The 72089-nt window shown below is 46.9% G+C and overlaps 1 protein-coding gene across 1 annotated transcript; it reads right to left on the reverse strand.

Moving 5' to 3' along the window:
* Window positions 1-11434: 11434 nt before the first annotated feature.
* On the reverse strand, window positions 11435-45730 carry LOC143989030 (squalene synthase-like). The gene is made up of 8 exons (XM_077489031.1): window positions 45596-45730; window positions 43129-43226; window positions 30291-30474; window positions 28571-28699; window positions 25133-25324; window positions 20814-20990; window positions 19267-19419; window positions 11435-12084 (listed from the first exon to the last, which is right to left on the reverse strand). Exons 1-8 carry the CDS (start codon window positions 45680-45682, stop codon window positions 11959-11961), a joined length of 1146 nt encoding a protein of 381 aa, XP_077345157.1. The 5' UTR covers window positions 45683-45730; the 3' UTR covers window positions 11435-11958.
* Between the last annotated feature and the right edge of the window lie 26359 nt (window positions 45731-72089).

The raw sequence follows: 72089 nt of genomic DNA on the forward strand, positions 1-72089 counted from the left end.
ACCGCCTTCAGGCTTTCTAAGGGCGTAAATTTTTGATTTCACTTCTCACTACCTATTACAGTTTTGAAGGCCATAAAATGCCAAGATGGCACAAAACCCCCACAAATGACCCCATTTTAGAAAGTAGACACCCCAAGCTATTTGCTGAGAGGCATGTTGAGTTCATGGAATATTTTATATTTTGCCACAAGTTGCGGGAAAATTACAAACTTTTTTTTTTTTCACAAAGTTGTCACTAAATGATATATTGCTCACGCATGCCATGGGCATATGTGAAATAACACCCCAAAATAAATTCTGCTGCTTCTCCTGAGTACGGGGATACCACATATGTGGGACTTTTTGGGAGCCTAGCCGCGTACGGGGCCCCGAAAACCAAGCACCGCCTTCAGGCTTTCTAAGGGCGTTACAGTTTTGAAGGCCATAAAATTCCAAGATGGCACAAACCCCCCCCCAAATGACCCCATTTTGGAAAGTAGACACCCCTAAATTTAGGGGTACACTAGTGAGACTAGGTAATAAATGGCGGGTGCCCTGAAACTATAAAAAAATAACTAACCAACCAGCGTCACCTGTAACAGTTATATGGTGATCACTGGTGAAAGGGTTAACTAGGGGGCAATCAGGGGGCTTTATGCGGTAGTATATGGGGGTCCCTGGCGCTATAAAAAGCTGCGGCGAACCTAAATACCTACCTGCCTAACTAGCGTCACCTGTGACACTAATACAGCGATCAGAAAAACGATCGCTTATTAGGCTGGGTTCACACTGGAGCGATGCGGGAACGCCACGAATGCGCGGCGGGTTCCCGCATCGCATGCCTCCCGGCGGCAGTTCACACTGCCCTATGCGAACTGCTGGGAGTGTCAGTGAAATGTTAATGACACCCCCAGATCAGTTCGCATATCGCAGTGCGATCTGCAAACTTGGATCGCATGGTGTGAACACCCATGCGATCCAATTCTGCTGCGGACCAAAAAAAGGGTCCGTGCGAGTTTGCGGCGGGTGCGACACGAATTCAGCCATACTATCTGTATAGCTGAACTCGAATCGCACAGAGATCGGATGCGATTTGCACTGCAGTGCGGTGCGAATCACATCCGTTCTCATAAACCGCTGCAATGTGAACCCAGCCTTAGTGACACTGGCGACGGGGGGTGATCACGGGGTTAAACCTTTATTGGGGGGGTTAGGGGGTACCTTAGAACTAAAGGGGGCTAACCCTAACTGCCCTAACAGTTATTAGTCACAAATGACACCCGCCGGGTGATCAGGGGGTTAAACCTTTATTAGGTAATAAATGGCGGGTGCCCTGAAACTATAAAAAAATAACTAACCAACCAGCGTCACCTGTAACAGTTATATGGTGATCACTGGTGAAAGGGTTAACTAGGGGGCAATCAGGGGGCTTTATGCGGTAGTATATGGGGGTCCCTGGCGCTATAAAAAGCTGCGGCGAACCTAAATACCTACCTGCCTAACTAGCGTCACCTGTGACACTAATACGGCGATCAGAAAAATGATCGCTTATTAGGCTGGGTTCACACTGGAGCGATGCGGAAACGCCACGAATCCGCGGCGGGTTCCCGCATCGCATGCCTCCCGGCGGCAGTTCACACTGCCCTATGCGAACTGCTGGGAGTGTCAGTGAAATGTTACTGACACCCCCAGATCAGTTCGCATATCGCAGTGCGATCTGCAAACTCGGATCGCATGGTGTGAACACCCATGCGATCCGATTCTGCTGCGGGCCAAAAAAAGGGTCCCGTGCGAATTTGCGGCGGGTGCGGCAAATGGCTGAACTCAAATCGCACAGAGATCGGATGTGATTTGCACTGCAGTGCGGTGCGAATCACATTCGTTCTCATAAACCGCTGCCATGTGAACCCAGCCTTAGTGACACTGGCGACGGGGGGTGATCACGGGGTTAAACCTTTATTGGGGGGGTTAGGGGGGTACATTAGAACTAAAGGGGGCTAACCCTAGCTGCCCTAACAGTTATTACAGTCACAAATGACACCAATGCAAAAAAATAAAAAATGACATTGGTGTCACTGTGACTGGGGGGCAGGGGTAATTGGGGGGGTGATCGGGGGGGGTGATCGGGGGGGTGTGAGTGTGCCTGGCATGTTCTACTGTGTGTGTGTAGAGTGTTGGTGCAACTCACCGATCCGCTCTCCTCCGTGTCGGAACGAAAAATACCGACACGGAGGAGAGAATACATCACTTCCTCTCCTGTGTTTACATTACAGGAGAGGAAGTGATGTCACGGGGGATTTCTATTCGTCGGGAGCGATCGCGAGGGGGTGGCCATGAATGAATGGCCACCCCCTCGTCCCGGATCGCTCCCGGACGAAAACCGACCGCCGCAGGCACCGGGCAGGGGCCCGATCGGGCCCCCGACCCGCGGGAAGGCAGGGACGTACAGGTACGCCCATATGCCTGCCCGTGCCATGCTGTCGACGTACATCGTCGTGCGGCGGTCGGCAACTGGTTAATCCAGGCAACATTTTTATCTATAGTCACCCACCAGAGAAGAGACTCAAATCCAGCTGTCACTTGATTCCTGGCCCTAAACTCATCCGGAACCCCGCGCTCATCCATGTAGATACAAGAGTCAAATGACCCCCATGGGAGAGGGATCCCTCCGAAACCATTTGTGACTCTTAGTCCATGGGTGTTCTGACAGGATCCTCAGGGGCATAGCCAGCTGGGCCATAGCGCAATTCCCTCAGGCATTGGCCGGTATCCTAGCTCGCAGTTTCCACCGGATATCAGCTCTCTGAATGTAATGTTGAACCCAGTCACCATTGCTCGTGTTAATCCTCTCCCTACAGTAGTCATTGGATAGTGACCCAAGATCCACCCCGCTACGGTTCCCCGGGAGTGCAAACAAATAAAGTTGCCCGGATAAGCAGTAACCACCAGGGGGGGGGTATCTGAGGTCTCTGTACTGGGAGAAACAACAAACTCAACGTGTGACAGGTAGAATTTGTTTCCGTTTTATAGTGGTAAGGCTTGATTCACATCTATGCATGTTGCTTTTGAGCTTTTTTTTGGTGCATGTTGCGTTTTTGAACATGAGTTTTTACTGCGATTTTGTCGCGTGTTTTTTTTTTTTTTAACACTGTGGTTGCTTAGCAACCATCTATATACAGTGGAAAAAAAATGCAAAATGCAAATCGTGGCAAAAACACAGTACCTGCGTTTTTGATGCAGGTCCATTGACTTCTATTACCTGCAAACCGCTGCATTTTGCATTCTGTTGCATGTCAGTAAGGACTGTATGATCCATCTCTATGGATTTCCTGTTCTGTCATTATTTGATGTGTTTCTTGTGCCAATATTTTGTCCGCTTCATCTGCCCTTTTATTTCCCTTTGAGATGAGGTCTGTATATTTTGTGTGTGCTTGACATTTGAAGATTGCAAGCTCTTTTGGTAACTGTATTGCATCTAGGCATTCTAGAATGAAGCCCGTGTGAAATTGCTTTACCACTAGAGGTGGCCATCCCCCTGTTTTTCTGTTGTTCTGCAAAAACCATGTACTGTTGAAAAGTCATATTGACTGGAACCATCAACAATAACAAAATGTGTCATGTCAGGGTTAGATAAGGGTACATCTTTCAAATCACTTTGTGGCAGTACCTTTTCAGCAATGGCAGCAGTAGTCATGTTTATGGCCATTGTTAGGAAGGGGTATTAAATGTAGTACACCTCTGTATTGTTAAGTGACGTTGTGTCAAGAGTATTGTTATACAGGAAAGGTGCTGTGCTGGGCTCAAATGTGATATCTTTCGTTGTAAAAGGATAACAGATACTGCATGTGGCATTTTGAGTGTCAGCAAGCGACATAGCGCTATAGATGCTGAGGCCTTAACTGCTTCAACTGCAGCTACCACAAGCCACCGGACTTTGCAGCAGAGGTCTGCCGGACTTTCCAGACGAGCGGACTTGCCCACACATGCCTGGACTTCTCCAACAAACTCGCTTGTCCCCACCCCCTTTCCTGACCAGCCTGGCTGCGTGCTCAGATAAGGGTCTGGTATGGATTTTTTTTGTTGGGGGGGGGGGGGGCTTTCCCCTTTAAATCCATACTAGGTGACAGGGCTCACGAGGTGCCAATCTCGCCGATGAAGGTGGCAAAACTGACTTCCTTTGGTAGTCCCGTCTACCTGGAGTCACCTTCAAAATGAACGGACTTTACTCCATGTCTGTGCAAGGCGGATAAAGGAACCTGGTCTTATCTGTGTATGGAACCAGTGGTATAGCGTGGGTTGAGGGGGGTTGTGGCCCCGGCGCAACATTTAGGGAGGTGAAATTCTGGCTGCCTCCTCCTAAATTTAGTTTCCTGTGTCCCCACATTCTGGCTACCATGTTCAGTCTCCAGCACCCTGTGATTGGGCAAATGGGGTCATGTGTGGAGGCGGGACTGCAGGAGCAACCATGATCATTAACAGGCCAGCGGCGCTGCACATGACCCCATACACCCAATCACAGGGCACCAGTGTCTGAACATGGCAGAGCGCGTGGGACACAAGAAACTCCTCCTCCTCCTCCTCCATTTTTTTAAACTCTTATTATCAACCCATACCTTTTTTGATCTTTGGGTCCTAACAATTTAAGTTTATCCACCAAATCCTGACACTTTTTTTACAGTTAGTTTACTATTTAATCCAAACTTCTCCTTCCACTTGGCACATTAGGAACACAGCAGCCTCATAAGCAGGCACAAAACATTCTTTTACAGAGACTATTACCAATTGTCAGTGCCAGTCGGGTCTTTCATTAACCTATAAACCACTGGGATAGTGGCCCACGGTAACAGAAATACAAGAAGAGTAAAAAATATCAGCACTCCCCACAGTATAAGGAGCATCAAAAAAAAAAAAAATTAAAACTTGTCTCTGCAGTACTGTTTTTCAATAAGGTTACAGAGTCAACAGAAAGGTTAAACATGAGAAAGGAGAAACTAAACACACAGAAGAATGTTAGCCTTGCAATCTTTCTAGATCATTTAACTAAATATCTCTTAAATCATCAGGTAATCAACCTCTGACGTTTGGTATACCTCAAATTTTGTTTTGTCTGTCTGGACAGAGGGTGACGTAATTTTTTTTACCTTAGACAATGTCTCCAAATGCCTGTGTCTACAAAACACCAGATTATCAAGCTATTATACGATTAATCCCAATGTCAGCAATTACAACACATTGCCAGTGTTGACTCTGTTTTAGTGTTCTGGCAGCAGGACACCTGCTTGGATCTGCAGGATGCCAGGACATTGTACAGTTTTCGGTACAGTCCTGCAAGTTCCAGAACAGCTGGGAGGTATGCCGGAGCCCCTCAATGCAGTGCCCCTAGTTTCAGCCCTGGGTCATGGGACAGAGCTCTGAAAGGATGGCATGGATATGTGACCGGCTGCTGCTCACTAGACTATCTGATAAACCTTGAACATCTAAGCCCTTGTACACACGGTCGGAAATCCTGACAGAAAATGTCCGATCGGACCGTGTTGTTGGATAATACGACCGCGTGTAGGCTCCATTGGACTTTTTCCGTCGGAATGTCCGACCAACAAAGTTTGAGAGCTGGATATAAAATTTTCCGACAGCATGATCCAATCGGACTTTGTCTGATCGGAATTCTCTACAAACGATCGGACAAAGTGCCACGCATGCGTAGATCAAATTACAAGACCAAAGCTATTGACTACTAGCCTCAATGTAGTCCTGTCGTAACAAACGAACGTCACATTCCAAACGATCAGATTTTCCAACAACTTTGTTCGACCGTGTGTATGCAACACCAGTTTCGGACAAAATTTTGTGGTTGGAATTTCCAACTGTGTACAAGGGCTAAGAGATGTACAGGTAAGCTTTATCATAAGAAAAGAAAGAAACCCAAACACACAGTTTACCACTAATACTGCTTTAATTTTAGGATTGCATAAATAACACACACACACACACACACACACACACACACACACACACACACACACACACAATAATGCAGGCCTCACTGAAAGGATATCTTAAAAAAAATAAAATAAATAATAATAATAATAATTCCCCCCCCCCCCCCTTTACAAAAAAAAAGTCATAAGTTGGTTTTGCAGAGTGGCCCCTCCGCAGCACTCCTGCCTCCTCCTCTCGAGTGACCTGGTGAAGCACTCGCCCGAGTCCCTCGTGCGGGCACGCTCCTGTGTCCTGCTCCTATTGACACAGACTACAGGACTCAGCCCCATGGCGCCCACGTCATTGGATTTGATTGATTGCATCAGGAGCCAATGGCTACGCTGCTATCAATCTATTCAATCGGGACAGAAGTAGGGATGAGCCGAACACCCCCCCGGTTCGGTTCGCACCAGAACTTGCGAACGACCCCCGCGTTCGGTACGAACGTTAGAACCCCATTGAAGTCTATGGGACTCGAACGTTCAAATTGGAAAGTGCTAATTTTAACGGCTAATATGCAAGATCGTGTCCTAAAAAGGGTTTGGGGACCTGCCTCAGGGGACATGGGTCACTGCAAAAAAAAAAGTTTTAAAAACTGCCGTTTTGGCGGGAGCACTGATTTTAATGACGATTAAAGTGAAAAAAAAAAAAAGTGAAATATTCCTTTAAATATGGTGCCTGGGGGGTGTCTGTAGTATGCCTGTGAAGTGCCACGTGTTTCCCGTGTTTAGAACAGTCCCTGCACAAAATGACATTAAACGGAAATAACACCATTTAAAACTGCTTGCGGTTTTAATGTTATATCTGGTTCCTGCAATATGGTTGAAAATCATTGAGAAACATGGCATGGGTAGCCCTCCCTGCCCATTACCAGCCTATTTGGGTCTTGTACGCATATTAAAAAAAAGGAAATGCGTGTGGCCCCCAGGCCCTATATACTCAGAACAGCAGTATACAGGCGGTGCAAACAAGACAGGGACTGTGTAGGTTTGTTGTGTTAAGTTGAATCTGTTTGTCATTTTCAACCGGTACATTTTTAAAGTGTAGCTCCAGTCAAAAAAACTATCTTTAAGCTTTTTGGAAAACATAGGGAAGGGTTATCACCCCTGTATAATTTGTTTTGTCGTCCATCTTTTTTCATCTCACTTGCTGCTGTCTCCTTCCGTTTGCAAGTAGGAGATGTTTGTAAGTTGGATGTTTGAAAGTAGGGGCCTGCCCTATATTATAGCGGTATGTACTGGGTACAGAGCACGCACTATCTCCTAACACTACTGACTGCAAGCTCTATTATTAACCACTTGTTAGCCCAATGTTTGCATAAAGTGAAAGATGAAGTTATGCTGAGTAAATAGATATGAAACATGTCACTCTTCAAAATTGCACATGCCCGTGGAATGGCGCCAAACGTCGCTACTTAAAAAATCCCCATAGGCGACGCTTTAATTTTTTTTTTTTACTGGTTACATGTTTTGAGTTGCAGAGGAGGTCTAGGACTAGAATTATTGCTCTCGCTCTAACATTCTCGGCGATACCTCACATGTGTGGCACATGCGAGCACATGGGGACATGGGCGCTTTAATTTTTATTTTATTTTTTTATTGTTCATTTTACTTTATTTATTTTAGTTTGACATTTTTTTCCCCAAAAATATATTTTTGATCACTTTTATTCCTATTACAAGAAATGTAAACATCCCTTGTAATAGGAATATGGGGTGACAGGTCCTCTTTACAGTGAAATCTGGGGGTCAATATGACCCCACATCTCACCTCTAGGCTGGGAAGCCTGAAATAAAATAAAAAAAAAGGATTCTGGCTTTGATCGTACTGGCGAGTTGGTAGAAGCACCGGAGGACGGTGAGGGGTGGGGGGAGTCTATGGCTGGGTATTTCAGGGTATCTCCGAGTATGGCTGGGTATCTCCGAGTATGGCTGGGTATCTCCGAGTATGGCTGGGTATCTCCGAGTATGGCAATTTATGGCAGGGTATTACGGGGTATTGGGGGGGTACTGCAGAGTATTGGGGGGGTACTGCAGAGTAATGGCGGGGTTACTGCAGAGTAATGGCGGGGTTACTGCAGAGTAATGGCGGGGTTACTGCAGAGTAATGGCGGGGTTACTGCAGAGTAATGGCGGGGTTACTGCAGAGTAATGGCGGGGTTACTGCAGAGTAATGGCAGGGTACTGCAGAGTAATGGCAGGGTACTGCACTGCAGAGTATTGGGGGGTACTGCAGAGTAATGGGGGGTTACTGCAGAGTAATGGGGGGTTACTGCAGAGTAATGGGGGGTTACTGCAGAGTAATGGGGGGTTACTGCAGAGTAATGGCGGGGTACTGCAGAGTAATGGCGGGGTACTGCAGAGTAATGGCGGGGTACTGCAGAGTAATGGCGGGGTACTGCAGAGTAATGGCGGGGTACTGCAGAGTAATGGCGGGGTACTGCAGAGTATGCACTGGTATTGCAGAGTATTGGCAGGGAATTGAGGGGTTAAATTCGGTGAGCAGCGATGTGGGCACTGCAGATGCAGCCCACATCGCTGCTGACACCGATCTCTTTCCCCTCCGCTGTACCGATCGGTACAGAGAGGGGAGGGAGGAACCGGCGTCATAACATGACGCCAGTTTGTTTCCAAGTTATCACTCCGTCATTTGACGGAGCAATCACGTGGTAAACGGCCGCTATGAGCGGCCGTTTACCGTGATGCGACCCGGCGGTCACGGATGCTCTCGAGTGCGCACACCTCGGGGCACGCGAGAGCAGAATTAACTGCTAATTAACGGCCTCTCAGAGTTAAACAACCGCCCTGAAGCCGTTAATTGGCAATGGGCAGTTGTTAAGTGGTTAAAGCTAGATCACTAGCTATATAGGCGAGGTGAATATAGTGGTGTATACTGCAGTCAGGATAGGAAAATCAGCCAAAAACGATTGGTGTGTACTGTGTTGAAGGTACACAGAACACCCACTGCTTCAGATGCTAAGTAACACACTACACGAGGCCGCCTCAAAGGCGGCCTTATATAGTGTGGGGCGTGCACTACACAGCCTGAGCTATGATTGGCCACAGGCAGGATGCCTGTGGCCAATCATGGCTCTCCTCGCTGCCGGCGCTGCGATTGGCCAAGCATGCGGGGTCACAGTGCATGCTTGGCCAATCATTGGGCAGCAATGCACTGCGCCAACGCAGTGCATTATGGTCCGCACGCGCGTCACTCGAATTTGGACGCGAACGGCCAAAACGTTCGGAATTCGCCGAACGCACGAACAGCCAATGTTCGAGTCGAACGAACACGAAGCTCATCCCTAGACAGAAGACACCAGCTAGAATGCTCATTCCTGGCCAGAGAAAGACAGGTAAGTATACGGGGGCTGCTACATGACAGGAGGGAAGTTTTTCACCTTAATGCATTAAAAGGTGTAAAACCAAGGGTTTAGAACCCCTTGAAAGTTCCAGCATTCCAGCCCTGCCCCTCACATGCAGGGACTGTAGCTGAAGTCTGCATCCTTACTAAGGGACATGACCGATTTGTTTGGAGTGCGCTGTGTGGTCATGGATTATTGGGGTGGATGAACGGAGCAGAATGTGCTCCTGAAGGGGCCCGACGCCCAGAGTGAGGGGAAGCAGAAGGCTTTTAAGATCACTATCCTTTATATACACTAAAACATCCTCTAGTTCATACATTTCCATCCATCCCCCAACCCTCCATTTAGTTGTTTGAAGTCCATTTTTTTAAATGCAACTTTTATTGGGGGGGGGGGGGGGGGGGGGGGGAGGGAGAAAAAAAAAAAAAAAAAGCCTTTGTACAGAGTTTCTAAACAAAGAAAATAAGAAAGTGGTATAAAATATGAAGGCAAACTAATCAATGAGGTAGCACACAAGGAAACATCAGATACAGAGGCGGCTCTAGGCTTTGTGAGGCCTTAGGCATAACCTAGACATGAGGCCCCACTCAAGTCTATAAATGGGGGAAAAAAAAAATTATTCAAGCAATAAAAATGAATTGCATATATTAAGAGTACTGGTGTCAATGTGCTCAATCACACCAGCGCTGAGCTAGAGCACACTGACCCCAGTTCTGAGATAGAGCACACTGACACCACACCACACTGTACCACCCCCCCCCCCCCCCCCCAGTGACATGCACCCCCTAGCACACTGACACCAGCGCTGGGAGAACGCCGACACCAGCGCTGGGAGAACGCCGACACCAGCGCTGGGAGAACGCCGACACCAGCGCTGGGAGAACGCCGACACCAGCGCTGGGAGAACGCCGACACCAGCGCTGGGAGAACGCCGACACCAGCGCTGGGATAGAGCACACTGACACCACACCACTGTACCACTCCCCCCCCCCCCCCCCTCAGTGACATGCACCCCCTAGTCACATTTACCTCACATATAGCAAGGCTCTGTCCCTTCATAGCTCAGTCCGTCAGCTGCACAGTGCACACAGACAGGCTGAATTAGCTCTGCCTCCATCACGGAAGCCCTGCCCTGGAAAGAGGGTAGACTCAGCGATCCTGTGCCGAGATGCTAGCTGTGCCCTGCCCTTGCACAAGAAAGGACGAACAGAATTTGATGGCGGGGCGGGGCAGGGCAGTTGACGGTCTCTGTGTCTGCCAGTGTTCTGACTGGAAGGACACCTGCACTGCAGTTCCACTTCCAGTGAAGTTTTCTTGACAGGAGTGGGGTGTTACAGAGAAGAGAGGAGAGGAGACGGGCTGACTGTACTCTGAACGAGGAGGCACCTGGGACTGATTTATGAGGATAGCCAGAGGCGGCTCTTTAGGCAAAGTAGGCAGGAGCGAGGCTCCTAGGAGGGCGAGGCCTTAGGCCACCACCTAATTAGAGAGCCGCCTCTGATCAGATAGCATTTTACACCAGGTCAGGTGCTACTTTCCATAGCTAAGTGAAGAGACCTCTGCGCTATTAAAACCTTAAAATTTTTTTTATATATAATAAATATGGAAATGCTGCGGGATCCAACAGTGATCACAAATCACCTAATAGCAATACAATTATTGTCATCGGTAAGTCAGTGGGGGGACAATGGCAGAAAGGAGATCCCGATACCAGGTTGGAGACGTTATTAACCTTTTCATAAGCATCAATCTCCTATCTTGACTGATCTTGGGTCCTGGAATCGAGGCTATTATCCAACAGACGGATTAAGGCATTTATTTATGCCCATGAGGTAAGAGTTCTGAGAGCACATTGAGTGGGTTGTTTTGCCATCTGAACTACAGTCAACACGATGAGTATTTTTCTACCTCACTGTGAAATTTTTGAATTTCCTACACTTTACCCATAAATTATTTTAATTATTAACCTGAGGACTTTGGTGTATATTTGATTTTCATTGGACTTTGCACTTTATATATTTCATCTTTCAATCTGAGGATTTTTTTTCAACACGTGGAATTTGTTTACATTATATGGTGTCCACTACATATTTACCACTATTTAATTATCACTGGCTTATTTTGGTAGCGCACTGAGATGTTTATTATAATTATTAGGTCATTCTAGTCACGGAGGATATATGCAGGATCACATATAATTCTTTATCTTACTGACCTGGTGTAAGCCCAGGAAAATCACAAAAAGGAAGAGAATAAAATATTGGAACCTGAAAATTATCACGATTGTAGACCAAAAAGGTAGTAGTTAGTTACTCTGAGTAAACCATCCACAAGAGAAAAAAAAAAAAAAGTGGCGTTTGAGAAAAAGTTTACATCTTGCTTCTTTTAATTTTCTTCTCACTGCAGCTGAAAATAAATGTCACTTGACACCCAACTAACGAAGAAACAGTCTTACTATGAAACTTTAGTTGTTAAAATTTTTTAAAGCGACATCAGTCTTTAAATACTAGGATCTCAGCTGCATTGTGTCCTCAGAAGTCTCAATCCTCTGGATCCCCCAAGAGATTATTACTATGGAGAATTGAACAGAGATGGGTGCATTGTCCCAGGTCAGTGTCCCATGTGGACCAGTCCTGAATCTTACTCACTAACTGCCAGCTGAGGGCCACCAGTAGCACCATGGGGCACACTTAGTTTCCTAATGGTAGCTATGATGTTTTGCGTCTGTTCAGATGATGGGTCTGTTGGGGGAATCTTTTTACACATCTGAAAAATGAAACAAAAAATAAGTCATATAATTAAATATCAAAAACAGTGATAAATTACTAAAGAAAATACCAAACAACTGAAAGCTTGTGTTTGCAAATCCAACATGGCTCTCCATATACACATTGGAATGAAATCCTGCTAGACATTGATCTTCTGCATCTTAATGGCTGGGAGAATGGGGGGAGGTTGCAACATTATTCCTGTTTATAGATAGGAGCACACAATGCTGTAAAGGGGACTATTGTGATTAACTTAATTTCATTAGAAATGTTATTTATTTGAAAAATATATGTATAGTTTATACAATAAATTTTGCTTTGCTCTGCTAAAGTGTTCGGGTTTGACTTTAAGAAAATGTGTCAATCCTAGGTGGATCCCTACGTGTCTGGAACCTTTCCCTGTCGCTATTGCTGTCCCTGACAGGTGATCTGTTCCTACTCTACCCACACACTAAAATGCACACCAGACCCAGGAGCCAGAGTCTTAAATTGACTCTGGCAGCCACCTTGGCTCAGTCTAAGAACAGTTAAAAATGAACTCACAAAAGTATAAAAACCCACACACATACAGTGCCTTGAAAAAATATTCATAGCCCCATTGAATTTTTCCACATTGTCATGTTACAAACAAAATGTATTTTATTGGGGTTTTTTTTGTGATAGACCAAGACAAAAGTGGCACATAAAATTGTGAAGTGGAATGAAAATGATAAATTGTTTTAAAATTCTACAACTATGTGACAAGTGTGGCGTGAATTTCTATTCAGCCCCCTGAGTCAATATTTTGTAGAACCACCTTTTGCTGCAATTACAGCTGCAAGTCTTTGTGCACGTCTCTACCAGCTTTGCACATCTGGAGTGACATTTTTGCTGATTCTTCTTTGCGAAATAGCTCAAGCTCTGAGTGGATTGATGTAGAAGGTGAAATATCAGTAAATGACTTTGTTGGACAAAGACTCTTAAGGCATACCAGGATTTATTCCACTCTGGCCAGAGCAAGCACCTGATTCACTCACGTCCGGAAAATCAAGTTTGTCATTTACAGCTTACACAGTGTACATATAATTTTTGTATATTGCGTCACAAGCGAACAGGCAGTACATTTCTGTTATACATTACATTAACCTTTTAAACAGTCAAACTACTTTTCAAATACAAAGCAATTTGTCCACTTCACAATTTTATGTGCCACTTTGTCTTGGTCCATCACAAAAAACCCAATAAAATAAATTTCATTTGTAACATGACAATGTGGAAAATTTCAATGGGGCTATGAATATTTTTTCAAAGCAATTTAGCAAAGCATATAGGTTTTACCTTTGCAAAGTTTTTTCTGTTCCTTTGCAGTTTCTGTTCTTGTGGTTTCCTTATGTGTCTCACTAATCAGCTAGCAGGGCTATAGCTCAGGAAGGAGAGTGTCAGTGCGATGAGGACAGATGTCATTGTAAATGAGTCTTTCTACACACAACTATGGCTACATAAAAACTGACCCTTGTTGCCCCTTTAGGATGAGAGCATCTGTGAACAGCAATGTTCAAGTCCTGCCACAGATTCTCAATTGGATAGAAGTCTGGACTTTGACATGGCCATTCTCAGCCCTTGTACACATGGTCGGAGATTCTGACAAGCAAATCAGTCGGATTTTGTCCGAAACTGTTGTATACACACACACACGGTCGGACGAAGTTGTCGGAAAATCCGACCGTTCAGGACGTGATGACGTTATTTCGTTACGACTATGGACTATGTTCAGGCTAGTAGCCAATAGCTTTGATGTAGGAATTTGATCTGAGCATGCGTGGCACTTTGCCCGATCGGAAGTCTCTACACATAATCGCAGTCTGTTTGATCGGAGTATGTCCGATCGGAGCATTTTGTCGGAAAATATTTCCGGAAAGTTGGAAAATTTGGTCCGACGGATATTCCGATGCAGACCACACAGTCGGATTATCCCACAAAACGCTCCAATCGGACACATTCCGTCGGAATCTCCGATCGTGTGTACAAGGGCTAACACATGAATATGCTTTGATCTAAACTAGGGGTCTCCAAACTATGGCCCTCCAGTTGTTCAGGAACTACAATTCCCATCATGCCTAGTCATGTCTGTGAATGTCAGTTTTACAATGCCTCATGGGATGTGTAGTTGCACAATAGCTGGAGGGCCATAGTTTGGAGATCCCTGATCTAAACCATTCCATTGTACCTCTGGCTATATGTTTAGGGTCGTTGTCCTGCTGGAAGGTGAACTTCTGCCCCAGTCTCAAATCTTTTGCATACTTCAAACAGGTTTTCTTGTAAGATTGCCCTGTATTTGGCGCCATCTTCCCATCAACTGACCAGCTTCCCTGTCTCTGCTGAATAAAAGCATCACAACAACATGCTGCCACAACAAGATTTGGGGGATGGTGTTCAGGGTGATGCGCAGTTAGTTTTCCACCACACAGTTCAATTTTGGTCTCTGACCAGAGCACCTTCCACGTGTTTGCTGTGTCCCCCCACATGGCTTGTCGCAAACTGTAAAGGGGGGATCTTCTTATGGCTCTTTCAACAATGGCTTTCCTTTAGCCACTCTTCCATAAAAAAGGCCAGATTTGTGGAGTGCACAACTAATAGTTGTCCTGTTGACAGATTCTCCCACCTGGGTTGTGAATCTCTGCAGCTCCTATATAGTTACCATGGGCCTCTTGGCTGCTTCTAATGCTCTTCTGGCCTGGCCTCTCAGTTTAGGTGGATGGCCATGTCTTGGTAGGTTTGCAGTTGTGCCATACTCTGTCCATTTTCGCATGATGGATTGAACAGTGCTCCATGAGATTTTCAAAGCTTGGGATATAATTTTTTTTTTTTTTTTTAACCTAATCCCGCTTTAAACTTCTCTGCAATTTTATCCCCGACTGGTCTGGTGTGTTCCTTGGCCCTCACAGAACAGCTGTATTTATGCAGAGATTCAATTACACACAGGTGGGCACTATTTACTAATTTGGTGACTTCTGAAGGAAATTGGTTCCACTCGATTTTAGTTAGGGGGTATTATCATAAAGGGGGCTGAATACAAATGCATGCCACACTTTCCAGATATTTGTAAAAAAATAAAAATAAACATTCATTTTCTTTCCATTTCACAACTGTGCCACTTGTGTTGGTCTATCACATAAAATACATTTACAATTTTGGTTGTAACAAGACAATGTGGAAAATTTCAAGGGGGTATAATATAGACACATCATTTTACAATTTCCAACAAAATGGTGCAGCACTCAACCCAAAAAAGCTTTTTTGGTTCATGAGAGCTACACCATTTTTGTAAGAAAAAAACAAAACATTAAAAATACCAGAGAGCTCCTAACTTCCTGTTTCAGCTGACAGTCCTCCTGCTGCTGCACTAAAATCTCAGTCAGTGTTGTCATGCCTACTGTACCACAAGTCTTCACCTATCCCCTGTACCTCATTGCTCCCATCCCTAGGCATACATTGCATATTTCCCAAAACAATGCTCCCGCTTTGCCTCCCAAAAGCCTGCCCATGCACCGTGTAGAGAACAGGCTCTTGGGTGATATAGTTTTGGGGACATTTCCCTCTTTACAATCAGTTTACTTTCATTTTCTGCTAAGATACAGATGATGTACTGCACCATTTTCCTCTGGCCAGCAGGGGGACAGGTAAAGCCAAGCAAGCCCATATAGACTTAAAGCAGGGTGCTTTGAATCCTGGGAATTGTATTCCAAAACAGCAGCCATGTAATACAGGGACTGACTTTCTGAACTACAGATGTCAGTGTAAACCCCCCCCCCCCCCCCCTCTACAGTGAGCAGCCACAGCAAACATCCTGGCAACTTGTGGGGGTAATCTGCCCATTATTTACACATATGGCAGACACTGAGACACAAAGCAGGGTGTCAAGTGCATCCAACCCATGCCAGCCCTATACTGCACCCATATCAAACCTATATTGAACTATCAATGCATTTGACCCACATCTACAGTGTACCTGTACCACACCTATGGCCAGGGGAGGGCTGGCAGCCCTAGGCCAGGGGGGCAAGTCCAGTCAAGTGGCCCATATAACCGGTGGTGGCAAAGTGATGGATAGGGAAAACAGACTAAGGTTTTCCATGATCACAAAGGTGGGGGGGGAGGGTCAGGGAGGACAATGTGGCCCCCCAGGGCCCGTGGAGGACTTGTACCACCATGGCCTCCAAGAACTAAAGTGCAAACAAGTCCTTGTATGAATCCCTCAGAGCTGAGGACCTGACCCACCCCCCCCAGACCAACCTGTGAGGGACTACAAGTCCAAGCATTACCGCCTGAGATTTAAGGATTTGACCCCCCCAACTAGTGAAGGACTACAAGTCCCAGCAGGAAACCCTGAGATCTAAGGATGTGTCCCCTTAGGTCCTGAGCTCTGAGGGGTTCATGCTGGGACCTGTAGCCTTTTACTTTTGGGATATCACATCCCCAAAAGTAAAGGACTACAAGTCCCAGCATGACCCCTGGCTGAGATTTAAGGATGTGATCTCCTCCTCTGCTACCAGCTTATTCTCCCATGACACATATGCTCCACATTACACATATGTTCTAATTCATTCACTGCTCCCTCACCGCAGGCAGAGGTGCTTCTGTCAGTCAGTGACCGTTCCCTTCCCTCAGGCAGGCTCCGAGGCGCATGCCGCCACACAGGAGAAGATGGAGGGAGGAGGTGAGTGGAAAAAACACTAATAGGCGTGGTGGAGGTGGAAGATCCTTTCCTCCTGGGGACTGTGACATCACTGGTTGCTAGATGCCAGTCAATCCTAGCAACCCCTGCAGATGATAGCGGCCAGCAGTGGAACAAACGCATCTTGGCCAGCAGAGTCACTTTGTGAGTAAAGCTATGCCACACAGACACCGCTCCACATTTCCCTGCACAGCGAGAGAGAGACCCTGCTCCACATTTTCCTGTACCCAATTAGAGCCATAGGCTCTAATAGGCTTCAAAATAGGGTGGACTCAGAGCGCAGAGCATTGCACTTGGAGCCCACCCAGGTGTATTAGAAAAGCAAATGAATATTTGCTTTTTTTTTTTAACACTGAATCGGCTCTCCACCAATCAGGATAGCGCAGGTCTAATACCCATCACCTGATTGGCTGGAAGGTCAGGCGCTCCTATTGGACATCTAGCAGGAGGAAGCATGGAGGACACAGGAGCCACTGCCTGACCCTCTGCCCGTCCCACAGCTCACCCCCGTCATCTGCTGCCTGACCCGCCACCAAGATGCGGTAAGTGGCAGTCAGAAAGCGAGCGGGCAGGGGTTGTGCTGGTTAAATGCTGCTGGGGGGGGGGGGGGGGGGAGGGGGGGGTCGATGCGGCTGCATTTGGTGGGCACAGTGTGGCTGCATTTGGTGGGCACAGTGTGGCTGCATGTGACGGGGGGGGGGGGGGGGGGGGCATGCAGGAAGACAGTGAGATCAGCAACACTGCAGCACATCAGTGTGAGCCCACATCATAGGACCAGCTACTGCACATGCTGCTGAAAGAAAACTTCCTTATCTGCAGAGAGGGGGAGAGACTGGCCATAGCTCACTTACTTGGAATGAAGGACCCAGCATGAGGCTCAGTCATCACAGCTTCCACAGCGTCCCATAAAAAGCACTGTCTGCTCTGTTTAAGTGTTCCTGCCCACACATCCTATTCAGACGCAGCACATAGGCTGCTCAGAGTGTGGGCGGGCACAGAGAGAGGGGGGGCTGGAGGAGGCGGAGCGGATTCACCCTCTTCCATTCGGCTGTGCTCGCAATGGACACAGACTGTCAGCTCAGAAGCCAGGGACAGCACTGTGACAGGACAGATGTCCACTCACAGCATAAATGTTCCTGTGCTTCTGGGCTGTTATCCAGCCCTGTCAGCCTCCCTCCGGACCGAGCAGTAACATGTGGCCAACTGCGGAACTGCCCATCATGTGCAGTTCCCAGCTCAGCTGGCAGCACATCAGCCTTTTTATAGCGAATCAGAGCAGCCCAGGGGGAAAATGCATCCCTGCACCCCAGCCCAGCCCGCCCCTGCCTATGGCGCATGCTGTTTTAAACCGGTTGATAACTGCACCATCACTTCGTAAAGGGCCCTCGCTGATAGCTGGCAAACCACCAATGATTTCCCCTCCAGCAAGTCATTTGACACACGCCCTCAGTGGTCTAGGCCTAGCATAGTCATAGGGTTGCCACCTTTTCTTTAAGCCTTACCCAAACACTTTAGCAGCCAGAGACAACTTTGGGTGCCCCAAGGAGGAGAGCAGTACTGCGGTGTGCATAGCATGCCGCAGCGAACAGTGATTGTGGCCAAATTGCTCTTGCTGCCACATTCAGCTCTCAGGTGGCAACAGCTGTGTGTGACTATTTTGGTTACTTGGGGAGTCACAGCCCGGGTTTGTCTGCCTGAAACCCTGGACACAGGTTTCAAAACCCAAACTGTCTGGGTGAATCCCAGACAGGTGGCAACCCTAAATAGTCGCCATTTATGCACTTTAGCCTCCAATTGTAAGTTAAGCTTCATTACTGCCTGCAGCTGCACTTTAGATGGCCTTGCTAGCGTGTATGCTGATCTGGACGCCGCATTTCATTTTATGCCAAGTCTGTATTACTAATCATTCTGTATGCAAAATGGTGTTAATCCATTTTTTTTTTTCACACTTGCCTCTTTGCCCACCATGTCAGTTAATAATGTGTTAATTTTGCCTTTACCAAATGGTTCATTGCTGGTTTTCATGGACATGGTAGCATTAATGGTTACCAGATATTACTTTCAGTGATTTTGTAATGTATTGCATGCTTTGTACACTCAACCTAGTGTGTCAGAGGGCTAACGTTCTTACAGAGTTCAAGGCAAAGAACAGAGGACCCTTAAACAGCGGCTCTTACAGGGGTAGTGCTACATCAGTAAGAACTGAGATCCCTGTAGTTGCCCCAGCAAGGATTTCATAGGCCTGGTGGGTATATCACATTGAATAGTAAAAGGGCATTTCTCACTACAAAAACAAGGTACAAGAGAAAAAAACAAAAAACAAACACACACCCTAGGGTGGCAAAGTAAGGTTTAAAATTGTAAATTTGAGTCAGTCTAATACAACCCGCATTAATATCGGCCTTAAAAGATTAGTTAAGTTGTATGCTTAAAAAAAAAAAAAAATAATAATTAAGACATCCATACCTCCTCCACATACTGACATGTGATGGCTCTTACAGCCTGCATATCTGTAGTGTCCATCATCAGAGTCACTGTCTGGCCCTTCCGGATCTTTACCTTTCTTTTAAACAGTTGCCGGTTGTTGTAGCAGGTGGCCAATGTAGCGATAGCCATCATCTATAAAAACACACGGTCAGAACAGTTATGGTCAAGCAATACACAAATTACTGTACCAATTTTGTAGTCTAGGTACAGACAGACAGTATACCCAGGTCTTTGATCTTCAGACTTTAGAATAGGTTGGTCAAGAACACACCTCCAGCCTGCTGAATGGACAATGAATGAACCATTTTTGCGATCAATACACCTCTAGACAGGACAACAATGGGGGGGGGGCGCCGACAATTTTTCAGCAATATAGCTGGGCAGTAAAAGGAGCAACACACCAATAATTTATCAACTCCACGCTTGTCATCTGTTAGTACATGCGCATTGCAGTAACCCCTGATTTGCTCCTAGAACTGATCTCACCTCTCAGAGTCTGAGATTGTGTTTTGGGATGACAGGAGGTGGATATCAGGCGCTTAAACCATTTGTATTTTTAGGATGGACCTTCACCATGCAGGTCATGTTGTCCTGCCACTTCCCCCTCTCAAAACTGGACATAAATTTTATTTTATTTTTACCAATGTAATTTGTGCCAAAAAAGCATCACTTCCACACTTCTCACCTAGGTATGAATTACTGATTTTGTTTCCTTCCCACCCTCTGTGCATGTGCAGATGTGGCACAGGGCATCGGGTCAAAAGTGAGTCTGGAACAGCTGTGAACACGCTGGTTTTGCTGACCATCTGTATAGGCATGGAACTTACCGTGCATTTGCAGAATCTACTATCAGTGAAGTTCCAAACCATGGAGGAGGGACAGAACAAGGTTACTGCAACTGGCTCTACTATCTGGGTACTCGAGACAAAGACAATGCTATCGATCAGAATAGTGATGGAGCTCTGCCTATCAGCCACCCCCTTACTCAGATGCTGCTCAAAAATAGTAAGCAGGGCTCTCTTTAAACACAGGGCAAAATGGGCAGCTGCCGCTGGCCCAGTCATTGTGGAGCCCACATTGCCTACCAATAGTTGGCAAATAGATTCGGAAGGGTCCAAGCAAAAGTTTACCCAGGGTGCAATAAATTTTAAAGACAGCCTTGAATTTAAGCATGATTAAAGTGATACCTCAAGTGCTTGGACTGTGTTCCAGTACCATCAATGTTGCGGAGAACGGTTGTACCCAAGTTGACTCTGAGGCCATATGGCTTTGGAATTGTTAAGCACCTTGCTGCAGTCCTCCACAGGATTTGTTACTTCTAATTAACCAAATGCTTTTACTTTACTTGGTCTCTGTGTGCCTTACTCCATCTTGATAGCAATCGACTGGACACACACACACACACACACACAATTTTTGAAATACTGTAGTTGGGCTACAATTGAAAGGAAGACCATCCATGCCTTGGAAGAAAATCTATTCTTACTCACTACAAAACCACTTAACACAGAAGTTTGGCTACTTACCAACGGGACTGCACAGAATTTGAACACTCTCTGGTTTTTCAGTCGGGACAGGTACAGCAAGACATCAGGCACATGTTGCAGGATATTGGTGATGAGCTCGTTCAGACACTGCACGGCTGGCACAATATTTTCTGGCTTGGTAAGGTCAGACAAGTTCTTCCCATATTTACTCCACACCTGTTACAGGCAGAATGACAGACATCAGCTGATAATCATAGCTTTATCTCAAACCATTTCCATCACATACAGCTCATGAAGTCAGAGGTCAACACTGGAAATGAAAGGCAATGGTCAATTTTTCCTTCAAGGATTCACAGCCATGTACAAAGAATTCTGGGTAATACCATTTGCTTTGGAAAATTTCAACTGGCCATACTCATGAGTTAGGGATTAGAGGGGGTATACTTGAACAGATGGGTTTAAAAAAGGACCAACTTCTGAAACGGGTGCTAGTTCTGGGCAGAGCAGACTGGCAACACCGCACATGAATATGTACTTTCCTCAAACCTAGCACCAAATCTAGGATCTTGGTGCTCAACCTGCAAGCACTTTGGTATATAATGTGTGGCCCTTTGACCTCAGAAGTCTGTAGCAGGAACAGTTATTAGGGCAATAGCCTCATGTACGAGGTTTCCAGTGTCATATTGTCTTCTACAGCATGTCTGCACATGCCAAGCCAAAAATGTTGCATGTTCACAGTCTGCTCTCATTTCCTCTATTAGGCCTTATGCACACTGGATATTTTTGGAAGCTGCTCTTTAGGGGCATCTGGCATTCCCCCCCTGCCTCTAAATGCCCCTCAATGCACACACTTTTAGCAACCTTTAGTGGCAGGGGGAGAAAAAAAAAAAAAAAAAAAAAAAAAAAAAAAAACACACGCAACTGCCAGTGCATCCAGGAGCAGCACAGTTTGCAGAGGAGAAAAGTCTGCTTGATACTTTTAAATGCATATAAGTTCAACTAAGCACGTGTTAAGTGCTAGGCATGTTTAGAGCTTGAATTAATTTCAATGGTCAGAATAAATTCTTCCCAATGAAATGAATTAACTCCCAAGTGTTTAATGCATGTAAACGTGTTAAGACTAGAGGTCGACCGATATTTGGCCTTTAAGAAAAAATTGCCATCGGCCGATTATTATGCAAATTAGGCAGATATTCAACACTGACCACAGTGCCTGTTCCTCCTCCCCTCCATACACTCCATTGGCAGAGCAGCGCACTGTGTAAAGTGTGTGACACTCATATAATGTAACTGAATGCAGAGAGAGACCAGCTGTCAGAACTGAGCGTAGATGTTGGGGGGGGGGGGGGGGGGGGGGGTGGGCAGGACCCAGCAGCTATCAAACACCAGCCAATGGGATGGGATCTGGACAGGCTGCTACATGTGGCCCGCCCCCTAAAGCAGCCCAATCATTGTCTAGCTGCTGGGTCCCTCCCACCCCTGAATTTTGACAGCTAGCCTCTCTGCATTCATTACATGTGTCAGTTTCCCAGTTACACAATATCAGCTTAGTATGAAAACCTGCCAGTGCCATCTGTACTGAGGACATCAAGTTTGTGGTAGCGAGACAGGAGCAAACAAGGGGGAGTGGGGTGGGAGAGTTTATGAGATGAAGGGGAAAAAAATATATAAAAAATCCAGCCTAAAATAATCGACATCATACATTGGCCGCCCCCGATTTCTAAATATCAGCATTGGCCAGAGAAAAACCCATATCGGTCAACCTTTAGTAAAGACACTTTTACAATTGTCAGATTTTTTATTTTTTTGCTGGCTTCCAGGAGAGTTAAAAAAAATCAAGCCCTGTGTGCATGAGGCCTCTAGGTCTGCAATATTGACACCCCTTCCAAGCATTACATATATAGAACATTATGTGCGGCCCTTTGGTGATGTCAGGGGCTGCGTTTGAGGACTCCTTTAGCTCACAAGTTGGCAACCACTGATCTAGGAGATGGACAAATTGGCACATCCAGTATTGGATAACAGGTTAAAAAAAATAAAAAGAAGAAGAAGAACAAAAAAAAATAAAAAAAAACAAACACACATCTCTGCAATATGCGCTTTTGCCAAACCTCCTAACTTTGGGATGGGAACGAGGGACACCTCTTAGCAAAATTATGTATAAAAAAAGGAGAAGAATTAATAATAATAATAATATTATTATTAACCACTACTATTCCTTTATACTGGCTTTTGAAATGTACAAATGCAGCAATTTAGATGAAAGATTTAGCTTTGGGAAACACTTTTTGAAAGCTAAATAGTGCATTTTATATACACAACTATATAGATCAGACCAAAATAAGGGACAAGTGAGGAGGAAAGGGCGACATTCCAAATCAGGGACAGTTGGGGAGCTATTCTTTTGCATTATCATGTGCTTTACAAATCATATCAGTTCCTGCCACCAAGGTTCTCATCTCATATGCATGTAGCACTGACCCCCTTAGGAGCGGCTGATATAATTGGGCTTACCGTTACCTTCTTTACCTCGTGTCTGTCTAGGGCAGTAATGGCGAACCTTGGCACTCCAGATGTTTTGGAACTACATTTCCCATGATGCTCAGGCACTCTGCAGTGTAGTTGAGCATCATGGGAAATGTAGTTCCAAAACATCTGGGGTGCCAAGGTTCGCCATCACTGGTCTAGGGGTTTCCCGAGGTAGATGGCCCAAGAACTGTAGAGACTGCCGCCAGATCCACTTAAGGGATTTTTATTTGCAAAAGAATAAACAAAACAGTCTCTCAAAGTAGGGTTAGAGGGTTTTAGGTATGAAAGTCCAGGTACTCTTGAACTAAATCGAACAGACAAAAGAGCCTCACATTAGGAAATCCAGAGAATAGCCTTTCACAGTTGGATCCTCACCCATATCGGATAGTCCTTCTCTCACTAGGCATAGCAGCCGATAGAGTGCTTAAATCAAACAAAGTCTCTGCCACAGACTTGCTGTAGAACACTTGAATAGAACTGAAAGATGTAGTCAACTCAGGGAACCCTCGTATGGTACCAGTGTCTTGCAGCCAGTCCAGTGATACCACACGAGACTGGATTCACTTGGGGCCTTCCAACTTAGCCTCCAGGCTCCTGCTGAGAAGCCAACCCTTGCATGGCCTTCTCCCAAAGAGTCCTCCCCTGGATGCTTTCACAGTTGCTAGCCCTCTCCACAAACCGAGAAGGCACCAGACCACTTTAGAATCCTTTCAGTTACTTTGCCTCAGGCTAGCCATCCCCGAGACTTTGAGTCGGGTGGATCTACACCCAGGCAATGAGAGCCCTGGGGGCTGGTCAGGAGGACCAGGACCAATCAGCCAGATCACACTTCTGGACCGGAACCCAGAAGCACGTGAAGTCAGCACCTTAAGTACCCTCTCCCAGAATGCACAGCAAGAGTGACACTCCCACTGGGCTGGTTCCAAAAGAGAACTGACACCCAACTGGACTACATTCTAGCACCTGCCTGGGATGACAGCGCCACCTATGGTCAAGGAGAATGCAATGCCATCCAACCAGACTGGTAAGGAGGACAAAATTTAGAGTAATTAAACCCAAAACCAAACTGCGGTTTCAGGAATTTTAAATGCCAAACACACAGAGCGTGCTCTTTAGGAGCCGGCACTACATACACCCCAATAGGTGGCAAACCCTCTTCAGAACTAGCACTGCATCTATGAGATAGCCAATAGCCACCTCCAGTGCAGGATATGACAGGAACAAACACCTGCACATGCCAGCATGTTTTGTTTCCAAACAATGCAAGTTCAGAAAAATCCCTGTTGATCTTCCAAAAAGTGAGTGAGCGCCATCAGTTCTGTTTGAGTTGACTACACAATGACACTGAATTCCCAGGCAGTGTTGTCAGCTCTACCAAAGTTCTCCTCTGCAGGACTACAGAACACATCCCTCTAAGGTTATGAAGATGAGGTGCAATAACCAAAATGTGCCCAATGCTAAATATTGTTATTTGAATGCAGCCAGGTTTAACATAGATTTTTTTTTTCCCCGCTTTGCCTCAATAGGACCGATGGAGGCCCCGGAAATGTGTTTATTACCTCTGTGACTTACCATTAGAATGCTAGTAGGGTGCCAAGGAAAGCAAGGAGAAAGCTGCTATCTCAGCGCCCTCTGTTGTAAACTTTGTCTATAAACTTTTCCACAGTGCCTGCAGCTACAGAGGTCAGCCAAGGTTTATTTTGAAGCACTTTTACTGCTTGTTAAGCGTAAAATGTATCCGGGCCACATATTTAATTCAAATAAGCATTCTCCCCAAAACTGAATTTTAGCTACAGGCTGATGACAGTGAGCAGAAAACCCATACTCGCCTCTTTTGGCCACAACTCTAGTCCGTTCAGCTGGTCTTCCAAGAAATCACGGATAAGGTTGATCTTTTGCATTAACAGACTTATAGAGATGGAGACCCTTGTGTCCTCTCCTACTATGGGGTCTTCCAGCCCTGAGACAGAGAACATCACTGACAGGCCAGTTATCATTGGACTAGATGCGTAACAACAGTACTGTGGGGAAAAAAAATAAAAAATATTATAATAAAATAGAGCTATAGATAACCTTAGAGCCGGTTCACACAGCGGGCGATGCGAGGCGACACGACTCGCCTCGCTCTCGCAAGTCGCCCCCGTTCTGTACAATGGAACCGTTCTGAGAGGAGCGACTCGAGTCGCTCCGACTCAGAAAAAAGGTTCCTGTACTACTTTTGGGCGACCTCGGGGCGACTTGCATTGACTTCTATACAGAAGTCATCTGCAAGTTGCCGCTGAGGTCGCGGCGAGGCAAGTCGGAGTCGCCTCGCCTCGCCTGCAGTGTGAACCGGCCCTTAGGGCAACAGTGATTTTAATTTTTTTCTTCTATATTATGCTGCAAAGTCATAGAAATACCATCATCTCAGTGAAAAATGCTGGTCCCTGCCCTCACATTCCAGTGCTCTATGTTGGCAGAACTCACTAAAACCCCTTTCACACTGAGGCACATTTCAGGAGCGCTTTTAGCCCAAAAGCGCCTGGAAAATGGCTCCCCCGCAGTCTCAGTGTGAAAGCCCGAGGGCTTGCACTGAGGTGATGCACTGGCAGGACATAAAAAATAAAATAAAAAAATAACTCCTGCAAGCAGCATCTTTGGAGCTGTGTATACACTGCTAATGCCTATTGAAATGAATGGGCAGTGCTGCCGAACCGCTGGCAAAGCGTCGCTTTGGGGGTGGTTTTAACCTTTTTCAGAAGCTAGCAGGGGTTAAATGCACCCCACTAGCGGCCAAAAACCTCTGCAAAAATTATGGTAAAGCGCTGCTAAAAATGGCTGCGCTTTATCGCCGACACCTTGATGTGAAAGCACTCTTAGCCCTTGTACACACGGTCGGAGAATCTGTCGGAATGAGTCTTATCGGACCGTGTGGTATGTAGCGGACTGATTCTGTCCGAATCTCCGTCCGACCTAATTTTCCAACATGTTGGAAATATTTCCCGACCAACAGGCCCGGACGGACCTAATCCGATCATGTGTAGAGCATTTTCATCGGACCAAGTGCCACGCATGCTCAGATCAAATTCCTACATCAAAGCCATTGGTTACTAGCCTGAATGTAGTCCCATCGTAACGAAATTACATCATCACGTTCTGAAAGATCGGATTTTTCGCCAACTTGGCCCGACCGTGTGTATGCAACAGTTTCGGACTAAATCCGACGGGCAAAATCCGACGGATTTGGTTGGCAAAATCTCCGACCGTGTGTACGTGGGCTTACATCTCATCACAAGTGTCCTCAAACAGACCTATATTGTGGTGGAAGAGAGATGTGTCAGATCATGCGTTTATGAATGCCGATTACTGCATGAACTAGTCTCTAGTGCCTAAAGTTTTTTTTTTTTTTTTTTTTTTTAACGCACGAACGGATTTGTCAGACAAAGTGTCAGACTTTTGTCCGAAGGGCGTGTGCCAGGAACTTGTCTTGCATACAAACAGTACATAATTGTCAGCCAACAAACAAACATAATGACGTACTACGAGGAATTTTAGCTCTTGAGAGCAACCCTTTGGACACCTTCTGCTAATGTCGCGTTTGGTGAGCATTGATTCCAAGCATGCGCATTTGTACTTTCAACTTGTGTACACACAATGGGAAAATCTGACAGACTGTTGCCTGCCTAAAATTTACTAGTCTGCCACCCAACATTTGTTGGCGGAAAGTTGGCCAACAATTGTCTGATGGAGCATACTAACAGCCGGATTTTTGTCTCCCTGCACAACCGCCACAGAAAGATTAATAAATAGAGATTGTTAATGCAATGTCCATCTGAATGCAGGTTTACTTTGTGACTTCAATTGGGCTTGGCATTCGACAGATGAACAAAGGGTGGGGCTCAGCACCAGGAAAGGAAAGGGCTTTATCCTAGTTAGGACGGAAGGGGCTTAAAGTGTACATTAACAGGTATTTTTGCTTTAATCACAGTTGATAACTTTTAGAACTACACCCTGTTCATCTTCAGTCGGTTTATAAAGGTGGCAAACAGCTACTGTATAAGATTTTGAAGCAACTGTTGACCATCATTATTTGCAAACTAAAGCCGGTGTATTATAAGAATACAGCTACCCATCAGATAATGCAATGGAAAGTGCTATTGCGACCAAAAAAAAAATTCTTATTGCGCATGCATTCCAACATGGCTGCTATGCATTCCAATAGGTTTCCCAATCTGACAGAACACAAAGGCGGCAGCGGACATCTTGTTACAACTCGGCAAGTCTTGAATGTCACTTATTTTATCAGTAAACTCACCTTATATAGTGAAATACAGTATTTTTAAATCTGTGACACAGTTTTGATGTTGAATTTGAAAAGCAGTGACAAGCCTGAAGTCAGAAGGTTGCGATGGGCATCTTGGTACACCCTGCACTGCTCAGCACCAAACTGATAGTCATGAGGCGCCGAGGGACATTTTGGACATCCTCACTTGGTTGCAGTGAAATTATTTATTTCAGTATAAAAGTGGGAGTTTACTGCTAAAATAAGTGGGACATTCAACACTTGACTGGGTGTAACAAGATGTCCGCTGCTGCCTTCATGTTCTGTCAGATTAAGAAGAATATTAGAATGCATATTGGCCATGTTGGAACGCATGGTGCATGCGCAGAAAGCATTTTTTTGGTCGGAATGTCATTTCCGTTACATTTTGATGGGCAACGGTATTCTGATAGAACACCAGCTTTAGGCGTCCATTTATTAAACTCAACAGAGGTGATCCAGAGGATTGCCACTGATCTCAGTACGTGAAACAGATCAGGGGAGAACATGTCCTTGCTGATACCTCCGCACACAGAGAAGGTGTCCGTTTATGTCGGTCAGTTACAGTTAATGAAGGTGCGATCTCAGCACTTCACTGGTGATCTGTGTCAGAATTCACCCGCTCAGAGGTGGTGGATCGGGGAGAGAAGAGAGAATCCCGTGGGAACTGGGGGGGATTGACTTTATATTACGAACACACACACACACACACACACACCACACACACCACACACACCACACACACCACACACACCACACACACCACACACACCACACACACCACACACACCACACACACCACACTTTTTCCCCAGCAGTAAGAGAAACTATGGCAGAAGAGAACAAAAAGAAAAACCCCACCTCAGCAAATAAAGTCCCACCATTACAATCTGATCAGCACATGGGGTATGAATGAAGTAAGCTAAATATTGTGAATGCCCTCTTTACTAACAATCTTATTTCTCACCTTGTCCCAATCTTGTACAGACTCCATTTGCTTCTGTAGGTACTCCACCATCCCAAGCGCTAGCTCATGAGCAGCATTGGCAATCACCTCCTGGTAGACCACAGCCAAATTCCTAAACTCCTGAGAGATCTTAGAATAAAGGAGAATAAAGTAATGAAATGCCATCAGAAAGATGTTTGTACTGGTCAAAAATATGTTTTGTTCTAATGCTTACCGGGGTACAATATGACCATGGGGTATGTGGGCAGCCTATAGAAGGATAGGCACTAAGAAAAGTTGCTCTTAATCTAAAACATGTGTCAAACAAGGCCCTCAAGGCCATATTAGGTGGCCCTCACACACTGACCATGCAGCCCTGCCTCCAGCTTCTTCCTGACGGCAGCACAACGTAAGGGGGGGTGCTTTGTCATGCAAGGGAGAGTGGGGGACTCTTGACATCTGATGTAAAAAGGGGGGGGGGGGTATTTGGGACAATACGAGAATACTAAAATTCTATGCCAGTTAAAAAAAAAGGGAAGGAGGAAGGAGGGTTGCACACTGTTTGTATCATCTACAAGGAACTTTATTGGAGACAGCTCAGAGAACACCATGGCAGAACCAGTCTCTGTCTGAGCAGTCCCCGGGGCTTGCATCATCCGCTGCAGCAATGTGAGGAGGCCCACGATGAAGTGGAGCTTGACACCCCTGTAGTGTGAATGTTCCAAAATTATATTTTGTACCTAGAAGAGTTTTTTTATTATTATTACTACTCAGACCAACTGCTTCGTAATATATCTTTGCAGTAATCTTAAGAGGAGACCTCACCACAGACCTTCAATAAAAAAAAAAAAAAAAAAAAAAAAAAAGGCACTATACCACTGACTGCTAACATAAGTGGGTGCTTCCCCCACTGACTACCAAAATTTAAAGGGGCAAGTCTCCACTGGCTATGAAAGTATGGGGGCACTTTACTAGCCACCAATGTGAAAGAGCCCTACCAACCACCAATGTAAGGGGGGGGGGGGGGGGGTACACCTGCACTGACCACCAGTGTAAAAGATGCACTTCTCCACGCATGTAGGGGGAACATTACAATTAATGGCCAAGGTAAGCTGGCCCTACAGGGACCATCAACTACCAATGTAAGGAGGTACTTTGCTACTAGTACGCAAGGGAGCCCTACAGTGACCAAAAATCGAAGGCCCCTTTCACACGGGCAGATAGATCAAGTCATCTACCGCAGCTGAACTCACACAATGCTTTCCTATGGCGCCAATCACACACTGCATTTAGCAACAGTTTCGTTACATGGGGTTTGGTGTGGTTAGAAACAAAAACAAAAAAAAAAAAAAATTGACTGCATCCAAGACCGATTTATTGCAGCTATCTCCAGGTAATCGCAGTGCACCATTTCTCCTGCAGATAGCAGCAGCAACGAGGAAAGAAAAATAGGAAGCACATAAGAAATGGCAAGAATGTTCTAACGCAGCTAATCACAATGTACAACTGCAAGCGAATGCTGTGCCAGGATTCTCTGAATTTCAACAACAAAACATGCTTTTTACAGCGGCAGAACAGCTGCCAATATGAAAGGGGCCCAAGGGTGTACTTCACACCTAAGAGCGAATAGTTAATATACTTTACTGCAGCAATGTACTAAATAGGGACTCGTTTATGTGAATTCTAATATCATGCAACCACTTTTTTTTCAAAGCTTCATTATTGGACTAACTCGACTCACTGTTGGGAAATCCTCGAGCACTATGCGATACTTCTGCTTGCTGTCCATGAACCTCCAGTCAGGCTGGTACAGGAAGTTGTGGAAGTTTTTCAGAATGGGGATCTTGGTCTCCAGACTGATAGTCGGGTCATCCTCGACAGTGTCTACAGCCCTTGTAACCAGATAGAAGATACAGGCTGCATGCCTGAGGAGTACAGACAGAAGACCCATATACACCAATCAGGCATAACATTATGACAATGAATCTATAAAAAAAACTGCTTTGAGAAAGAAAAAGAAAAAAAAAAAAAAAACCACACACACAACTTCAAATTTTTCACAGCTGCACTCGAAAAGCCTAAATAAATACAAATGCTCAAACCCAATATTGTTGCGCTGTGTGAATATCCAAAAATCATGGATATAAACCAAATTAGTTCAATCGGGTGCTTCTCCTTAAGTGCAAAATATTGCAATCACCATATATCTTCACTATAAAGAAAGTGGTGTTCATCTTCTCCTTTAAACCCAACTGTGTATAATCGGTGCACCCACCACTGCTAAAACCACAGCCTCTTACTGGATTGTTAAGCCCCGTACACACGAGCGGACTTTTCAACATCCAAAGTCCGACGGAATGATTCCGTCAGACTATTCGATCGTGTGTGGGCTGCAACGGACTTTTGATGCGCAAAAGTCTGACAGACTTTAGAAAATGGAACATGCTTCAAATTTTTCCCGACGGAACTCCGCCGGACCCAGTTCCTACCGAAAAATTTGCTCGTGTGTATGCTACTCCGACAGACTAAAACCGACGCTAGGGCAGCTATTGGCTACTGGCTATGAACTTCCTTATTCGAGTCCAGTCGTACATCATCACGTTCAAATCCGTCGGAGTTTGGTGCGATTGTGTGTGGCCAAGTCCGCTCAGTCGAAAAGTCTGTCAGAACTCTGTCGGAACTCCAGCAGAACTCCTTCGGAAGTCTGTCGGACATAAGTCCTCTCGTGTGTACGGGGCTTTAGACTACCCAAATTATAGGTGGTCCAACTAGGCATGAAGCTGCATGCATCTTGAGTCAAGGATCTTATGGCATAGAAAACACAAGTGGTATTCCAATGTGAGACTCCAATCCAGTCCTCCTTTCTAGCCTGTTAAAACTCAGCCAGAGGGAAAAATAATAATAAACCCCCTGTCCCTCCAAGTGTGTGAAATGCCAGACACAGGTGTATGGGAAGCATGACGTGCTGCAATCACTTAAAAAAAATATAATGGCCCTTAAGGCTGGGTTCACACCTCTGCGGCTGGGAGACCCGGATGTGATTCGCACCGCACTGCAGTGCAAATCACATTCGATCTCTGTGCGATGCGAGTTCAGCCATACAGATAGTATGGCTGAATTCGCATCGCACCCGCTCCAAACTCGCACAGGACCCTTTTTTTGGTCCGCAGCAGAATCGGATCGCATGGGTGTTCACACCATGCGATCCAATTCCTGTCCGAGTTTGCAGATCGCACTGCGATATGCGAACTGATCTGGGGGTGTCATTAACATTTCACTGACACTCCCAGCAGTTCGCATAGGGCAGTGTGAACTGCCGCCGGGAGGCATGCAATGCAGGAACCCGCCGCGGATTCGCGGCGTTCCCGCATCGCTCCAGTGTGAACCCAGCCTTAAGTGTGTGCAGGGTGCCAGACAGAGCTGCTATGGGAAGCATGACTTGTTTGCAATCATGTGATTGCAAACAAGAAGCTCTATTGGCTTCCTTTAGAAAGTCTTCGGGGTGCTGAGCTCTGCACCCGGAACACTCTCTCATAGCATGGTTCCCTGCTGTGGTGTGCAATTGGCGGGTCCTGTGCCTTCACTTCATTTATGGCTCATTGCAGCTGGTCCGAAGGTGGATGGAAGGCAACTTGCTGCGAGTATGAGGGGGCTGAACATCTGATGTAAAGAGGGACTCTGATGGATACACCTAGTGTAAAGGGGAGCACCTGCTGTAAAGGGGGCTCTGATGAGGACACCTTATGTTAAGTAGTTTTATTTTACTTGAAATGTGGATGTGATTGGCCTACTGTGAGGGGCACAGTGAGGCTGCATATGATGGGCAGTTTTATCTAGCTGTAATGATACATAAATCACCTGATGGCTACTTATAGTCCTGCATTACAAACAGTTTAATTTCAGTTTGTTTGCACCCCCCAAAAAATTTTGATCACTAGCCGCCACTGTTAAGATTGGTATATACTTATTTTCTGAAGTTTTGCAAGTAGTTTTCAGTTCTTTTTAATTAAACACTTGACGCTATTACACTGGGAGTCTTTCCTCTGGCCAAGTTAAGGCGCAAGAACTGGATTTGAGTATCACATTGGGCTACAGCCTGCGTTTCCTATGCCAAAAGGTCCTTGAAGCAAGATCCACCCAGTTTCCTGCCTAGTTGGACCAAAAAATTGATGGTCCAACGATCTGGTAAGAGGCTGTGGTTTTGGCAGTGGAGGACACACAGATTAGGCCTGGTTCACACCTATGCATTTTAGTGTGTTTTCAGTTTTGCAGTCCATTTAACATGGTTTCCTATGGGTCACGTTCACATCTCTGCATTTTATGGAAAGGAGCAGACACCTTTCTGTTTTTTGGTTCCATAGACTTCAATTAATCAAAAACGCAAAATGTACCTGGGATATGCAAACTGCATAGGTGTGAATCAGGCCTTATATATGGATGCAATTTCTTTATAGTGCATATATATATATACACTCACCAGACATTTTATCAGGTACACCTTGCTAGTACCAGGTTGGACCCCCTTTGATTTCGTAACTGCCTTAATTCTTCGTGGCATAGATTCACCAAGGTGTTGGAAAAATTCCTCAGATTTTGCTCCGCATTGACATGATAGCATCAAGCAGTTTCTGCAGATTTGTCGGCTGCTCATCCATGATCCAAATCTTCTGTTTCACCACATTCCAAAGGTGCACTATTGGATTGAGACCTGGTGACTGTGGATAATATTGGAGTACAGTGCTCTAATTGTCACGTTCAAGAAACCAGTGGTGAGACGATTTGAGCTTTGTGACATGGTGCATTAGCCTGCTGGAAGTAGCCATCAGAAGATGGGTACACTGTAGTCATAAAGGGATGGACTCAGCAACAATACTCAGGTAGGTCGTGGCGTTTAAACAATGCTCAATTGGTACTAAGGGGCCCAAAGTGTGCCAAGAAAATATCCCCCCCACCATTATACCACCAGCCTGAACTGTTCATACAAACCAGGATGCATCTATGCTTTCATGTGTAGCACTAACCCGCGAAGGAGCTGCTGGTTACATTAGGCTTACCGTTACCTTCTTTCTCCTCATTTCACGTCTAGGGGAGTCCCGTGGTAGATGGCCCAGTAACTTGAGACTTACGACAGATCCACTTAGATGGATTATATTTGCAAAAACGTAGACAATGAACAGTCTCTTAAAGTGGTTGTATACCCAATTTTTAAACTTACCTACAGGAAAGCCTATAATAAGGCTTACCTGTAGGTTAAAAAAAATATCTCCTAAACTGTACAGGTTTAGGAGATATTCCCCTCGGTATGCGCCGCTGACTGCAGCGGCGCATGCGCACAAGGGGATTCTCAGCCTGAAAATCCGGCAGTGTCCGGCCGGAATGAAATCTCCCGCGCGCATGCGCTGTGAGTGGCCGGAGCCGCGATACCCGGAAGAAACGCAGAGAGAGCATGTCAGCTCCCTCGGCGTGGATTGGGCCAGATGTTGGGGCCTCGTTCTAAGGTAAGTATTTCATAATGAGCTAGTATGCGGTGCATACTAGCTCATTATGCCTTTTGCTTTGCAGGTTTAAAAAAAAAAAAAAGTGCGGGTTTACTACCGCTTTAACATGGGACCAGAGGGTTGGAAAGGAAGTTCAGGTACTCTTATGCCCCGTACACACGAGCGGACTTAAGTCCGACAGACTTCCAAAGGAGTTCCGTCGGAGTTCTGCTGGAATTCCGACGGAGTTCTGACAGACTTTTCGGCCGAACGGACTTGGCCACACACAATCACACTAAACTCCGACGGATTCGAACGTGATGACGTACGACTGGACTCGAATAAGGAAGTTCATAGCCAGTAGCCAATAGCTGCCCTAGCGTCGGTTTTAGTCCGTCGGAGTAGCATACACACGAGCGGAGTTTTCGAAGGGGACCGGGTCCGGCGGAGTTCCGTCGGGAAAATTTGAAGCATGCTTCATTTCTAAAGTCCGTCAGACTTTGGCGAATCAAAAGTCCGTTGCAGCCCACACACGATCGGATAGTCTGACGGACTCGGTCCTTTGGACTTTGGATGTTGAAAAGTCCGCTCGTGTGTACGGGGCATTATGCCGCACACACGACCGGACTTTGACAGCAAAGGTCCGACGGAACGAGTCCAGCGGACAATTCGATCGCGTGTGGGCTCCATCGGACCTTTGCTTGCCAAAAAACCAGCGGACTTTAGCAATAGAACATGTTTTAAATTTTCCCACCGGACCGAGAAATCCATTTGTGTGTATGCTGGTCCGACGGACAAAAAAAATAAAAAAATAGGGCAGCTACTGGCTATGAACTTCCTTATTCTAGTTCGGTCGTACTTTGGTGTGATTGTGTGTGGCCAAGTCCGTTCATTTGGAAAGTGCGTTGAAAAGACTGTCTGACCTAGACCCTCGAAAAGTCCGGCCATATGTACGCGGCATTAGTGTCAAAGTCAATGTGAACTTACTTTGCCTGCATCCAGAGAATAGCCATCCGCAACTGGATGTTCACTCAAGTTGGACAGTCCCTCTCACAAGGCCTAGCAGCCAACAAGGTGCTTACTCAGGAAGTCTCTGCCACAGATGTTGTTGTAGAACACGTAGGAAACTAGGACTTGTAGAACACTTGTGTGATACCTGGATCTTTCAGCCAGCTTGGCAATATCCACGAGACCGAATTCTCTTGGGTACTTCAGCCCTTCCAGGCTCTTGCTAAGAAACCAACCCGTAACGTGGTCTTCTGAAGAGTCCTGCCCTGGAATGCTATGAAGTCACTGGGTCTCTCCCAAACCGTAGACAGTACCCAAATAACTCAGAATCCTCCTTTAGTTTCCTTGCCTCGGGTTAGCCAGCCCCCAGAAAACAAGATCGGTGGATCTGCACCCCAGGTCATAGCCTTCCTGGGGGTTGGTCAGGAGGACCAGAACCATGAAGTCAGTACATCCTTCTGGACCGGAACACCGAACCATGCGACAACCGCATCTTAAAATACCCTCTCCCAGAAAGCACAGCAAGATAGTCACTCCCACTGGGCGGGCTCCGAGAGAAAGTAACTTAAGCACCTAACCAGACCATAGTCCCGTGCCTGCCAGAAGAGACAGTGCCCTCTGTGGCCAGGCTAATCATCTCATAGGCCAGTCAGACTGATTCCGAAGTCCAAATTTAGACAATTGTACCCAAACAAAAAACTGTAGTTCAGGTGTAACCTTAAATTTGAAAAACGCATAGCGCGTGCTCTTCAGGAGCCGGCACTACACATGTTTAAGCCAAATTCTGACCTTACCATCGAAATGTCACAAGTGAAAGCGAGACTTATGCTACATACACACGATCGGACATTCTGGCAAAACCGTGGATTTATTTCCAACAGATGTTGGCTCAAACTTGTCTTGCATACACACGGTGAATAAAGTTCGCTTTATTGATATTAGAGACACAAGTTACAATTCAGAAAACAGAAAAATCCAAATTAAAGCATAAAACAGGTGGTGTAGAACACACAACAAAGAAAAAGGAAAATCAGGATATAGTACAACCCACATGGAATACAACATATATTATTCAACAACCGTCCCCGACATTACCCTGCGAAGGCAGTGGCTAGCCAGAGATCATACAAGAGATAAAGCAGTATGATATCCACCATGCCTTCATCAAATCCCACAGAGGGGGGGGGGGGGTGCATGTAGAGATGGGGAAGACCAAGGGAAAAAGAAAAGGGCGGAAGAGGAAAGGGCAAAAGCACGGGGGGGGGGAAGGACAAGAGAAGGAAAAAGAAAAAGAAGAAGAGAAGGAGGGGGGAGAAGGAGGAGGGGGGGGCGGAGGAGGGGGGGGGGGGGGAGAAGTCCCGACCCACAGACCCGACGATGAGAATTCCTGTATCTATATCCCTGCCCTGTCTCCACCCGTCCAGGGCAGCCATATGCCATCAAACTTCCTAGGGCACTTCCTACTAATATATGTCATTTTGTACAACGGGAGGGCCTTATTAATGATGTCCTCCCACAGAGTCAGCGTCGGGGGGGAAGCAGAGGTCCAGCGAAGGAGAATGGCCTTCTTGGCATAATAAAGCAAAAAGGCGATCAGGAGTTTGGAATAGCGTGGCCTCTGTTCCTCATGCTGAATGCCGAGAAGAGCCAGCTCCAGAGACCGGGGCAGAGAGAAGCCCAAACGGTCATCAATGGTGTCAAACACATCAGCCCAAAAGGCGGCCACCATCGGGCAGCTCCAGAACATGTGGAAGAACGTTCCCTCTGCTGCTCCACATCTGGTACAGGCAGGGTCCCGCTGTCGATACAGTCTGTGCAACCGCTGCGGAGTGTAATAAACCCTATGTAAAAACTTAGTCTGTATTACCTTATCCCTGGAAGAAATCACCAGACCAAGACTATCCTGGAAACAGTCACCCCAATCCTCCCTCTCCAAGGAGGGAATGTCCCTCCGCCAGGCTTTCCACAGTTTCTCCATCTTGGGAGAATCCACACTGAGTAGCAAGGTGTACAGGGACGAGAGAGGCTTGGAGAGCTGGTCCAGAGACAGTAGGTCCTCCACCGGATCCATAGATAGGGTCGCAACTGCTGGCAGCTGCGCCCTGGCCGCATGTCTCAGTTGGTGGTAACGGAAATACATCCACCCGGGCAAATCATACTTAGTGGCAAGTTCCCCATACGTCCTCAGGGCACCCCCCGTGATGATATCGCCCAACGTCCGCACCCCATATCTCACCCATACCCTCGAGTCAGGGACCGTCCGAAAGTGCGGGAGGCTAGGGTTCTCCCATATTGGCTGCCTGGGGGACCAGACTCCCGGCCTAATAAACCGTTTCCTGGCCAACCCCCACACCCTAAGCGTCGTTCTAGTTGGAAGTGGAAGCCCCCGACATGCCCCCGGGCCCTTGTATACTAAATCGGCGAGATCCTCCAAAGAACCCACCCCAGCCGCTTCAACGCAGTTCGCAGCGTTCGTCCTAGATCGGGCAAACCACCAACGAACCGACACAAGTACCGCCGCCCAATAATAGACCCTGAAGTCGGGCAAAGCCAACCCCCCACAACGCACAGGTAGACACAAAGTGGACCGTGCAATCCTCGGGTTAGATCCCCCCCAAATAAAGGAGCCCACACATCCATCCAGTTCCGCAAAAAAGGCTCGCGGGAGCAAAACGGGGGAGTTCCTAAAAAAATAGAGGAACCTAGGGAGGAAGACCATCTTTAACAGGTTAATGCGACCTAGCAGATTCAGGGGAAGCTTCCCCCAGGAGGCACATCTAGCCTTCAGCTGAAGGAGAACCGGTTTCAAGTTAAGATCAAAGTACTGTGTCGGGTCCCTGCCCACCACTACCCCTAGATACTTGAATTCGGTGACCCACTGTAGGGGAGTGTCCGCCGCAGCCGCCCTCGACCCCGGGTCCAGAGGAAACAGGACGGATTTGGTCCAGTTTATCCTGACCCCAGAGAAACGTCCGAATACATTAAAAAGTTCCAATGCCGCTCGTAAGGAGGAATCCGCATCTCTCAAATAGAGCAGAGCATCATCGGCGTAGAGTGACACCTTCTCCTCAAGAGGGCCGATTTTAAGCCCTACCACCCCCGAGGAGGCCCTCAGGGCCACCGCCAGAGGTTCCAACGCCAGCGCAAATAACGACGGGGAGAGGGGACAGCCTTGCCGGGTGCCCCTCTTCAACCGAAACACCTCCGACAGCCTACCATTAATACGCAACCGCGCCCTCGGGCCGCTATAAAGCAACTGCAGCCAACTCAGGAAATGGGGACCGAACCCATATCTACGGGAGTACCTCCCACAAATATCCCCATTCCACTGAGTCAAATGCCTTTTCGGCATCCAGGGAGGCAACAACCCTGGTCCCAGCGTTGTCATGAGGGATAGTTAAATTAAGGAAAAGGCGTCTCAGGTTGATGTCGGTACCCTTACCGGGCATAAACCCCGTCTGGTCCCCATGAACAAGGCTCTCCAGAACTTGTGCCAGCCGATTCGCTAGGACCTTTGCCAACAATTTGGCATAGACATTGATCAAGGAGATCGGGCGATAGGACGCACAATCCTCTGGGTACTTACTCGGCTTGGGCACCAACACCACGATCGCCTCTGACATGGATTCGGGGAGCGACCCCCCCTCCAGGGACTGGGCGAATAAAGAGACCAATTTAGGGGCCACCAACTCCTGGTAAGTAGCGTAGAATTCAACAGGGATACCATCCGCCCCAGGGGACTTCCCCACCTGCATTTGAGCCATAGCCATCTGAACCTCCTCCAACGAAATGGTCCTCTCCAATTGGTCCAGCGCCTCTCGGGATAGAGCGGGAAGTTCCACCCCATCCAGAAAGGCCTGGAGAGCCGGGTCCTCATAATCCACCCTAGTGGAGTACAGGGCGCTATAATATTGCACAAACCGGTTCAGGATCCCCTCCGGGTCCATGATGAGGGTCCCGCCCTCGCCCCTGACCCCACCAATATGCGCGCTGGTAGAGTGCCCCCGGGCCAACCACGAGAGCATCTTCCCATTTTTATCCCCATATTCAAAAATCCTTTGAGCAGTGCCCAGCATAGACTTCTTAGTCAATTCTATCCTATGGAGCTCGACCGCCCGAAGTGCCATTTGCCATTCCTGATATCTGAGGGGGGTGGGATCCGCCACATGAGAACTCTCCCTTTCCCTTAACACCCCCTCCAATTCCTCCAGCAGCTGCACAGACCACTTGCGACACCGGACAATTCTAGAGGCATATTCTCCCCTCAGCCAGCATTTGAACGCATCCCAGACCACCCGGGGCTCCGCAGAGTCCGCATTCTCCAACCAGTAACGACAGAGGGCCTCCGGCATATCCTCCTGAACCCCCACATCTGCTATCCAATACCCCGACAGCCTCCACAGTCCCCTCCGCAAAGGGAGCCCAAGAGAGACCCCAAGGAGGAGGGGAGCGTGGTCAGACACCCCTCTGGGCAGAATCCGCACACTCACCACCCGACTCAGCATAGCCTGTGAGACATACCCCAGATCTATGCGAGAGAAGGTACGAAATGTGGCAGAATGACAAGTATACTCCCTGCCCGAAGGGTGAAAATGGCGCCATACATCCACCAGCCCAAAAGTATCAGCCCATCGTGTCAGACCCGGAGTCTCACGAGAGGGCCTTTGGAGTCTATCTAGCTCCGGGGACGGAGCCATATTATAATCCCCTTACAACATGACATTTTCCACTCCATACTTTATAACTATGTTCATAATGGCAAACAGAAGGTCAGTATCTGCGGGGGGAGGCAGGTAAATACCCACCAGAACATACTCCACATTCGCAATAGTAACATGCAAAACTATAAATCTGCCCCCCGGATCCGTTTTCAACTCATGGAGCTGGAACGCAAGGGATCTGTGAACAAGCACACTGACCCCCCTGGAGTAACTCGAGTAGGTGGCATGGTAGTGTTGGCCCACCCACGCTCTCCTGAGGCCAAGCACTCGTGAGCCCATCAAATGCGTCTCCTGAAGGATACAAACATGTGGTGAGTATCTTTGTAAAAAGGTAAACACCAACGAGCGCTTGACCGCAGAGTTCAGACCCCTCACGTTCCAGGATAGAATAGAGAATTCAGCCATAACTGAAAACCATCAAAAATAAATGCCCGGATCTAGTCACATAGCCCCTTCCCCAAAGAAAAAACCATCCCGCCCCCAAGGGTGCCCCAGTTCCGGAGTACATGTAGGCGGCAAAGCCCTCCTGAGCAAAAACGGTGAACCCTGGGACCAGAAGCCACCCCCCATAGTAGAATTGTACATGTGTCAACATACCGTGAAAAAAAACAACACACACAAAACCCAAACTTAGACTAAACAAAAACTGATCAGCAACGGCCGATCGCCCCCGCCCCCCACCCCGCAAAACCCCAACAGTGGAGTCCCGCATAGATCCCCAAACTTAACCGCAAAATACCCTTAAGGCTTTGTGAGCAACTTACTCAGGTAGGCGTGCACCAGACCGCCAGGAGGATGCAGCCCCCCCCCTCACCTCATACACACAGAGGGGGAGACCACTATTCCTACCTGTCACCAGCGCTATAACCTCCCCGTAAGAGTTGCTAGAGCACAGAAGACATATCAATAAGGTTCGCCCAGCCATTTCCCACAGCATAGTCCTGAGCAGAGGAGTCCCCACAATCCTGTAGGATGACCAAGCATGACAGGCACACTCCAACAGTCCATCGGGTCCCAGCCGGGCTGAGGCGAGGGCGGGGGACACCACATCCGTACCCCCCCCTCAATTCAGGGAAAATGGAGAAAAAAGTAAAAAACAGAAAGCAAAAAAGGAATCCGCAAATGAGGAAGAAAGTACAAAGCCACCGCAGCAGACACATCAGCCAGGAGTAAATCTTCAGGATAGTCAGCCAGGTAGTGTCTCCAGCCAAGATGCAGCCTCCCTGGGATTAGTGAAGAATCGGACAGTCTCCATCCACCACCCGCAGTTTCGCCGGGAAGAGGATGCTATACTTGATCCCTTTAGCCCTCATGGAAGCCTTGACCGCATCGAAGGATCTGCGCTGCTTCTGAGTCTCCATGGTGTAATCGGGAAAAAACAGTAGCCTAGAATTCTGGTACTTGACCTCCTTCAACAGCCTCGCCGCTCTGAGCACCTCATCCCGGTCCCTGAAGTTCAACAAGCGCAGGATCAGGGTGCGCGGGGGGCTCCCCGCCGGTCCCCTCTGCGGAGGGACCCGGTGAGCCCTTTCCACCGTGAAGTAGGGGGACAACTGCGCCTCCGGGAACAGGGAACGGATAAGATCTTCCACAAACACCGTGGGGTTCTGTCCCTCCACCCCCTCCGCCAGGCCGACGATTCGCAAATTGTTCCGCCTACTGCGGTTCTCGGCGTCCTCCGCACGAAATTCCAGGGTCCTCACCTTAGCCTGCAAGGTCCGGAGCGCCACCGAATGTTCCGCCAGCACATCCTCCGCCTGACCCACTCGTTGCTCCGCCACTCCCAACCTCGAGCGGATCTTATCTAGGTCCTGCCTGATCAGGCCGACTTCCGTCTGGACCACCTCCATCTTCCCCGTCAGCGCCGTCTGGCAGGCCGCTATGGCGGCCATCACTTCAGGTATGCCCGGGAGGGAAGATGCATCAGCCTCCGCCGGCGCGGTCTGCGTCGCCATGTTGGAGTGGGCACGTGGCCCTCCCGCTCCACTGGAGTCCGGAGCGTCTAACGGCAAAGCCCCTGGGGGAAACCGATTCCTCCTACCGCCCTTGTGTCCCGCAGATGAACGGGACGGCATAGGGTGAGCCAGACAAACTGCCAATAGTCAATAGCGCGGGTAAAAGGATGCTGTAGGATCAGTCTCTAGCAGAGCTCCGGGAAGCACGTCTGCTCACGCCGACATCTTGGCCACGCCCCCCGTCTTGCATACACACAGTTACACAAATTTTTACGGAAATTCCGAACGTCAAGAACGCAGTGATGTACAACACGTATGATGAGCTGAGAAAAATTAAGTTCAGTAGCCAGTGCGGCTCTTCCGCTTGATTCAGAGCATGCGAAGAATTTTGTGCGTCGGAATTTTGTACACGATCGGAACTTCGAGAACGGATTTTGTGTCGGAAAATTTGAGATCCAGATCTCAAATTTCTCTTGTCGAAAATTCTAACAGCAAATGTCTAATGGAGCCTACACACCGTCGGTATTTCCAACAAGCTCACAGTAAACATTTGTTTGTCGGAAATTCCGACCGTGTGTACGTGGCATTAGAACAGGCAACTTTTCCAATCTTCCAATTTTGGTGGGCTTGTGTAAATTTTTGCCTCAGTTTCCTGTTCTTAGCGGACAGGAGAGACACCTGGTGTGGTTGTCTGCTGCTGTAGCCCATCTGCTTCAAGATGTAACATGTTGTGCATCCAGAAATGGTATTCTGCATACCTTGGTTGTAACGAATGGTTATTTGGGTTACTGGTGCCTTTCTCCACTGACCGCAACATGGCATTTTCCTCCACGTAACTTACATTCACTCGATATTCTCTCTTTTTTGGGACCATTCTCTGTAAACCCTAGAGATGTGCATGAAAATCTCAGATCGGCAGTTTGAAATACTCAGACTAGCCCCCCTGGAAACAACAACCAGTGGCGTTGCTATAGAGGTACAGGGCCACACCCTGGTGGCACCAGGTTCCATTATTGTTCCGACATGTGTCCCGTGATATGTCCTGGCATTATGGCTTGGTCAACACTGTGTTCCTCCCATCTTCCTGCCTTGTACTTAGATTGGCAGCAAGGGGTGGACTCAGCAGCGTGCACAATCTTCTCAGACTTGCTGGAATACTGGCCACAGTAGATCCCACCCCCTTTATCCATCCACCTCAGCTGGGCACACTGCCCAGGCTGTGCCATGCTAGGAGGATGTCCTTGGATGAGACAGACACACAGGAGAAGGGGGCTCTAGCCTAAGTTGACCCCATCTGAGGACAATACATGCATCATCATCATATTTTTTTTCTGTGTATTTGTTTTCTATATATATTGAATTCTCACAAAAGCAACTTACTGCAGCTATTGAGGGGTTAAAACAGACAATACACTCACCGTAGCTCCCCTTCCAAGGCCTGGATAACAACTGCGTAGCTCCTGCCGGTCTCCTCCAATAATTTGTAGCAGGTCTGCAGGCTCTCACTCATGGGGTCCTGTAAGGAAAGAGACAGAATGGAAAAGCTTCCAGTACAAAGCAATTGTGCATGGTGTGGTATTCCCCAAGCCCCTCTCCTACAGCCTACTGACCCTCACCAGCAACAGTTGCCCACTGGGCTTCATTGCAGGGGAACGGCACACAGATCAATGACAAAGCTCATCTGAATTCTCACTTTGAGGCACACTGGGCATTTGCCCAGCTCGGATGAGGACTGCTCTGTGCAAAACCACTTGCATAGATCAGGCAAGTATGACATGTTAGTTTCTATCCTTTACAATCACTATAAAAAACGTAACTGAAAATAACTGTTACTTTTTAAAAGATAAGGATTCTTATCCTGGTGTATTAGCTTTGTGAATTGAGCCTACAGCATCCTCTTGAACAAGTTAATGGCCACCGTTAAAGCAGACAATCTAAGGATCCAATCACCCGACCGCAAATCAGAACTTTTTGGGGGCTATGTTTTTGCTGCTTTGCCTTGGACTGAGAAGGACCAAGACTGTGCAGAGAGAGACGGGCTGAGATGGGGGGGGGTCATTGGGGAAGAGACTATACCTTCAAAACCATAATTTGTCACTCCTGGAAGTGGCGCCTTTTTTTTTTAAATGAATGTCCAGAGATGCACTTTAAAGTGGAAGTCTGCAATACTTACCTCTCCTTGAATGGTCCGTGGTCCCTCAGCCACACTGGCATCTTCATTGGCCAGCGCAAAGCTGACATCACACCAATGCATGCAAAGGGTTTCAGTCATCCAGACACAGGATGTGTCAGAACAAGAAAAAAAAAAAAAAACCTACACCATTTACAGCAGAGACTTCCTTCCACAGATGGTCACCTGGAAGGCCCCTTACATTGGTGGCCAGTAGGAACAATGATCCTCGTATTGGGAACCAGTGGCAAGAATGCCCCTCACATTGGGGGCCAGTGGAAAGAATGTGTTGAAAACGGCTAAAAAGATAGACTCATGCTTTTGGCTTGGCCAAGTGATCCTGCAACTATGAAGTTACCAAATGGGAGGGTAAAGAGCCCCCAGCAACTCTGGGGTTCCATGAAACCTGGACTACAAGAATGGCTGCTTTAAAGGGACTGAGTCTCACTGTCCTGCAATACAGGTATCTCTGGGACAGAAAGTGAAGGCAAATCTCAACAGGAAGCAGAAAGAATAAACTGATGGGGTTTTAACCTGCACCCTAGCCTACTTTTTCTGAGATTGCACCCTCCCCCCCCCCCAAAACAAACACTTACTTTGTGCGTATATATTGGACACAATTAATACTGCCTTAGACATGGGAGCTTCATCTGTCCCAGCAAGAGCTACATGCAAGGAGTTTAGCCCCAATGTGTCACACATCCCAGAATTTGGATGCCTGAGAGGCACAGGTGCAACGTCCATGATTGGACAAGTATGGCGCATTCCACCATGTAGGCGGTTTTACTAGTGGCTTCTGGCTACCCGTGTCACCTTCCTCAACTAACATCACTGCAGAAAAAAAACAAAATGCAGTGCACTAGTTTAATTGGAGGACAGGCGAGACATCAGGAGTCCTTTATACTGTACCTCCATGATGTCTCAAAAAATAAATAAAATAAAAAAAACCCCACCACACGGTTACCAAAAAAAAAAAAAAAGTAGTATTAATTTAACCACATGGGGAGTAGTAAGAAAAAAAAAAAAAAAAAAGAAGGGGAGAACACCCCAAGCCCCCTTGCTGACTATACGCAAATTAAACATTGACACGCATGCTGGAGTGAGGGATAACTCTAGATCCATTATTCAGTTAACTCTAAACTGATGATCTGTAGGGGGCTCTTAAAGTGTTGTATATGGAAAATAAAAGGGCACTGAAGTTTTCCATCACGTCACAGAAGCACGCAGTTTTAAGACTTGACATGCACCCATTTATGTAGTGCAACTTCGTCTTTTAAAGTTTTCCAGAAACTTGGATAACATATCGCATCTGTGGGCCCCAAAATTAAGTTTTTTTCTCTTTTTTTTTTTTACTAAACCATTGCATAACCAAAAACTTGGAAAATAGGGACTAGCAGCATTTTATTCTCTAGGGTGTCTGCTTTCAGAAAATATAGAACATTCAGAGGTTTTACATAATCTTTAAAAAAAAAAAAAAAAAAAAAAAAAAAAAGAGCTTTGGCAGAAAGCATTCAGCACAGTGGCAAGAAGAGATCCCATCCGTAATTGGATGAATGAGAAATCCAGATGTTGGATGGACAGCACTGAATAGGACTTGTTTGGCATATGGAGGACACTTATTTCAATAATAATCAGAGAACCAATCATTGTCCTCTTCCCCTATGCGTGCCCCATCCTAGGACAGGTGTACAGGGGTCCCCTCTGCTCAGCCTTACCTGCTCCACCTTGGTCAGGCCGCCCATCTTGTACCTGATGAGGTTGTAGATCTCCTTGGGGTAGAAGAGAGACCTCAGGAAATCCATGGCCGGGGATGATCACCTCCCTGCGGTCGCGGCATCCACGCACACCGGCCGTTTTTATAGTAGCAGCGGTCGGCCCCGCCCTCACCTGTCACCAGCGGCCAATCGCTGTGCGGAGGGACGATGTTGGGGCGTGGCGTGCTGCTTTCAGTGACAGCTGGTCGGGGCTGTGTAGGTGCGGTGATCAGGTGCAGCCATACAGGAGACTGGCAGGGAATGCTGAGCCTTGTGGTGCACACACCATGATGGGGGAGGAATGGAGCTACTCCCAGCTCTGTGTAGCTGTATTCCTCATGTCTCTGGAGAGGGGACAACACGTTGATGACTATGGGCAGCACCAGCTCTGCTTTTATTATCCTCATCATGGTGTCAGTGCCAGAGACTGGATTGTAGGCTGTGCTCAGAAATAAAAAATAAATAAATAAATCTGTAATTAATTGCACCTGACAAAGCAAGGACTGGATCAAAGCATAAAACCCAGGAGAAGCCATTCTCAGGGTATTCCTTTATTAATAGAGCTGATAGATATCAGATGATAGTCTTTGCATTTCAGCCCCATCAGATGCCTTCTACACTATATGGCCATAAGTATTGGGACGCCTGCCTTTACACGCACATAAACTTTAACACCCAGCTGCAGCCCGTCCATAAGGGGCACCGCCCCCCAATCCACGTGTCCAGCCCCTAATCTACATGCAGGACGCTGGATGCATGGATTCCAATGGAGGGGGGGGGGGGGGTGATTAAGCACATGTTTAAAGCCAAAGGCTCTAATAGGCTTTAAAATAGGGTGGGTGCAGGGCACAGAGCACTGCGCCCGAAGCCCACTCAGTTGTGACACTAGCGAATGTTCTCCTTCCGGCCAATCAGAAAGTGAGTTCTGAGACCCGTTTCCTGATTGACTGAAAGACACAGGGGAAGCTCGCTAGTCACACCTAGGAAGCCTAAGGAGAAGCTATGCTGGCCGCCAGGAGGGGGAGGGAGGAAAGGAGACACAGGGGAAGCTAACCAGCCGCCTGTCCGTCCATCACCTGGAGGGAAGCCCAGGGTAACCAACCCGGGGGAGGGGGACAAGAGGTGGCTGTGCACTGTTTGCCGACCTTCCCCAAAAAAACTAAAAATACCACCGTCCGTCACTGATGACATCCCATTCTTAGTCGTAGTGTTCAGTATTAAGTTGGCCCACCCTTTGCAGCTATAACAACTTCAACTCTTCTGGGAGGGCTGTCCACAAGGTTTAGAAGTGTGTCTATGGGAATGTTTGACCATTCTTCCAGAAGCACATTTGTGAGGTCAGGCACTGATGTGGACGAGAAGGCCTGGCTCTCAGTCTCCTCTCTAACTCATCCCAAAGGTGTTCTATCGGGTTGAGGTCAGAACTCTATGCAGGCCAGTGAAGTTCCTCCACCCCAAACTCGCTCATCCATGTCTTTATGGACCTTGCTTAGGACTAATGTCCCGTACACACGATCTGACTTTCCGACAACTAAACTGTGGAATTTTGTTCGAAGGTTGTTGGCTCCAACTTGCTTTGCATGCACACGCTCACACAAATGTTGGCCAACAGTTACGTACAAGACATAGTTCGTGTTTTTCAGCTCTTTAGCGCCACCTTTTGGGCTCCTTCTGCTAATTTCATGTTAGTAGAAGTTTCGGGAGTGTTGATTCACGCTTTTCTTTTTGCATTTTTCATTTAGCACTATTATTATTATTAGCATCACTTGAAAAAAAAAGCCTTTGAAAATTAGTGTGAAATAACTCCATCAGTATCACCAGGAAAGCAGCTTTGTTATTATCACATTAAAGAAGAAGAGAATTGTGCGCTGCATTTCGAGATTTCATAATTTGCCACATCTCAAATGTTAATTCTCCATTACGAACGCTAGTTTACAAGACCAGGCGCTTCTGCTTCTGAGTATGTATGAACTTTTGTGCGACGGACTTGTGTACACACGATCGGAAAGTCCGACAACAAAGTTTTGTTGGCAGAAAATTTGAGAACCTGCTAGCCAACATTTGTTGGCAGAAAGTCAGACAACAAATGTTTGATGGAGCATACACACGGTCAGACTTTCCACCAACAAGCTCACATCCAACATTTCCTGTTGGAAAGTCCGACCTTGTGTACGCGGCATAAGACTGGGATGCCATTAAAGCTCATGTGCGTGTAAAGGCAGATGTCCCAATACTTTTGGCAATATAGTGTGTGTGTGTGTGTGTGTACACACACATACGTGTCAGTAGAGCAGAGATTACTGTCAGCCGGGCACTGGACGGTGTCAGTAGTTTATTTTTTTTTATTTAAAATTTTGTTTTTTTATTATTTTTTACAATTTTTGTTAGGCGCTCCTTTGGGAGGCTTTGATGAATAATTAGCCTTCAGCCTTAGATTCAACCTTAGATTCACCAAAATTATATAATATGAAGACTTAGCTAAACTATCCCATCATTTTATATCCAATCAGGCACTACAGACTTCTTGGCAAATCTAATGGTGACCATATACACTATGCAATCTGATTGTACGGTCTCTGTACAACCTCTTCTAGATACACCAAAACTATATAATAGGAAGTCACACCTAATCTAACCAATTAATCTGTATCCATTCTGGCAAGCCCTTGCACTACATACTGTAGTTGACGGTGGATCCAAAGGAGATTGTGTGATCAGATTTTATAGTGTATTGTGAGATTAAAGTGATACTAAACACACACTGTTTAAATTACATTGTCCCTTCTATTTCTCTATATAGATGGTGGCACTGTAATCATTTGAATTATTTAATAATTATTTTAATGAGGAAAAAAAAAAGTACCTTTTTTCTTAATCCATATACAGCTGTCACATGCTAACAGCAAACAAATACTCCTGGTGCAACGTCGAGATAGTCCATCTCTCAGGGGATAGTTACTATGGCCTTGCTGCCCTCCAGGATAGGGGATATCCTAGTAGTGATAGAACAAGAAAGAAAAGGAGGGTGCACCAGCTTTCGCAAGCAAATTTATTAATAAAACCAGAATAAAATACTACTCACAAACCTGTGGAGATGTCAGCAGCAGCCCTGATGTCTTTTCCACAGCTATCTGGAGACTATTGGTTCTGGACTGATTGCCACAATCAGGTGGCCACGCTAAGTGCTTTATCTCCACATGTTTGTGAGTAGTATTTTATTCTGGTTTTATTAATACATTTTCTTGGGATAAGGCACAAGGCTGGTGCGCCCTCCTTTTTTTTCTTGTTCTACAGCTGTCACATTACCCAGCTCTTTCCCAGCCTGCCTGCAGGGAAACATAAGCAGGAGGAGCTTCTAGTCCTCTGCTGCTGGTCACATGATCTAAAAAAATAAAATAAGCCTTTGGAATACAGAGTAAAAATAAATAATTAATATCAAAAAACTGTTTTAAATTGTCAGAAAAATCAAATCTTTCTTATTTTTGTTGGCAATAACATAGTGTGGGCAGATTTCTGCCAGTCACAGTCTGTGTCACACCCTTCCAGCCTGTGTCTTAGAACAAGTGGAAGGTGAAGCCTCCATTAATCTACATGTAATATCCCGCCCGTATTGTGTTTAGCTGGCTAGTGGGCATGGAGGATAAGGGGGGAGGGAGTGGGCTGTCATTTACCACTGTGTATACACCCACATGTGTGTCTCTATAGTCACACAATCTGCTCAGATGTGATAGGGAGGAAATGCTCAGCATAGAAACTCGCTGAAAGCTGAGCATGTGCAGAGCTGCCAACACTGTTCTGCAAAATCCCTAGCTGAATTGGGGACATAGACAGGAGAGGGAGATGGAGAGTAGCAGGATCAACCAGTTTTTTTTTGCAGAATACAGAAAACTAATATCATAGTATTAACAGCATGTAATACACCATTTATTGGTATTTTTTTTATAATTTGTATCCATCTATGGCCAGCTTTAGCCTCCGTGCAACTCTGAAACCTAGCTTCAACCAATTTTGTAAACTTGACCCTTAACCCAATTCAGCCCTAATTGCCACACAATTAAAGAAATGTATATCATGGGCTGTCCATAAATCAGCCTTTCTCAGCCAGGGAACCCCAGGCTTTCTCCAGAGTTTGCTAGGGGGCCTCGGAGCAGTGAGCAGTGATGTTTGCATAGTCCTAAAGGCCAATGTCACATGGTATGGTACCAGCAAAACCTCTCCTCTCTTCGGTAAGTAACCACTGATACCAAATATCCATTTAGCTGTTTTTAAGGGGGCATCATAACCACCAATGCAAGAGGACCCTTTCTTACTGCCACCAATGTAAGGGGGTCTCATTCAGACTGATCACCAATGTAAAGCAAGCCCTTCTCCCACTGACCACCCTGAATGATCACCAGTGTAAAGAAGTCCTTCCACTGATTATTAATGAAAGGAAGTCATTTTCTGACTGACCACCAATGAAAAGAAGTCCTTCTTTGTCTGACCACCAATTGAAGGAAGCCCTTCTCTCACTGATCACCAAAGAAAGGAAGTCCTTTCCCCACTGATCACCAAAGAAAGGAAGTCCTTTCCCCACTGATCACCAAAGAAAGGAAGTCCTTTCCCCACTGATCACCAATGAAAGGAAGTCCTTTTCCCACTGACCACCAATGAAAGGCAAATGGTCAGAGCAAACAGCAGAGAGTGGAAACAGGGTCAGCAGGCACAGACAAACCATTCCCAAAGAAAATCCAGGTTCTTTACAAGTAAATGGAGCAATAACAAACCTAGCAAGCCAATAATCAGAATAACCTCAGACAAATTGAATACAAACTCAATCCAAACAATCTGCAGGAGTAACCCAGGAAATGAACAGACAGACATCAGACAGACCTGAATATAGGGCAAACATACAAATGACTTGCTGATTAATAATGACAGCGACAATTCTGCAACTCATATTTCAGTGTTTTTGATTAGATTTTTTGATTTGATTACATTATTGAATAATTTTTATTATTATTATTATATTATTATTTGTTATAATTATTTATAGTTATTTATTATATATTATATATTATATAATATTATAATTTATGATTTCATATTTCAAATTTTATCATACCCTGGATGTCTATTAGACTCTTGTTTGGATGGTTTTAAGTGAATTGTTTCTAAGAATTACAGGCCTACAATATAAAACGCCAAATTTCCATGCAAAATAATGGCACCGCTTTCAGCACCTAAAATCTGAAATAATCATACCACCAGGGAGGTTAAAGCGGAGGTCCACCCTAAAGTGGACCTTCCGCTCATTGGAACCCTCCCCCCCTCCGGCGCCACAATTGGCACCTTTCAGGGGGGTGCAGGTACCTGTACAGTACAGGTATCTGCACCCACTTCCGGCGTAGATTCTGCAGAAGGTACGCCCCTTTCCGCAGAATCTACGCCCCTTTCCGAAGGTCCCCCACTGCCTGAAACACACGGATCCCAGAGACAGCGGGGACCAACCTTATTGCGCAGCGCGACTCGCGCATGCGCAGTAGGGAACCGGGAAATGAACCCGAAAGGCTCCACTTCCTGATTCCCATACCCAAGATGGCGGCGGCAGCACCCGAGAGACGATTGAGAGATCGTCTTCGGGTGCCGACATCGCGGGCGCGCTGGGCGGGTAAGTGTCATTATTTTAAAAGTCAGCAGCTGCAGTATTTGTAGCTTTAAAAAAAAAAAATGGCGGACTCCTGCTTTAAGCAAAAGGACAGGTGTACAAAGCAAAAAAAACTGAGCTGCAATGCTGAGTATCAACCAGAAGATGGTGAAGGTTCAAGCATAATTTCAAGGTGGCAAAAGGAACTTATCTGGTTATAGCACATAGGAGTGCCTAGCTTGCTACAAAATACTCCAAGTCTGTGACCTTCTGATTTTATTCTTTCATAGTAGATGCTAGATATAGAGAATAGAGAATCTACCATATAAGAATTAACAAGGAGGAAGAGGTAACAGCAAACAAAACAATGGCCTGACCACAGAGGTTAATAGATATACACACCACCAAACAAAGCAAGGCAAAAGTGCAATGACGTAGAGCAGTGGTCTCCAAACCGTGACCCGGGGGCCAGATGTGGCCCCTTGCCTGCATTTATCCAGCCCTTTGAACTATTCCTTCCACAGACACTAAATGATGCAGAACCATTTTTCCCACTGGCACCAATGATGGGGCACTATTCCCCCACTAATACCAACAAAGGGGCATTATTCATCCCACTAAAACCAATGATAGGGCATTGTTTACTCTCATTGACATTGGGGGCAGTTACTACTCTACACAGTTTGGCCCAACTAAAGCCTGAAAGACAGTAAACTGGCTCTTTATTTGGAAAGGTTGGAGACCCCTGATGTAGAGAATCGTGACATTAGCAAGATTATGTAAGGCAAGGTTATCCAAGTCTAGACAGGGAGATTAAAGACACTGTTGTACATAAGGCAAAGTGCCTTTAGTTAAATGTCCCAGCACCCAGCCAATAGGGAGGCAATCCTAAATATCCATAGGCAGAGTACAAATAAAACATAGGTGTGGGAAAGCTGAGCAGGGTGGTGGCACAGCCCCAGGACAGCTGACATACAAATGACAGTAGGAATGGAGAGGAACAGTGCACATAAAAGCCAGGAGAATTGGGATTGACTCCAAATGTTCCTTACATAAGATAAATCTACTGTTTTGCACCAGTTCCTCTACCCTCCGAGCCATTTAGGTATGAAATGAAAAGTCCTGCTTTATAAAGCTTTTTAATACTTAATTATTATGTCTAAGGAAGCCAAAATGATAATTGTCCAGAGGCCCTACAACTGATCTCCAAGGTTCTGAAATGGTCACCTACCTCTGGAAACTGTCTACCGATTGATGGTGTTTTCTGAGTTGTAACTGAAAGTGGGAACTTTCCCATCACTTTGAAGGGAATGTGCTAGACGCATGGGCCTTCATCTCTGATCAATCTCATGCTGCTTCATTTTGCTATATAGGCTTCACCATTACCTTTCACCAATGACAGCTCTGTAAGGCCCAGATTAGAGGTCATCATTCGGGTCAAGGGTGAGGGGATTATTTATAAGCATGAGGGTGAAGTTTGGGATTTAATGGTTAAAATATATGTAATCCAAAATTTATTTTTCAAAATGTTTGGAACCACGTCTCAATAAATACAGTTTCCTTAAGCAAAGGGTATTTTGTGAATCAATTGCAAAGTTTACTATGGTTTGGAGATCCTGCTAGAAATGGCACTTCCTGTTGCAGGCTGACAACATTTAACCTTAACCTAGTAGATTTAGAATACGCATTCATATGAAAATTCTAAGTACATTCAATGACTTAATGAATGCGCAATAAACCCTTTTTTTACTTTGATGGCGCACACCTCTTTTCTTTACCAGGACATCTCCAGACACACTCTCATGCAACACAGTGTCCTTAAACCTGTGCTGGCAGCTCTACAAGAAGCAGGCCAACCCTATCGCTAGGGGTTCCCATATTGCTTGCAAGCTACTAAAGATGGCCCCTCAGTAACTTTACACACCAAAGATGACCTCCCACATTTCCTTTTGGCGCTTGGACTGAGCTCAGTAGACGTCCGGACTGGTGTGGAGACACAGAAATGGGGGGCTTTTCAGCCATTAGACCTCCCCAACCCTGGATGCAGATGCCGCAAAGACGCAGCAAGAGACATAGTCGCCACCACCAGGAAATGGATTCATCGCCTGGCTCTTCACCTCTGAGTGACTGATGGCCCACTTCAGATTTCAACTTTACTTAGCCACTTTACCTGACCATGTGGGACCAAATCAAATCCTGTCAACCGCCTCCCCGGCAGGATAGAAGCTGGGCACTAGCCCTAGGTCCCCCCAGCAGAACTTGCCTTATAGTGGGAAATAAGACTGCCAGCAGACCGCACCGCCAGGAACAAAGTCAGCCAACAAACTGATTTAGACTCCCCCATAACAATTAAAGAGATCAAATCCACCATTAAATCACTGCCCAATGGGAAAAGCCCAGGCCCAGCTGGATACACTAAGGCTTACTATAAGAAATTCTCCCAGATACTAGCAAGCCAGATGTGCAAATACTTCAACAAAACGTAACTGTATTCCCCCAGAGGCCCTATTAGCACACATTTCAATTATACCTAAAGATGGGAAAGACCCCACCACTCCACAAAGCTACCGCCCCATATCCCTACTGAACACTGACGTTAAAATATTGGCAAAAATGTTGGCGAACCGACTAAAATATCTCATACCCCAAGTAGTCCACCTGGACCAAACGGGTTTCATCACAGGAAGGGAGGCCGGAGACAAACTCCATACGAGTGATTCAGCTCAATCACTGGGCCAAGAAACAAGAAGACCCCCTCCCCTACTTAATACTCTCTACTGATGGAGATAAAGCATTTGACCGCATTGACTGGTCCTATCTGTGTGCAGTACCCGTCACATTGGGTTTAGGCTCCAATGTGTTAACCTGGATACAGGCCCTATACACAGATCCAGGGGCGGACTGACAACTCATGGGGCCCCCGGGCACTAAGGGATCATGGGGACCCCAGGTTTAAAGATGGCCACCACACGGCAGCCATCTTTCTGATGCAACATTAATGTGGCAGGGCCTCGTGTAAGGGCACTTAGCGTGGCAAGAGGCAGAGTGGCAGGAGACTTAAAGCTGAAGATCCAATAAAGGTATCGGAACCTCTCATGGGCAGTGCCATCTTAACAGCATCATGGGCTCCTACCAGGGTGAAGGTGACCTGCGACATGCATAGCCACGGTACATAGTGGGTGTGGCTAAATAATTGCATATATTGGGCGTGGTTTGGAACAAAGCCCTCCAACGCAGTAAAGTAATCGCTGAGAGGGTTGACAAGTTCCCCCTGTGTCTTCCAGGTTCGTCACTCCCAGGCATGCATGTGGGAACTGCCATTTCCAGCAAGGGCTCTGAAGGTCCAGCGCTGTAACCCGGATCTTCAGAGCTCATTCGCTGATTACGTCATCAGCTGCATGCACTCTGAATATTCACAGTACCTACAGGTAAGCCTTGTTATAGGCTTAACTGTAGGTACAAGTGGTTTTTAATTTATTTATACTAATTGTTAATTTAATATTTTTTTTCACAACTCTGTTGGGGGTGGGTGCTTTGGTGAGATATCAGTGGTCTAAACAGACCCCCTGAAGTCTCACTTTTGAGACAGAGACAGGTACTGAGGAAAGAGATTTCACAGTACCTTTCTCTGCAGCCTCAGTTGCACTGAAAATGAATGATAAGAAGACAGAGGCTACTGCTGAAGTTTCCAGATTCTTTACCATCCCCGGTTGGTGAGAATACTGCTCCGGTACTTGTTTTAGCTATCAATTGTGGTCCCTGGTAACAAGGTGGTTGGTCCCTTAGTGGCAACAGCTTCACCTCTACCTCCGGCCATGACAGGTTCTCTGGCTGGCAAAACCGTCACTTCTGGTTGGACTGCAAGCAAACTCCAGCCTAGCAGCCCGGGCAGCACAACACACGTCCACCTAATCAGCTGGCCAGTTGGCACAGAACACTGATCACTTGACCTCACCCAAATATATATAGGTTCTCCCAGCAGGACAGTGGATTCAAGAAAACCCCTGCCCATTGGCTGAGATACCCCATATACCGTATATACTCGAGTATAGGCCGACCCGAATATAAGCCGAGGCCCCCAATTTACCCCCAAAAAAACTGGCAAACTTATTGACTCGTGTATAAGCCGAGGGTGAGACATGCCTGTCCATCCCTGTGTGTGTGTCCGTCCATCCCTGTGTGTCCGTCCATCCCTGTGTGTCCGTCCATCCCTGTGTGTCCGTCCATCCATCCCTGTGTGTGTGTGTGTCCATCCATCCATCCATCCCTGTGTGTGTGTGTCTCCATCCATCCATCCATCCATCCCTGTGTGTGTGTGTCTCCATCCATCCATCCCTGTGTGTGTGTGTCTCCATCCATCCATCCATCCCTGTGTGTGTGTGTATCCATCCATCCCTGTGTGTGTGTGTGTCTCCATCCGTGTGTGTGTGTGTGTGTGTGTGTGTGTGTGTGTGTGTGTGTGTGTGTGTGTGTGTGTGTCCAGCCTACCTGTGTCCCGAGCCTTTGTCCCGAGCCTCCGTCCCGTGCCTTGCCTCCTTGCCTCCGTCCCGTGCCGTGCCTTGCCTCCGTCCCGTGTCGTGCCTTGCCTTGCCTCCGTCCCGTCCCGTCCCGTGCCGTGCCTTGCCTTGCCTCCGTCCCGTGCCCTCTTCGTCGGCGCCTCGGCGGCCATTGTAAAATTCAAAAGCCGCGCCTCCGCCTTCGCCTGTGATAGGCGGAACACTGAATTTCCCAGCAGCCTGTGTTCCGCCTATCACGGACATCGTATCATCCTCGTCCGTAGTACGAGGATGATACGATGTCCGTGATAGGCGGAACACAGGCTGCTGGGAAATTCAGTGTTCCGCCTATCACAGGCGAAGGCGGAGCCGGAGGCGCGGCTTTTGAATTATAGAATGGCCGCTGTCTGTCTGCTCGACACGCTGATCGAGCGGGCAGACAGCGATGACTCGAGTATAAGCCGAGGGGGGCACTTTCAGCCTCAAAAAAGAGGCTGAAAATCTCGGCTTATACTCGAGTATATACGGTACTCATAATCTGACCTTGCTTTGCCCTTTTCTTATCTAATGTCACCAGGTACCCAGCCACCTAGTGACAGAAGAGAGAAGTGCAGCAATTCCAGACTTAGGGGGAAGTCAATTGATCAATAACAATTGTCCAAGGCAAATACACTTGGAGGGTAAATTTAGGAGCAACCCTGCCTAAACATCAGGGTGCTACATGTGAAAAACATGCCCATGCTTGGGTGCACCTGCAGCTGTGAACGAAGCCTAACTGTTAGGCCGCGTACACACGGGCGGACTGTTCGCTCAACTTTGTCCGCTGAACAGTGTTTCAGCGGACAGTCCGCTCGTGTGTGGGGCTTCAGCGGACAGTTTCAGCGGACAGTTTGACGAACAAAGTTTTTCGGAAATTCCTCTTGTTTGGATGGTTTTAAGTGAATTGTTTCTAAGAATTACAGGCCTACAATATAAAACGCCAAATTTCCATGCAAAATAATGGCACCGCTTTCAGCACCTAAAATCTGAAATAATCATACCACCAGGGAGGTTAAAGCGGAGGTCCACCCTAAAGTGGACCTTCCGCTCATTGGAACCCTCCCCCCCTCCGGCGCCACAATTGGCACCTTTCAGGGGGGTGCAGGTACCTGTACAGTACAGGTATCTGCACCCACTTCCGGCGTAGATTCTGCAGAAGGTACGCCCCTTTCCGCAGAATCTACGCCCCTTTCCGAAGGTCCCCCACTGCCTGAAACACACGGATCCCAGAGACAGCGGGGACCAACCTTATTGCGCAGCGCGACTCGCGCATGCGCAGTAGGGAACCGGGAAATGAACCCGAAAGGCTCCACTTCCTGATTCCCATACCCAAGATGGCGGCGGCAGCACCCGAGAGACGATTGAGAGATCGTCTTCGGGTGCCGACATCGCGGGCGCGCTGGGCGGGTAAGTGTCATTATTTTAAAAGTCAGCAGCTGCAGTATTTGTAGCTTTAAAAAAAAAAAATGGCGGACTCCTGCTTTAAGCAAAAGGACAGGTGTACAAAGCAAAAAAAACTGAGCTGCAATGCTGAGTATCAACCAGAAGATGGTGAAGGTTCAAGCATAATTTCAAGGTGGCAAAAGGAACTTATCTGGTTATAGCACATAGGAGTGCCTAGCTTGCTACAAAATACTCCAAGTCTGTGACCTTCTGATTTTATTCTTTCATAGTAGATGCTAGATATAGAGAATAGAGAATCTACCATATAAGAATTAACAAGGAGGAAGAGGTAACAGCAAACAAAACAATGGCCTGACCACAGAGGTTAATAGATATACACACCACCAAACAAAGCAAGGCAAAAGTGCAATGACGTAGAGCAGTGGTCTCCAAACCGTGACCCGGGGGCCAGATGTGGCCCCTTGCCTGCATTTATCCAGCCCTTTGAACTATTCCTTCCACAGACACTAAATGATGCAGAACCATTTTTCCCACTGGCACCAATGATGGGGCACTATTCCCCCACTAATACCAACAAAGGGGCATTATTCATCCCACTAAAACCAATGATAGGGCATTGTTTACTCTCATTGACATTGGGGGCAGTTACTACTCTACACAGTTTGGCCCAACTAAAGCCTGAAAGACAGTAAACTGGCTCTTTATTTGGAAAGGTTGGAGACCCCTGATGTAGAGAATCGTGACATTAGCAAGATTATGTAAGGCAAGGTTATCCAAGTCTAGACAGGGAGATTAAAGACACTGTTGTACATAAGGCAAAGTGCCTTTAGTTAAATGTCCCAGCACCCAGCCAATAGGGAGGCAATCCTAAATATCCATAGGCAGAGTACAAATAAAATATAGGTGTGGGAAAGCTGAGCAGGGTGGTGGCACAGCCCCAGGACAGCTGACATACAAATGACAGTAGGAATGGAGAGGAACAGTGCACATAAAAGCCAGGAGAATTGGGATTGACTCCAAATGTTCCTTACATAAGATAAATCTACTGTTTTGCACCAGTTCCTCTACCCTCCGAGCCATTTAGGTATGAAATGAAAAGTCCTGCTTTATAAAGCTTTTTAATACTTAATTATTATGTCTAAGGAAGCCAAAATGATAATTGTCCAGAGGCCCTACAACTGATCTCCAAGGTTCTGAAATGGTCACCTACCTCTGGAAACTGTCTACCGATTGATGGTGTTTTCTGAGTTGTAACTGAAAGTGGGAACTTTCCCATCACTTTGAAGGGAATGTGCTAGACGCATGGGCCTTCATCTCTGATCAATCTCATGCTGCTTCATTTTGCTATATAGGCTTCACCATTACCTTTCACCAATGACAGCTCTGTAAGGCCCAGATTAGAGGTCATCATTCGGGTCAAGGGTGAGGGGATTATTTATAAGCATGAGGGTGAAGTTTGGGATTTAATGGTTAAAATATATGTAATCCAAAATTTATTTTTCAAAATGTTTGGAACCACGTCTCAATAAATACAGTTTCCTTAAGCAAAGGGTATTTTGTGAATCAATTGCAAAGTTTACTATGGTTTGGAGATCCTGCTAGAAATGGCACTTCCTGTTGCAGGCTGACAACATTTAACCTTAACCTAGTAGATTTAGAATACGCATTCATATGAAAATTCTAAGTACATTCAATGACTTAATGAATGCGCAATAAACCCTTTTTTTACTTTGATGGCGCACACCTCTTTTCTTTACCAGGACATCTCCAGACACACTCTCATGCAACACAGTGTCCTTAAACCTGTGCTGGCAGCTCTACAAGAAGCAGGCCAACCCTATCGCTAGGGGTTCCCATATTGCTTGCAAGCTACTAAAGATGGCCCCTCAGTAACTTTACACACCAAAGATGACCTCCCACATTTCCTTTTGGCGCTTGGACTGAGCTCAGTAGACGTCCGGACTGGTGTGGAGACACAGAAATGGGGGGCTTTTCAGCCATTAGACCTCCCCAACCCTGGATGCAGATGCCGCAAAGACGCAGCAAGAGACATAGTCGCCACCACCAGGAAATGGATTCATCGCCTGGCTCTTCACCTCTGAGTGACTGATGGCCCACTTCAGATTTCAACTTTACTTAGCCACTTTACCTGACCATGTGGGACCAAATCAAATCCTGTCAACCGCCTCCCCGGCAGGATAGAAGCTGGGCACTAGCCCTAGGTCCCCCCAGCAGAACTTGCCTTATAGTGGGAAATAAGACTGCCAGCAGACCGCACCGCCAGGAACAAAGTCAGCCAACAAACTGATTTAGACTCCCCCATAACAATTAAAGAGATCAAATCCACCATTAAATCACTGCCCAATGGGAAAAGCCCAGGCCCAGCTGGATACACTAAGGCTTACTATAAGAAATTCTCCCAGATACTAGCAAGCCAGATGTGCAAATACTTCAACAAAACGTAACTGTATTCCCCCAGAGGCCCTATTAGCACACATTTCAATTATACCTAAAGATGGGAAAGACCCCACCACTCCACAAAGCTACCGCCCCATATCCCTACTGAACACTGACGTTAAAATATTGGCAAAAATGTTGGCGAACCGACTAAAATATCTCATACCCCAAGTAGTCCACCTGGACCAAACGGGTTTCATCACAGGAAGGGAGGCCGGAGACAAACTCCATACGAGTGATTCAGCTCAATCACTGGGCCAAGAAACAAGAAGACCCCCTCCCCTACTTAATACTCTCTACTGATGGAGATAAAGCATTTGACCGCATTGACTGGTCCTATCTGTGTGCAGTACCCGTCACATTGGGTTTAGGCTCCAATGTGTTAACCTGGATACAGGCCCTATACACAGATCCAGGGGCGGACTGACAACTCATGGGGCCCCCGGGCACTAAGGGATCATGGGGACCCCAGGTTTAAAGATGGCCACCACACGGCAGCCATCTTTCTGATGCAACATTAATGTGGCAGGGCCTCGTGTAAGGGCACTTAGCGTGGCAAGAGGCAGAGTGGCAGGAGACTTAAAGCTGAAGATCCAATAAAGGTATCGGAACCTCTCATGGGCAGTGCCATCTTAACAGCATCATGGGCTCCTACCAGGGTGAAGGTGACCTGCGACATGCATAGCCACGGTACATAGTGGGTGTGGCTAAATAATTGCATATATTGGGCGTGGTTTGGAACAAAGCCCTCCAACGCAGTAAAGTAATCGCTGAGAGGGTTGACAAGTTCCCCCTGTGTCTTCCAGGTTCGTCACTCCCAGGCATGCATGTGGGAACTGCCATTTCCAGCAAGGGCTCTGAAGGTCCAGCGCTGTAACCCGGATCTTCAGAGCTCATTCGCTGATTACGTCATCAGCTGCATGCACTCTGAATATTCACAGTACCTACAGGTAAGCCTTGTTATAGGCTTAACTGTAGGTACAAGTGGTTTTTAATTTATTTATACTAATTGTTAATTTAATATTTTTTTTCACAACTCTGTTGGGGGTGGGTGCTTTGGTGAGATATCAGTGGTCTAAACAGACCCCCTGAAGTCTCACTTTTGAGACAGAGACAGGTACTGAGGAAAGAGATTTCACAGTACCTTTCTCTGCAGCCTCAGTTGCACTGAAAATGAATGATAAGAAGACAGAGGCTACTGCTGAAGTTTCCAGATTCTTTACCATCCCCGGTTGGTGAGAATACTGCTCCGGTACTTGTTTTAGCTATCAATTGTGGTCCCTGGTAACAAGGTGGTTGGTCCCTTAGTGGCAACAGCTTCACCTCTACCTCCGGCCATGACAGGTTCTCTGGCTGGCAAAACCGTCACTTCTGGTTGGACTGCAAGCAAACTCCAGCCTAGCAGCCCGGGCAGCACAACACACGTCCACCTAATCAGCTGGCCAGTTGGCACAGAACACTGATCACTTGACCTCACCCAAATATATATAGGTTCTCCCAGCAGGACAGTGGATTCAAGAAAACCCCTGCCCATTGGCTGAGATACCCCATATACCGTATATACTCGAGTATAGGCCGACCCGAATATAAGCCGAGGCCCCCAATTTACCCCCAAAAAAACTGGCAAACTTATTGACTCGTGTATAAGCCGAGGGTGAGACATGCCTGTCCATCCCTGTGTGTGTGTCCGTCCATCCCTGTGTGTCCGTCCATCCCTGTGTGTCCGTCCATCCCTGTGTGTCCGTCCATCCATCCCTGTGTGTGTGTGTGTCCATCCATCCATCCATCCCTGTGTGTGTGTGTCTCCATCCATCCATCCATCCATCCCTGTGTGTGTGTGTCTCCATCCATCCATCCCTGTGTGTGTGTGTCTCCATCCATCCATCCATCCCTGTGTGTGTGTGTATCCATCCATCCCTGTGTGTGTGTGTGTCTCCATCCGTGTGTGTGTGTGTGTGTGTGTGTGTGTGTGTGTGTGTGTGTGTGTGTGTGTGTGTGTGTCCAGCCTACCTGTGTCCCGAGCCTTTGTCCCGAGCCTCCGTCCCGTGCCTTGCCTCCTTGCCTCCGTCCCGTGCCGTGCCTTGCCTCCGTCCCGTGTCGTGCCTTGCCTTGCCTCCGTCCCGTCCCGTCCCGTGCCGTGCCTTGCCTTGCCTCCGTCCCGTGCCCTCTTCGTCGGCGCCTCGGCGGCCATTGTAAAATTCAAAAGCCGCGCCTCCGCCTTCGCCTGTGATAGGCGGAACACTGAATTTCCCAGCAGCCTGTGTTCCGCCTATCACGGACATCGTATCATCCTCGTCCGTAGTACGAGGATGATACGATGTCCGTGATAGGCGGAACACAGGCTGCTGGGAAATTCAGTGTTCCGCCTATCACAGGCGAAGGCGGAGCCGGAGGCGCGGCTTTTGAATTATAGAATGGCCGCTGTCTGTCTGCTCGACACGCTGATCGAGCGGGCAGACAGCGATGACTCGAGTATAAGCCGAGGGGGGCACTTTCAGCCTCAAAAAAGAGGCTGAAAATCTCGGCTTATACTCGAGTATATACGGTACTCATAATCTGACCTTGCTTTGCCCTTTTCTTATCTAATGTCACCAGGTACCCAGCCACCTAGTGACAGAAGAGAGAAGTGCAGCAATTCCAGACTTAGGGGGAAGTCAATTGATCAATAACAATTGTCCAAGGCAAATACACTTGGAGGGTAAATTTAGGAGCAACCCTGCCTAAACATCAGGGTGCTACATGTGAAAAACATGCCCATGCTTGGGTGCACCTGCAGCTGTGAACGAAGCCTAACTGTTAGGCCGCGTACACACGGGCGGACTGTTCGCTCAACTTTGTCCGCTGAACAGTGTTTCAGCGGACAGTCCGCTCGTGTGTGGGGCTTCAGCGGACAGTTTCAGCGGACAGTTTGACGAACAAAGTTTTTCGGAAATTCCGAAAAACTGTCCGCTGAAACTTGGTTTGAGCGGACAGTCCGCCCGTGTGTAGGCCACTTTCGAAATGAGCAAACTGTTCCCGCTCGGAGGAAAGTCTGCTCATTTCGAGCGCGTCTCCAGGTAGGCGGGGCCCGCGAAGGAGACGTCACTGGCCCCGCCGCCTGGTATGGACTTAAAGGGGAACCCCAACGCCGAAAAAAATCGGCGTGGGGGGTCCCCCCCAAAGTCCACAACAGACCCTTGTCCGAGCACGCTACCCGGCCGGCCAGGAAAGGGGGGCGGGCGAGCCGTACCAGGCCGCGTGCCCTCAACATGGGGGGTGCCTTGGGGAAGGGGGGGCCGCGCGGCCCCCCCACCCCAAAGCACCTTGTCCCCATGTTGATGAGGACAAGGGCCTCTTCCCGACAACCCTGGCCGTTGGTTGTCGGGGTCTGCGGGCGGGGGGCTTATCGGAATCCGGGAGCCCCCTTTAATAAGGGGGCCCCCGGATACCGGCCCCCCACCCTATGTGAATGAGTATGGGGTACAATGTACCCCTACCCATTCACCTGTAAAATAAAAGTACCCAAAAAAAAAACACAACACACGAGATAAAATATTTTACTGCACAGCTCCGGGGGTCTTCCGTCTTCGGGGGTCTTCTCGCCGGACTCCTCCGCTATCTTCTTGTAGCTCTTTTGCTAGCGGAGGAGTCCGGCTTTCTTCCTCCCCGCCGCCGTCCTCTTCTCCCGACTTCGGGGGTCTTGTCCCCCTCTTCGGGTCTTCTGCCGGGCCACCGCGCCTTCTTATAGCTCTTTTACAGGCGGTGGTCCGGTCTTCTGTCGCCGCCGCCTTCCGTTCTTCTGCCGGGCCACCGCGCCTTCTTATAGCTCTTTTAGAGGCGGTGGCCCGGTCTTCTGTCGCCGCTGTCGCCGCTGTCGCCTTCCGGTCGCCTTCCGTTCTTCTTCTTGTTCTTCTTCTTCTTCTCCAGGAGATGTTGACACGTCGCTCTCTCCGGCCGGAATGCCAGAGCCGCGCTGTGCGGCCACTTATATAGTGACAATGGGGCGGTGTCACATGGTATATGTCACATGGGTTGGTCACATGGTGACCCCGCCCCCTTACGATGTCATAGTCCCCATGTGACATCAACCCATGTGACCAACCCATGTGACATATACCATGTGACACCGCCCCATTGTCACTATAAAAGTGGCCGCGCAGCGCGGCTCTGGCATTCCGGCCGGAGAGAGCGACGTGTCAACATCTCCTGGAGAAGAAGAAGAAGAACAAGAAGAAGAACGGAAGGCGACCGGAAGGCGACAGCGGCGACAGCGGCGACAGAAGACCGGGCCACCGCCTCTAAAAGAGCTATAAGAAGGCGCGGTGGCCCGGCAGAAGAACGGAAGGCGGCGGCGACAGAAGACCGGGCCACCGCCTGTAAAAGAGCTATAAGAAGGCGCGGTGGCCCGGCAGAAGAACCGAAGAGGGGGACAAGACCCCCGAAGTCGGGAGAAGAGGCCGGCGGCGGGGAGGAAGAAAGCCGGACTCCTCCGCTAGCAAAAGAGCTACAAGAAGATAGCGGAGGAGTCTGGCGAGAAGACCCCCGAAGACGGAAGACCCCCGGAGCTGTGCAATAAAATATTTTATCTCGTGTGTTGTGTTTTTTTTTTGGGTACTTTTATTTTACAGGTGAATGGGTAGGGGTACATTGTACCCCATACTCATTCACATAGGGTGGGGGGCCGGTATCCGGGGGCCCCCTTATTAAAGGGGGCTCCCGGATTCCGATAAGCCCCCCGCCCGCAGACCCCGACAACCAACGGCCAGGGTTGTCGGGAAGAGGCCCTTGTCCTCATCAACATGGGGACAAGGTGCTTTGGGGTGGGGGGGGCGCGCGGCCCCCCCTTCCCCAAGGCACCCCCCATGTTGAGGGCACGCGGCCTGGTATGGCTCGGGAGGGGGGGCGCGCTCGCTCGCCCCCCTTTCCTGGCCGGCCGGGTAGCGTGCTCGGACAAGGGTCTGTTGTGGACTTTGGGGGGACCCCCACGCCGGACGTTGGGGTTCCCCTTTAAGTACATTCCAGGCGGCGGAGCCCGCGACGTCTCCGCCGCGGGCCCCGCCTACCTGCACACGCGCTCGAAATGAGCGGACTGTTGCCTCGTGTGTGGGCGAGTCCGTTCATTTCAAAAGTTGCGCGGACTTAGTACGACGAACAAAGTTTGCCGTATTTGTCCGCTCAAAAAGTGCCGTGTGTGGGCGTGTTCGTTCATTCAAAAGTTTGAGCGGACTGTTTGACGAACTTAGTTTCGGCAGACAGTCCCCGCGTGTGTACGCGGCCTTAGGCCCCTTTCACATGGGACACGTCTGTTTTGATGGGCCCCGCTTTGCTCATCGGTGGATCGATCCGCTGATCCCCGCAGAGCAGGCGGAAGACAGGTCCATGTCCACTCACTGTGTTGATCTGTCAGATCTCTACTCTCCTCTATGGGGAGATTGGATGAAAACAGACCACATGCCCGTTTTCATCTGATCTCATTCGATCCAATAGGCAGATGGAAAATAGGGTCACCATTCGTCTGGATTTTCTGGACAGGATCAGATTGGATAGCAGCGGGTGTAAGCTGACATCTGCCTCTCCATTGGGGAGACTGTAGGGTCCGATCATGTCCGCCTGAAAAACTGACAGTCAGACCTGATCGGAAAGCCTATGTGAAAGCATAAAAAAAATAACAATCCTCCATGAACATAGATGATTATCTAAATGATCAGTGTTAATACGGTACAGTTGTGATACCATGCAAATAGCCATGAACATTGTGCTCTGATGTTTATTGAGCAATGTTGTTTTGTGTATAGAGTGTATAGTTTATGTGGTGAGTGTACACTTCATTGTTCAGGGTGTACATAAATTGAAAGGTCATAAATGAACTTTCCATTATCTGGGACATACACAGAGTGATGGGGGATGTTTATGTAGATAGATAGTGATTAGTGCACTTAACCCTTCACATGTTGCCAAAAACGTTTCCTCCTGACATGAAGCTTGGTATTGTGTGCACTGCAGCAGCTTACCTCCAAAAAACTTTCCTCACTCACGAGCTGAGCTCATCTCCCTCTCTGCATATAGCGTGCAGTAGTTGGCAGTAGCTATACCCCTCCTTCAGGTTTTCCCATCACATGGCACTGAAGGGGGGATCTGACTGAGGGGAACACAGAGCGAGTGTGCAGGAGAACACTGAGGGGGTAAGACAGAACAAAGACTCTTACATAATTGGTGAGGTTGAAAAAAGACACAAGTCCATCAAGTCCAACCTATGTGTGTGATTATATGTCAATATTACATTGTATATCCATGTATGTTGCGGGTGCTTATCTAATAGTTTCTTAAACTATCAATGCCCCCCCCCCCCCCGCTGAGGCCACTGCCTGTGGAAGGGAATTCCACATCCTTGCGCTCTTACAGTAAAGAACTCTCTATGTAGTTTAAGGTTAAACCTCTTTTCTTCTAGTTTTAATGAGTGGCCACGTGTCTTGTTAAACTCCCTTTTGCGAAAAAGTTTTATCCCTATTGTGGGGTTACCAGTATGGTATTTGTATATTGAAACCATATCCCCTGTCAAGCGTCTCTTCTCCAGAGAGAATAAGTTCAGTGCTCGCAACCTTTCCTCATAACTAATATCATCTACTAGGACCCCCAGGTCCTTTTCCATCCTAGATTCCCCCAGAGGTTCTCCCTCCAGTGTATAGATTGCATTCATATTTTTGCCACCCAAATGCATTATTTTTCTACATTGAGCCTCATTTGCCATGTAGTTGCTCACCACATTCATTTTTTCAGATATTTTTCAAGATTTCCACATCCTGTGGAGAAGTTATTGATATTTTAGCAAGGTTTCCACATCCTGTGGAGAAGTTATTGCCCTGCTTAGCTTAGAAAGTGTCCGCAAATACAGAGATTGGACTGTTTACCCCATCCTCCGGGTCATTTATGAACTCATTAAATAGGATTGGTCCTAGCACAGAACCCTGGGGGACCCCACTACCCACCCCTGACCATTCCGAGTACTCCCCATTTATCACCACCCTCTAAACTTGCCCTTGTAGCCAGTTTTCATACCATGTACTCACCCTATGGTCCATGCCAATGGGCGTTATTTTGCACAGAAAACGTTTATGGGGAACTGTGTCAAATGCTTTTGCAAAATCCAGATACACCACATCTATGGGCCTTTCTTTATCTAGATAGCAACTCACCTCCTCATAGAAGGTTAATAGATTGGTTTGGCAAGAACGATTCATGAATCCGTACTGATCATTGCAAATGATACTGCTCTCATTACTAAAATCTTGTATATAGTCCATTATTGTTCCCTCCAAGAGTTTACGTTACTATTGATGTTAGGCTAACTGGTCTGTAATTCCCAGGGATGTATTTTGGACCCTTTTTAAATATTGATGCTACATTGGCTTTTCTCCAATCAGTTGGTACCATTCCAGTCAGTAGACTGTCAATAAAAATTAGGAACAATGGCCTGGCAATTACTTGACTGAGTTTCCTAAGTACCCTCGGGTGCAAGCCATCTGGTCCCGGTGATTTAATAATGTTAAGTTTGCAAAGTCTAATTTTAATTCTGTCCTCTGTTAACCATGGAGATGCTTCCTGTGATGTGTCATGGGGATAAACAGTGCAGTTTTGGCTACTGAAGCCCCCGATCCCCTCGTGAAGACTGAGGAGAAGAATAAATTCAATACCTTCGCCATCTCCCCATCCTTTGTAACCAGATGTCCTTCCTCATTCTCTATGGGGTCAATATGGTCTATCCTCCCTTTTTTACTGTTTACATACTTAAAGAATTTCTTGGGATTTGATTTTTGCTCTCCTCCGCTATGTGTCTTTCATGTTCTATATTATCCGTCCATATTGCATGGTTACATTTCTTGTTGCATTTTTTATAAAGTCAGAATGCTGATGATGATCCCTCAACCTTGTATTTTTTCAAGGCCTTCTTCTTTGCTTTTATATGCATTGTAGCATTGGAGTTAAGCCATCCAGGACTTTTGTTCGCTCTTTTAAATGTATTACCCAATGGGATTCACTGGCTAATGTCCCTATTTAAAATGCTCTTAAAGCAAACCCATCTCTCCTCTGTGTTCTTTGTTCCTAAGATTTTATCCCAATTTATGCCTTCTAGCAAGGTTCATAGTTTAGAGAAGCTGGCTCTTTTGAAATTCAGTGTCTTTGTATTCCCTTTATGTTTCCTATTTGTGTGATTTATACTGAAGCCAAGTGACTGGTGATCGCTCTTACCTAAATTGCCGAGTATTTTCACATCTGTGATCAGGTCTGTATTGTTGGTAATCAGTAGATCCAGTAATGCTTTACTTCTAGTTGGTGCGTCTACCATCTGACCCATAAAATTGTCCTGCAAGACATTTAGGAACTGGCGAGCCTTAGATAAATGCGTGGTTCCCTCCGCAAAGTCTATGTCTGGATAGTTAAAATCCCCCATTATGATAACACTTCCTATCCTTGCTGCTAATCCATATTATGATAGGAGATCTGTCTCCCCTTCTTCCCTCAGGTAAGGGGGCCTATAGCATGCTCCCAGTATTTATTTCCCCCTTAGCTTCATGCCTTTGGAGCTCTACCCATAAGGATTCCACCTCCTCCCTAGCTCCTTTAGTGATGTCATCTCTCACATTCACTTTTTTTCACATTCTTTTTCTTGAAAATTATTTTTTCATTTAGTTTTATACAATGCATGTTATAACAAGCCACACATTGTGGGCAACAACCAGCCACAAACTTAAAAACAGTACAACATAAAAGGTATCACATAAACTTGTGATGTATCTCCCCTTAATTTTGCCCAGATAGGTACACGAACATTCCTATCTCCAGCCGGAGGCAGTCTACCATAACACAAGGATACAGTTCCATCACTTCCCATATGATCTAGCAAATATCCTCCGTGGAGTGGTAACGTTCTTCTCCCCCCCTCAGTGCCCCCCCACCCCCTAGTGACATGGTTCAATTAAGAAGAGTTGCCCGTCTCCAAATATCTAGTGTGCCAGTTCTTCCACCACTCACTAATTTCTAGCCCTTCAAGACAATCTCCTCTCCGAGTTACTATGCCTACCAAGGATCCTGGGCTATGTTTTAGTGTGATTAATCTGATGCCGTGTCCATGGAAGCCACCCACCCCCCCAAACTTTCTCAAATTTGTTTAGAGCCCCTCTGCTCAATATGTAGCCTTGTAAAAGGGTACTGCCTTGTTGACCAACATTTTCCAAGACTCTGAAGTCGGTGTCACAGAGCTCTTCCATGAAAGGATAATGTGCTTTTTAGCATAAAACAGTAACAGGGTAAGAAGGTTCCGAATGGCCCTGGTAGTGGCCAGAGGCTCCACTAAGTGTAGAAGACACATCTCAATGGACACAGGTATAGAGATTGAAGTGAACGACCTTATACAGGAGGCAATGGCTTACCAATAAGCTTTAATTGATGGGAATTCCCAGAAAATATGCATAAAATTATCTAAGAGTGCAGCGCATCTCCAGCACAGGGAGTGCTGGGTTCCAAACATCCTTGCCAGTCTAGCTGGGGTGTGGTAGATTCTGTGTAGGAACTTGTAGTGGACCAATCTATCTCTGCTAGATACTAAATACTGAAATGCAGTCCCCCACATATTGTCCCAATCGTCTCTGTCCAGTCCCAGAGCCGGGTCTCCCAAGCTCTCTTGCAAGGCCCCAACAGGAGGGTTGTTTCATGGAATAAATCTTTATATATTTTTTGCAGTAATTCACTGCGGGTTAGTAGCTATAGGTCGCTGGGCTCAAGGTCAAGGGGCTCCCAACCTTATTGCGAGCAAAAAGCATGCCACAATTGAATGTACCTAAAGAAATGTGGGTTTGGCAAATCATATTTTAGTTTTAATTCATTGAATGACAATAAAGTACTGTTTGATACAATGTGGAGCAAGATTTTAATACCATATTTGGTCCATACCACTGGATCCAGGTAACTGAAGAAGTGGGTTAAATTGGGGTTCCTCCACAGCGGGGTATTAGGAGAAAGTCTGGTTGGGCTAGGCGTTCACCCTCCCTGGGCCATGACCCATGCCTTCATTACTGAGCGCATGGAGGATGTCAGTGGGTATAGGGCTTTTAGCCCCCTGTATACCAAATGAGACAGCGCCTCTTGTACATTATTCTTGATATATAGGCATACCCCTCCCCCTATTTTATCCTCTCTATCCTTGCGATAAAGGGTATACCCTTTGAATGTTTGTCAGCCAATCATGAGAGCTGTTGAACCAGGTCTCTGAAATTCCCACAAAATCCAAATCCTCCTTGTACAACAGTATCTCTAGTTCACCCATCTTGTCTGCCAGGCTCCTGGCATTGGTGAACATGCAAAGTAGTTTAGACCGGTCACATATTATACTCTTATTGGATGTTCTGAGATTGCAACTAGGAGGTGCTACTATACTTACCTTGGGTTTATGTGCTTTGGTCAACCTACCGTTAATGTCCCCAATACTACCCTCTGGACTATGTTCCGCTCTGACTATCTTTACCTCTGGACCCTCCCCCTCATTGCCTAGTTCCATCCTCATTGACTCCAGACTCAGAGAAAGACTCTCTTCTAAGGAACGCTTGTGGAAGCCTCCTGTACGTTTGTCTCCGAGCTTTGCAGTCCCACCTAGGCCTCCCTCACCTCCCATGCCTCCTGTTACCGAGTAGGTCAGCGAAGGTGAACCCATGCACTTGGTATTCATGCATCTGTCCGTGGATGAGAGAACCATTAGGAGGAAGGAGAGATTGTGCCTTTATTGTGGCCAGGCAGGTCACGTTTTGAAGTCTTGTCCTACCTGTCCAGGGAACGCCTTAACCTTGAGATCCTGTCATGCACAGACCTTAGGTGGCGTTGTTTCATCCCCAGTTTTCCAGAAGGATAATCCCTGGGTTTTGGTCACTCTTTCTTGGGCTGAGTCCAGGGGCGGGCTGGGCCGGAGAGCAGGGTGGAAATTCCCCCCCAGGCCGGTGTCTAAATTATGTTTAACCACTTTCAGACCGGACCATTTTGCTGGTAAATGACCAGAGGTCTTTTTACAATTTGGCACTGCGCTGCTTTAACTGGTAATTGCGCGGTCATGCAATGTTGTACCCAAACAAAATTTGCGTCCTTTTCTTCCCACAAATAGAGCTTTCTTTTGATGGTATTTGATTGCCTCTGCGATTTTTATTTTTTGCGATATAAACGTAAAAAGACCGCAAATTTTGAAAAAAAATTATATTTTCTACTTTTTGTTATTAGAAAAATCCAATAAACTCAATTTTAGTCATACATTTAGGCCAAAATGTATTCAGCCACATGTCTTTGGTAAAAAAAAAAGTCAATAATTGTATATTTATTGGTTTGCGCAAAAGTTGTCACATCTACAAACTAAGGTACGTTTTCTGGAATTTACGCAGCTTTTAGTTTACGACTGCCTATCTCATTTCTTGAGGTGCTAAAATGGCAGGGCAGTACAAAACCCCCCCAAATGACCCCATTTTGGAAAGTAGACCCCCTAAGGAAATTGATAAGTGGCATGTTGAGCCCATTGAATATTTTATTTTTTTGCCTCAAGCGATTGAATAATGACAAAAAAAATATATTTTTTTTTTTTTTTACACAAAGTTGTCACTAAACTTCTCACTACCTATTACAGTTTTGAAGGCCATAAAATGCCAAGATGGCACAAAACCCCCACAAATGACCCCATTTTAGAAAGTAGACACCCCAAGCTATTTGCTGAGAGGCATGTTGAGTCCATGGAATATTTTATATTTTGCCACAAGTTGCGGAAAAATTACAAACTTTCATTTTTTTTAATTTTTTTTCACAAAGTTGTCACTAAATGATATATTGCTCACACATGCTATGGGCATATGTGAAATGACACCCCAAAATAAATTCTGCTGCTTCTCCTGAGTACGGGGATACCACATGTGTGGGATTTTTTTGGGAGCCTAGCCGCGTACGGGGCCCCTGAAAACCAAGAACCGCCTTCAGGTTTTCTAAGGGCGTAAATATTTGACTTCACTCCTCACTACCTATTACAGTTTTGAAGGCCATAAAATGCCAAGATGGCACAAAACCCCCACAAATGACCCCATTTTAGAAAGTAGACACCCCAAGCTATTTGCTGAGAGGCATGTTGAGTCCATGGAATATTTTATATTTTGCCACAAGTTGCGGGAAAATTACAAACTTTTTTTTTTTTTTTTTTTTTTACACAAAGTTGTCACTAAATGATATATTGCTCACGCATGCCATGGGCATATGTGAAATGACACCCCAAAATAAATTCTGCTGCTTCTCCTGAGTACGGGGATACCACATATGTGGGACTTTTTGGGAGCCTAGCCGCGTACGGGGCCCGAAAACCAAGCACCGCCTTCAGGCTTTCTAAGGGCGTTACAGTTTTGAAGGCCATAAAATGCCAAGATGGCACAAACCCCCCCAA

The sequence above is a fragment of the Lithobates pipiens genome, unplaced genomic scaffold, assembly GCF_037356315.1.
Source record: "Lithobates pipiens isolate NorthernLeopardFrog02 unplaced genomic scaffold, aLitPip1_a1.2 Scaffold_18, whole genome shotgun sequence".
In the NCBI taxonomy this organism is placed as follows: domain Eukaryota; kingdom Metazoa; phylum Chordata; class Amphibia; order Anura; family Ranidae; genus Lithobates; species Lithobates pipiens.

Excerpts from the sequence above, each read along its gene's own strand:
- LOC143989030 (XM_077489031.1), bottom strand. The coding sequence starts at position 45,682 with ATGGATTTCCTGAGGTCTCTCTTCTACCCCAAGGAGATCTACAACCTC. Across the intron at positions 30,475-43,128 it reads GCCTTGGAAGGGGAGCTACG|GCATGCAGCCTGTATCTTCT; the intron begins GTGAGTGTATTG and ends TGTACTCCTCAG. Across the intron at positions 20,991-25,132 it reads TAGAGTTGTGGCCAAAAGAG|GTGTGGAGTAAATATGGGAA; the intron begins GCGAGTATGGGT and ends TGCCTGTAACAG.